The following is a 53,751-nucleotide window of genomic DNA, read 5'->3' on the forward strand; positions in this document are numbered from 1 at the left end:
ATTAATGAAATATTGTGTGATGATATTATTCAAGAAATACAGGGTTTTACATATATATAAATCCTTACATGCAATATGGTAAACGTTACGTTACATGGAAATCACCTTACCAAAATAGTACGTACCACATATTACTCTAAATATTTCGTAAGAGATATCAGTTCATGTACAAGGTGATCGATTACATATATTTCATCACGATGAAAGGGAAGTGGCTCAATATATAGCAATGAATCCAATGATATCCCCGAACCCTAGGCCGTAGCAATGTGCCTCAAGCTTTTTCGAATTGGCCAAACCAGCTCAAGGACAAATCACGACAAAAGCCACATGGTTAATTTTTCCTTTTATTTTCCCTTTTCGCAGGGCGAGGATGTAGAGGGCATTCTTAATGAACACAACTAGGCTATATCGTACCTTCGAAAGTTCAGAACAACTAAAGACGGCAACCAGCTTAATTTATTAATTTGAGAAATAACGCATTGTTCTCCCGTTTGTCGCACTGGCTTTTGTGAATTGAAAGAGTCAAAGAGCTTCATCGATCCTTTTGTCATTCTCTTATTGTTAATTTGCTAGAAAGCATATTATTATAATAAGATTTTGATGCCGTCGCAAAAACTCCGGACCAAGCATCATGGCTTGTCTTGTTGATCGTCAGCATCATATATAGTGATTCTGATTCAATATCCCAAGACATTTAATTGGTTGAAACTTTCAATCATGTTCATAGCCTAAGTTGGAGTAGCTAGCTAGCTAGCTAGATCAGATGGAGCAATGTAAAATAATAAAAGTGAATAAAGAAACCCTGAATAAAAAATTTAAAAAAAAAAAAAAAAAAAAACTCGCGAGCATAAAATACTGTCCCAACCTGCTGACCAAACGTTGGCAGCTTGTATTGACTGTCATTTGGTCGAAACATTCGTCCATGATCCTGATCATATACTTGCATTTGATCAAGAGCTTAGGATGGTCCCACGGGTGCTAAGCATATGTGAGCCGGCCGTTTGATCGAGTTGATATTAATGTGGTACTAGGATTCATAATTTGGAAGTGCCGGCGAATACTGATGAGGTCAATCGAATCGACCAAGTAAACCAAATAAAGAATTAAAGAAAAGCTATGAAATAAGACAACGCAGCTACTCCTAGGCCTTGCCATCTACCTGACCTTCATTCATTGATCTCTCTCTGTTCTTCAACCATGAATGTCTCCAACATATGTTCTTTCCTTCTTCAACCTCAAAGAATCCATTCTCTTCATCTCAATCTGCTCTTCATCTTCTTTTTATTGCTGCTTCCCCATGCAAAATCAATTTCCTTCAACTTCCCTAGTTTCCCGACAAATATGAATAACATGACATTCCTGGGTGACGCATTCACGTCCGGAGGAGCTCTCCAACTTACAAAGAATCAAATTGACGCCAACATCACATTCAGTGCGGGTCGTGCCTCATATGCTGAGCCCGTGCGCCTTTGGGATGCCAAGACAGGGAGGCTTACAGACTTCACCACCCACTTCTCCTTTAGCATAACCGCTGTTAATCAGTCGGATCACGGAGACGGGCTCTCCTTCTTTATTGCGCCATTTCAGTCTGACATCCCTAAAAATTCAAGCGGCGGGTATCTTGGACTGTTTGGTTCGGCAACCGCGCTCAACAACTCTTTGAATCAAATTGTTGCAGTTGAGTTTGACACTTACCAAAATGATTGGGATCCAAGCGATGATCATGTCGGAATCAATGTCAACACCATTGTCTCAGCGGCAAATGTCTCGTGGAAAACTAGCATGAGGACAGGGTCAACAGGAAATGCATGGGTAAGTTACAACTCAACCACCAAAAATCTAAGTGTCTTCTTAACGTATGCTGATAATCCAGCCTTCAATGGGGATTCTATCCTTTCATATGTTGTTGATTTGCGGAATGTTTTGCCGGAATGGGTTAGAGTTGGTTTCTCCGCAGCTACAGGTCAGTGGATTGAGTTGCATGCAGTAAGTTCTTGGTCATTCGATTCAACCTTGGAGACCAACGATGGGAAGAAAAACAGAATGGGGTTGGTGATTGGTTTAACCGTGGGTTTTGGTGTATTGGGTTGTGGATTTGGTCTACTTTGGTTCATCTGTTGGAGAAAAAGGGCCGGTGGGAAAAAAGAAGATTTGGACGGAGATATCGGTATGGATGACGAATTTGAAAAAGGAACCGGCCCAAGGAGGTTCACTTACCGTGAGCTTATCCGTGCAACAAAAAACTTTGCCGAAGGAGGGAAGCTTGGAGAGGGAGGATTCGGAGGCGTTTACAAAGGTTTGTTAAGTGAATCCAATACAGACGTTGCTGTTAAGAGGGTCTCAAAGGGATCAAAGCAGGGGAAAAAGGAGTACATAGCAGAAGTGAGAATCATTAGTCGTTTGAGGCACAGGAATTTGGTTCAACTAATTGGTTGGTGCCATGAAAAGGGTGAGTTCCTTCTCGTCTACGAGTACATGCCTAATGGAAGCCTTGATACTCATCTTTTTGGTGGGAAGACTATGCTGACATGGGCAGTAAGGTACAAAGTAGCCCTTGGATTGGCTTCTTCTCTGCTCTACCTTCATGAAGAGTGGGAACAATGTGTTGTCCACAGGGATATCAAGTCAAGCAATATCATGTTAGACGCAAATTTCAATGCCAAGCTCGGCGATTTTGGTCTTGCAAGGCTTGTAGACCATGAGTTGGGCTCACAAACAACTGTTTTGGCCGGCACCATGGGCTACCTAGCGCCGGAGTGTGTCACCACCGGCAAGGCCAGCAAGGAATCCGATGTCTACAGTTTTGGGGTGGTTTCCCTTGAGATTGCATGCGGAAGAAAACCAGTGGAACCCAGAGCAGAACAGAGCAAGGTAAGGCTGGTAGAGTATGTATGGGATCTGTATGGAAAAGGCCAGCTCCTTGAAGCTGTTGATAAGGGATTAAGTATGGAATTTGATGAGAAACAAACGGAGTGCTTGATGGTCGTTGGATTATGGTGTTGCCATCCTGATCCAACCAACCGGCCGTCGATAAGGCAAGTGATAAATGTTCTTAATTCTGAAGCTCCCTTGCCAAACCTTCCGTCGAAGTTTCCGGTGCCAATGTATTTTGCACCTCCAATGCATATGTGTAGATTCTCCTATACATCTTCATCTGCTCTCACAGGGTCATCGAAAGATCAGACGCAGTGTTCGTGTAGCAGTTACTCTACTACTCATTCATCTGCTTCAGCCGGCTCTAGAACAGCTCTTCTAATTAACTCAGGCAAAACTGATGTGTAGTACGTACCATTTGTTAGGTTTGGGCTTGTATTGTAGATGTGTACGTAGTTTGCTTCAATAATTTTTTATCCTACAAATTATTATGAAATTTAATCAAGCAGTTGATGATGCAGCGGTGGGTTTGAGGGACACATCAGGCATTGGTGTTTTGTCGGGGATAGATGTACGTGTATTGGCCGTGTAACTGTCATCAAACTGAATATCGATCACAAGGCTTAAAATGTTAAAGGCCCAAGCCTGTCGAGCTGTCTCTAAACAAAAATGGTTTCACACTTGTACTCTCCTAAAATGTTAAAGCCCAAGCCTGTATGATTTTGGAGATGTGACCCTTTTAAAAAGAGACTCCTAGATATTGTCCCTCGGCCATAGGATCTGAACCATTGATTATATTTTATAGCATCTAATTATGGTATACATATATAGTGTTAGATCATTTAAAAGTTTTAAATAGCATGGTAATGTAGGCAACACATACAATATTAGATCATGTAAAATTTAATCTAAACCATGAAATAAATTCTTTCCATTTGATACTTGTCGCATGGCGGGCTTGTAGCCCTTTTATTATTCTTCATGTAAAGGGTGCTTGGGTTGGCGGTTAGCCTATGGTGATTATTTCTACATGTATTGTCTTTAATTGCCGTTAGAGTTGTCTCTGGCCTTCAATACCGAGCGCAAATCGTCAGCTATTAGCTTCAAAGATCTCATATTTTAAAATTTCCTAAAAGCAAAGATTATATCTGCATTATTAATTTAAAAAGGCTATTCAAATTATAATTATAATTATTTTTTTTTTTTTTAAAGAAAAAAAGGCTTATCAAATTATACTTTTAGCTCTCATAAATCACTTATAAAATAGAATTTTACACAATAAAGAATTAATATGAGACTTAGCACTAATATAATACCTTTACAACTAATGCAGGAAAAAAATCAAACACAAGATTTGAAGATTATTTCTTGAATAACTAAGAATGGAATGAATCATATAAAATATTTGAAGAATATTTTTAGAATAATATATTTTACTTTCTATACAAATATCGATTATTTTTGTATTTTTATTTCTTTCTTTTTCTCTAAGTATTCTACTTGGAAAGTACTTAAACTTTGCACATATAAAGACAGGTCTGTATTATTTTTTAAAATCAAGTTTTTGAAGTATCAATTAAATTTTAAGTTTTTCAGAGTTATTTCTCTGTTTGCTTATTTAGGACAATTAGGGATTTTCTCTTTCCTATTTGTTATTTTATCTCTTCCTAAATTTCCTTTTCTATCTTCAATTCATGGTTTATGCTGATATCATACGTTGAATTCCCTTTTATATCTTCTTGGGGTGAATTTTCATGACTGGTGGTCGTGGTTAGCGTGGACAGGTTCTAAATGAGGAAGTTCTCTACCATGAACATAGTATACAAGACGTAATGATTGAAGACTTGCAAAAGCAGGCTGCAGAGTAACCCAACTTCTAGCGGCGCAACACATGGATACGAAATGTGATATTGACGGTCCCAATTCAGAATCCAATTTCGAGAACCCGTATCACAATCCTATTCTGGTTTGGGAACACCATGGTCAGGATGAAGAATTTGTTGATGAAGAGTTCCAAGAAGACGAGTTCATTGATGAGGAGTTTAAACATAGAGATGTTCATGATGATGTTGAACATGAAGATGTTGAAGATCCTTCACAAGGATTCATGGATTGGGATTCTCCACCAACTCATGATATCGATATCAATGATGAAGATCTTGTGGGAGATTCTTTGTCGTATGATCAAGAGAAAGAATCTGTAGTAGATTAGGTCTCTCCAACAATTTATGACGACATCTATCCTAACGAAGAGAAGTTATTGAATGAGGTAAGTTTTCTGGTTGATACAATAAAATTTATTGAAGAAAATAATGATTACCATATGTGTTTGATGAAAGTCCACATAACGAGGGATTTCAGTTGAATAATGAGGAACTTAGTTATGTTGATTTCATTGGGATTGAAAAATTTCTATCAAATTCACCTAGTAATAAGTTGGATGTTAGTTTCGGCGTGTTTGTTGACAAATTTAATTTTTGTGGTCAAGAAATAATTGATAATTCTTTGAAGACTTTTATGGAGCATGAATTGGAGAAAATAAATGAAAGACGTGAGAAGATTGATTTATTTCAATTTAGTGTGAGGCTAGTCGTTGTGATGGGTTGCAACTTATTTATCTTTTGGTTTCAAGTTACTTTAGTATTGAAAAATACGGGATGGAATGAATTGATCGGCCATCCAAAAGATCGAGGTAAAGAAGATTCGAATTCAATGACGAATTCTTTCCAACCGAGTGAGACTAATGTAGGAGAAAATCATACATGAGATTTAAAGATTATTTCTTGAATAAAATCAGGCCGAGAATGGAAAGAATCGTACAAATTCTTTGAAGAATATTTTTAGAATAATATATTTTACTTCCTGTACAAATATCGGTCATTTTGTATTTTTATTTCTTTCTTTTTCTCTAGTATTTTGTTAGGAAAGTACTTAAACTTTGCATGTATAAAGGCAGAACTGTATTATTTTTTAAAAATTAAGTTTTGAAGTATCAATTAAATTTTAAGTCTTTCAAAATTATTTCTCTGTTTGCTTATTTGGAGCAATTAGAGTGTTATCTATTCCCTATTTGTTATTTTCTTTCTTCTTAAATTCCCTTTTCTATCTTTAATTTATAGTTTCTGCTTCTATCATACGCTATCAAAACAATCTTAATTGTATCCTGCGTCAAGAACCCACCTATATTTAGTAGGACTTAAAAGATCTTTATGATTATTTGTTATCGCAGGTGGTGGTAGGAGATATCAAAAGATGAGATGTGTTATTTGTACATATAATATTGTACACACATTTATATTTGATGTGCGACCCATTTTATAGACCCATGCATTTGGAATGAGTTCAACATATATTCATGAATTTCATACCAAATGTGAATGTGTATACAATATGTTTATAAATATCTTTAGCCTCAAAGGACTTAACTAGCTACCTACATCTGAGAGACTGTCGCCCCCAGGAAACCGGCCACAAATGTCAGGCCGGCTATACCTACATCTGAGAGACAACGCATGCAGCAAAACAATTGATGTCATGTGAGGCATCTGTGTCTTTTTTCAGCCGTTTGTTTATAGCTCTTGTCATGTACCGAAATCTTACGCCACGTGTTGGGGTTACTTGGAGGATATCGAGCACCAACCACGTGACTACAGTACAGAAGCTACCAGATGTGTTCTTGTTGCCTTTCGAGAATCAAGAAACAACAACCTTATTTACCTGTTCTTATTTGTTGGATAACAGATGTGTGACTAATGCCACTTTTGACGTATTTTAAATGATTAAAATTTTTAATTTTTTAAGTGATTGATATAGAAAATTGCTTTAAATATGTTATATATATAATTTGTGTGAAAATTTAGTGTGAACTAGCTAGCATTAATCGTGTCAAATTCAGTAGGTGAATTAGTTATCAAACAAGTAAAACAGACACCAAGGTCGATCTCTTTTCCAAGATAACGATGTCGCCTGTACTTTCTAAATCTTTGTCAACGTTAGGCCAACTAACGAAGAGGCCTTACAGGAAGACAATATTATTATTAATGAGCCAATGTATTTAAGAAATTAAAAAAAAAAAAAAAAAGCATTTAAGAAAAAGGTGTAACGTAGCACTTCGAGTGAATTGGTTTGTTTTGTAAAGAAAAAGACAGCGAATATACAACAAGGGATCAAATATACCCTGCGATTTTCTATAATAGCAAGGGCATGCAATTTTGAGAATTCAGGTTATTATTCAAAATGAACGGCCTGAATTTAACCACATCATATTTTTGATCTTAAGGAAACAAATTATTTAAGAATGTGGTTGGAGTAGGTTAACCACTCCCTTATCATTTGAGGATGGTGTCCGGCCACTCCAAAGGTGAGGTACACCATCCCTACGATTTGTGAGGGTTGGAAGGATGATCTTATCCAACCAATTAAGAACCAGAGGTTGTATGTATAAGAGAACTAAAGAAAAGCTGCCCATTTATTGAGTCGAAAATAAATAAATAAATAATCAGGATATGGAATATTAGATGAGGTTTCGGTCAAAAGGAGACACAAAAATAACCTAAAAGAATGGTTATCTGAGCATCAATCATATAAGATTTGTCAAATTTTTAACATTTTTGTTCTCTATCGTTGATTAAATTAAAGTTGCATTCTATTTGGAAAAGCTCCCCATTTGAAGTGTATTTAAATATTGTGCGTTAAAGCAGGTTGAGCCCATACTTCACTGTCTTTCGTAATTTAAAATTGGAAAATGGTACAATTCTCACCCTTATCCCACCCCAATCCCACCAACTCTAAGTGTTTTAATTTTTTTATTTAATAAATCAATTTTCAACTTTTTATTCTTAGGGTTGGTGGGATTGGAGTGGGATGGGGGTAGAAATTCTAGCACTTTCCTTTAAAATTACTCCACTTCGAATCATAGGTGCTCTATAGCTACGCTTAAGCGCACTAAATTAGTATTTCTAAACCACAACATAAATGAAGCATGATATTCCATACAGCATTTTCTTTTTGATATTTAAAAAATAAAAAATAAAGAAAATAGTATTTAAATGGTTAATAACTAGCTAGAGAAAGACTGGGAAGCCGGTACTATATATAGAGTGCATTTGAATAAGAAAACAAAAGGGTAGCTTAATTCTTTAAATCTAGATTAAAATTCTTGAAGTTTGTAGGTAAACTTAAATTAAGAGTTATTCAATGTTAAACACTTACGTCCACCACTTTAAATAATTTCGGTCTAAGACTATATTGTATCTCATTGACTTGATTGTTTACAACACAAAGGCCAGTATCTATTTATAAAGTAGTGATCGAGTAAGTACAAATGTGGTAATTATTTTATTACAATTTAAAGATTTGATTACAATTAACCCGTAAATAAAGAATATTTCAATATCAACCAAATATAGAACATACAAAAATATATAACGAAAATTCAAGAAATTCAGTAGGGTGAGTGCTCTAAACCATAAGAGAGCAAAAGAATTATTTTTGCTATTTGCTGTCATGCATTCTAGCTCGTAGAAGCAGATCGAGAGTAGTGGGTCAAGAGTTGAGAGAACCTTTTGTGTCGGGAGGCCCTCGTGACAATGTGACACCCATATTCTCCATATGTATATATATGTATTAATTCAATATGTCCTTTTGGTGAAAGGTACTCTTGTTCTTTGTGTGTGCCACAAGACAATGTAAAGTCACATAGTCACATGATGCCATGGATAATTAATGGCGACCTTCGTAAGTCTTGCGGTGGGGTTTAATTTCACAGGTAGGTTTGTGATTAATTATATTTATCATAATTAATACTCTCAATTTCGTCGCTCATGTCTGCAGTGGGTTGAAACCTGAATGTTGAACGTAACATTTTTCCTCCTTAATTATGAGTTTCCTAGATTCAACACGTTCAACAAAAAAAGACAAAAAGATCGAATATTTACACCCTTAAAGAACTTCCTTTGTATATATATCATTATTATATATTAAAAACGTAATTAATTATTATTGATCACGATCCCTTATGGAAAAATACATAGAAGTTTTTACACCACTATATATTTTAGTTCTACTTTTTTTCAAATATTAAAAAATCTCCATCTACTTAATTGTTAGTTAATTAAGTTATTCCAAGTTGGTTATCGAATCTATCACAGAGAGCCTCCAAATCTAGCTATACGAGGAAGGAAAGTTAATAGATTGTGTATGTTTTTTCTTCTTTTTTTTTTTTTTTTAAAAAAAAAAATAAAAAATAAAAAATAAAAAATAAAAAATAAAAAATAAAAATGGATGGACGAGTTAACTCACTTGAGATTTGAGTGAGTTAACTACTGCACCAGATCTCAAATTTGTCAAATAAGGAAGCGGTTGTGCAAAATACAATTCTAGAAGGAGGAGCAGTTACCATGCATGTCATAGATTCAACCCGGTAATATATACCGGAATTTGTTCAAAAAGAAAAAAGAAAAAAATTGTCAAATAAATTTGGTATATATATTTATAATATAACGGAAGTCATATAGAGTTGATTCAATGTACATAATTAATCTTTGCCAAATTTGGACGATTTTAGGAAAATTGTTAGATTTTAACAAAACTAGGGTTGAATTTGTCAAAAGGTACCCAATAACCCAACACTTTCCTGGCCTGTAACAAATTCCTAGATGAAAAATGATAAATCTCCGTATAATAGACGACAGCAGTTGAAACATTGCATTTGTAAGACACAAATTATGTAACGAATTCCTAAAGTTGTCCAAAGTTGGCACAGATTACATTAAATCAACAACCCCGCCTATAGCTTCCTATGACCACGTGATACTTTTTCTAGGACTAAATTACCCTTTTTCTTCACTTAAATGCATAACAAAAAAATTTAAAAAAAAATTTAAAAGGGCCGGTAAGAAGAGTTTAACATATATAAAATAAGAAGTTGGAGGCCTTCAAATATTCCTTCAGTAGTAGTGCTGTTATTAGATGTCATTTGCATGGCGTAATATATCGATCTCTGCATGTTCAAGGCTCCAAACATGCAGAATATGTAGAGTCGATCAGTAATTAAGACCAGTGAGAAATGCATATATATTTGGCATCTATTACAGGTACACACCAAGTTCCTAGGAAAGAATTATTATTCGATATGCATGCATAGATTTTTTTTACCATTGACGTCTTCTTTACCATTTCTATCATTTTTTCAATTTATTTCTGTTGTTCTTTCCAAAAGCGCTGTTCAGGTTCTCTGTATATATAAGAAAGCCTTTGAGTTTTTTTTGTTATTGTGAAAGTGATTTTCAGGTGATCAGTATGGAGAAGGTAACCTGGAGTAGGCAATGGGGTTCGCTTGTTGGGTGCTTAGGAGCGATTTTGCTGGTGTTCTTCTTCTTTGCTGATCATTCTGGTCAGAATACCTCAGCTAGGTTCATCCTCTCATCTTTTGCTAGCTCCCTCTATTTACCACAACGTGCTTTGCCCAAGGCGAGAGAGAGAGAGAGAGAAGGAGAATTGGAGATGTCTGAGAGTGTTAATAAGAAACCTGAAAATGCAACTGTGGCAGCTTAGAAATATACTTTTGTTATTTTATTTTATACTTTTAATTATGTGGGGGCTCCATAAATATTCAGTCCATTATTCTCATTTTTGTCGCTGTTGCCTATGTTTGTGATGATTCAGAGCCTTATCTCAGAGCTAGTACTGTTTAGTCTGTCATATTTATGTGGGTGGAATTGTAGAAAAAAGTTGTCCTACATATTCACCCGATCATAAAGAGTTAAAGATCACATGCTTACCTCGAGCAAAGGCCATTCTGTGACTGCACAGTGTCTGGCCCCTTCTCATTTATGTGGCCTGGCATGGCCTCTTTTTTCGTTTACCTTTATCTTTAACCGCACAAGAGGAAGACGATTGGTGATCATGATAATACTCTAAAAGCGAAGGTTTCTTGTTCATTGACATTAATTAGTACGGCACGCTGAATTGATTTCTTGTGTTTTTTAAGGTTTATATTTTACATGTTAATAACAGTGGATTCTTTTGGTAACTTTTTTACATATAATGCAGGAGAGTTCTATGGAGCGCCAAAGGCCAAAAATCTCTTGAGGTGAAGCTGTATACCGACAACAATCAGCTGGTAATTAAATGCATTAGTTCTCCCATTTTTCATATGTTGTCGATAGGTAGAAAACAACATAATTTTCGTAATTAACTATAACAAGGCTAGCTGCATGCCATTGAAATTGAATCAATCCATTGTATTTGTTAGAACAGTTTTGGAAATACAGGCTGAATCCCACTTCGATTCTTATAAAGTCAGCATATATTTAGAAATAAAAATATAGCAACAAACTAAGGTTTTGAAAAGATTATCTCTCCGTTTTTCCACGTTTATGTGGCGGTTGAAACTAATCTTAACTACAGTATTTCAAATATTCAAATTTTAATATCTTGAAATTTGTATCCCTCTTTATGAGCTATTATGATGGATAGTTGTTATCCATCTAACAATTTATTTAAATGAAATTTAGTGGAATTTTATCCCCAACAGTATTTATGTCTCTACTGATCAGTAAATCTTTTCATCAGGTGATGTTGGATAATGGCCTCGTCCAAATCAATTTGTCAATACCGGATGGTCACGTCCTGGGGATAAACTCCAATGGTATCCCTGACCTACTTGACGATCATAATGGAAGAGAAGATAGAGGGTACGTACCTACATGAATTCACTTCCTTTTTAAAATCTAGCTAGCTTCTATATTTTTGCATGCTATAATCTTTTTCTTTGACAAAATCTAGGTATTGGGACGTAGTTTGGAATGAGCCAGGAGGTCCAAGTATCTTTGAGAGGTAACTAATTAATTAAATTCTCTCCCCTAATTAATCAACATTTGCATGTGTTAATTTGTATTAATCTAGGTAGGAAAATTACTTACGCTTTTCCCAAACTGAAATTATGTACACCAATTATTTGCAGAACAGTAGGAGCAAACTTCACAGTTTTAACCCAGAATGAAGACCAAATAGAGCTTTCTTTTAGTAAGATATGGGATATTTCGCTTCGTGGAAAAAGTGTTCCCTTAAATATAGACAAAAGGTGCGTTTTCTATCAAGTCTTTTTTCCTTGAACATTAATTGATAATCGATCTTAGTCTAAAATTATAAACCTTAATATATATATATATATATATACATGTAACATAATACGTACAGGTACATATTGCGGCGGGGGATTTCGGGATATTATTCATACGCAGTGTTTGAGCGGCTTGAAGGATGGCCGGAGGTGGAGATTGATCAAATTAGGATTGTCTACAAGCTCCGAAGTGACAAGTAATTAAAATATATAGTGAAATAATTTTAAATTTCCAATTTTGTTATCCACGTGGCAACAATGGAAGTTCGTGATGAACATGGTATTTGAAATCAATTGGTCAGATTTCGCTACATGGCGCTATCGGATGAGAGGCAGAGGATCATGCCAACAATGGAAGACCGTGAACATGGTCAGCCCCTCGCCTACCCTGAGGCCGTTCTTTTGACCGATCCAAGCGACCCTAAACTTAGAGGAGAGGTACCCTTAAATCCATTATTATATGTTAATAATAATAATAATAATTTATTTTTGGCATTGCCTTGATCGACCCGTGACACTGCGGGCGCAGGTGGATGACAAGTACCAGTACTCTTTAGAGAACGAGGATAATAAGGTTCACGGATGGATATCCGCCGACCCACCTGTTGGATTCTGGATCATAACACCCAGCAATGAGTTCCGTACAGGGGGGCCCATCAAGCAAGACCTCACCTCCCATGCCGGGCCCATTGCCCTCTCTGTAAGTCCCCCCACACCTGTCATATCTCACGAGTCACGACCACATATTTGTCTTCTTGTTTTGTTCTGTTTTACAACAGTAGAGACAGAGTCCTTGATCATCTGAATTTGGGTGTTTGTGTGTAGATGTTTGTGAGCACTCACTATGCTGGGAAGGACTTAGGGATGAGCTTTGAAGAGGGAGAGCCATGGAAGAAAGTTTTTGGTCCCATATTTGTGTATCTTAACTCACTTTCCAGTCCTCCAAACAATCCCCAACGACTTTGGGCAAACGCTAAAGAGCAGGTATAAATTAAGTCAGGGGTGTCGTTTTCCTTTGAATTTATAACTGAATTATTAACTAACTAACCAGCGCTTGATTTTCACCAGATATTGAGCGAAGTGGATAGCTGGCCATACAATTTCACCCAATCGGAAGACTTCCTTTCTTCTGATCAACGTGGAACGGTTGCGGGTCAATTGCTAGTCCTTGACCGGTACGTCACTTATAGTAGGTGCTTGCATAATTTCTCCGGTATACTCACGATGAGAAATCAATATTTTAGGTACATCAATGAGAAACTAATGTGGGCGCAATCTGCTTACGTGGGCTTGGCGGCTCCCGGAGAAGTCGGTTCATGGCAAAGAGAAAGCAAGGTAATTTTTGGTCGTCATTTCTTATTGACTAAAGTTTTGAGATAATAAATAATTTGACTATATTTTTCCCTTGAAATGACGAAGAGAGATGAGATCAGACACTAATTAGCCCTAAATTATATTTCTTTATTAATTTGTTTCAGGGTTATCAATTCTGGACCCAGGCTGACGAGAAGGGATATTTTATAATAAAAAACGTACTACCCGGGGAGTATAATTTGTATGGATGGGTCCCTGGTTTTATCGGTGATTATAAGAATGATACCATGATTACTATTAAACCAGGTTAGTATATGCAGATCAGGATCCTCTCCATTTCAAATGTTTAAGATTAAATTTATATATTATCAAATTATTTATAATTTTAAATGACGAGATATTATGCATATTAAAATCTTGACAGGTGGGGAGGTCCAAATGGATGTCCTTGTGTATGAGCCTCCAAGACATGGTCCTACTTTGTGGGAAATTGGGATCCCAGACCGCACCGCTGGAGAGTTCTATGTACCCGACCCGTACCCGACGCTCATGAACAGATTGTACAACAATCAACCAGCTCAAAAGTTAGTCGTCGGTCACACGTTATTGCTGTTGTAATTTTAATAGAAATTTTAATCGTTGCTTAGTTTTAAATAATTTTGAGTCGCAGGTTCAGGCAATATGGATTGTGGGAACGGTATGCAGACTTGTACCGTTATCAGGATCTCATATACACAATTGATGTTAGTGATTATCGGAAGGATTGGTTCTTTGCCCATGTTACCAGGTATATATATTTGCTTTGGACTCAAATCTTCTCTAATTATTTGCCGACCGAATTACAATCAATTCCGTAAAGCCGAATAAGTTTCGATCTATTCGGACAAATGGGTCTCATTGGAGCGCCCGGTGCAGCGTTTGTTGTAATTCTTAGTTCTAATATTGCATTGCAGGCGAATAAATAATGGGACGTATGGAGCAGCAACATGGCAAATCGTGTTTGAACTTGAAAGTGTGAACAACGACGGAAATTACACACTCCAGTTGGCCTTGGCGTCGGCCAATGAAGCTGATTTGGAGGTATATATATATATATATTTTATTTGTGGTTAGTATATATTTTGCTTAATTATGGATTTTTCTGGTGATTAATTCCATGGGTTGTTGATAGGTTCGGTTCAACGATGCGAGTGCCATGCCTTCACACTTTTCAACGGGACTTATTGGAAGAGAAAATGCCATCGCGAGGCACGGCATTCATGGATTATATTGGTTGGCCAGCGTAGACGTAGCAAGTAATGTATTGCAACAAGGAAGCAACACAATATATCTAACACAATCGAAGAGCAGAACTCCTTTCCAAGGAGTCATGTACGACTACCTTCGTTTAGAAGGGCCTCCGGCCTCCTGAAGGGCCGGTGAACTGATCGATCATATACAAGATTTTTTTAGATCTCACTTAATTGCCCCTTGGAAACACACACAGACACCATGACATAATAACTGTCTTGTATATTGTAGCTATATAAATGAATATTAATTGTTGGTTATATAATTATATTGTAAGGCTGGCTAATTAATTAAGCATCATTAATCTTGCCCCTTGAGTCCCAAAATAAAAATAATTTCCATGTAATGAAAGTATAATAGATGGATTACTTATTGTTTTATGCTTATCGTTGTTGCGATTGAGCCTTTGGAAGTCTTACTCTTATTTTTCCTTCATATTTTCCCTTTTTACAATTCATATTTTCCAACACATTTGGATCTTAAATAACAAAAATAAATTATAAAATTAAGATTTCAAAATCGAATTGAAATAAAGAACAAGGGATCCTTGGTATAAAATTTGTGTCTTAAATGTGAAATTAGCAATTCATATTGTTCTCCTGTTCGGAAACAGGGGAGTTTCCAAAGAGGGCACCGTTACAACAAATCTGCTATAAAAGATGTCATACATACACCTAATAAAAATGGGACTTTTGTTTCCTTTTACACTTTGCATAATTTGCCTTTCTTAAAGTTATACTGATTATCCTTTTTTTTTTTTTTTTTAACGAAAGGTCTAAATATTTCATTAATCAAAAATCACAAGTAGAGAGCTCTTAGAGCACAAAACATAAAGCCCTGCAAAAACATATATAGCCGCATGCTATGAGGTTACAAAGTCATAGATACAAACAAAATTCTTACAATAGATTGCTATCTATGCTAACCCGTGTACAAAAATAAATAAAGAGCAGATCTGCTCCAAGCAGACTAGATCTAAAACAAGGGTAGTCAAATATCCAAAAAAAAATGTATTTAAACCGGCTGTAAGAGATAACTCCTCACACCAAACTATCAAAGCCATGAGATAACCTTTCACACTAAACTATCCAGACAGTGAGGAATAACCCCTCACACTTGATTACTATTCATCTCATATATCGTCCATGATGACAGATTTATGGAGAAGAAAACTCTTATTCAAAGCAAAAACATAATCAGCAAATAGCAGCAGCGGTCATAGATAAGATGAATGACATAACACGGAGTTAGATGGACGAATGCATAGCGAAGATACCAAAACTGCTGATATGGTTGAAGAATACCTACAACCAAAAGAAAAAATCAGAATGTGATCGGAAGAGCGTGAGCGGGGAGTAGAAAGAGAAAGAAAAATGACTCGGATCTGTTTTATGAGAGTTTTTTTTTTTTTTAAGCTAATTGTAAAGTAAACAAACCACGTTGATTAGTTATACTAATTACTTAAACATCAACGTTACTTCTACCTGCCCACTGCGACAAACTCTTCTCACTGCATGTAACCTCCACACATGGTCAACCGTTGTAACAAATATTTCGTTCAAGTCAATAAAACTGATCATTTTTAAGAATATATATATAGAAAATTGGCATTTAATGAAAACACATAAGGCATCTAATTAATTAGAGTAATGATTCACTATCACTTAAATATACAACTTTTCACCACCTTACTTATGCGGCAAGGTAGTCACCCACTACTTTTTGAGTTTTTTTTATTTTTTAAAAATAAATTAAGGTGAGGGACCACCTTGCCACATAAACAAGGTGGTGAAAAATTGTATATTTAGGTGGTAGTGAATCATTACTCAATTAATTAATGCATGGCGTGCCTAACCCAGATGGCCGGGGTCATAGAAGCGTAATATTTTACTGACAATCATGGTTATAAGTATTGGCTGTTTGCTCTATTTTAATTAGTGAACCAATGCTCTTAACTATGGGAATATAGAAGATGATATTCGTACCTTCTATATATATATATATATATATATATATACACATTTTGCCCTTGGCTGTTACCTCATTGATCACATCAGCCGAACAGAGGAGACACCATATGCGCGCATCTCCCTCTTTCTTTCTATATAAACTAACCAAAGCTTGGTGTTGGCAAATATCACTCCTTAATAACTTGAATTAACCAACATACTGATCAGCTCTCTAATTCGATCTAGCCTATAAATATGAACAAGGCACCAGAAGAAGAACACCCCGTGAAGGCCTTTGGGTGGGCAGCTAGGGACGCATCTGGGCATCTCTCGCCCTTTAACTTCTCTAGAAGGTGATCAGTTCTACTCTAGCTATCTCTAGCTAACAGTACTGCTTGCATGCATCACTTTAACATATATGCGTTCATAAACATTCACTAGCTACTTTAAAATCACTACCAGTAGCGATGACGATGACGATGTTTTTGTGTTAAAATGATTATATATATGCAGGGAAACAAAGGATGATGATGTCAGGTTTAAGGTGTTGTATTGTGGAATATGTCACTCCGACCTTCACAGCATCAAGAATGAATGGGGCTTCTCTACTTACCCTCTTGTTCCTGGGTAAATATTTCCTTCCATACAATATTCAATTGATACCACAAGTGTGTAACAGTAACTAAAATAAAAATATACACTTTTTTGCTAACTAGCTAGAAAAAACTTTACTTTATCACTCTTGATCTTTCATTATTTTTGTAATCATATCCATAAACTTAAAAAAATGTCAATTTAGTCTATTCATCTTTCAATTTCAACCTCCGTTGTACATAATTTTTCGTTAAATCCTCTCAAAATTCTTAAAATACCCCTCATTTTTTTTAAAAAAAAAATAAAATAAAAAAATTACAATGATTTAGACGTTGGTCAGGATTTAATAGAATTTGCAAAAATACTCAAGCCTGAATCTTTGAATTTTTTGATTTAACGAAAAATTATAATGGATTGGTAAAATTATATATATATATATATATATATATATATATATATATATATATATATATATGAAAAATAAATACAACAAATTGACACTTTTAAAAGTTTAATGGTATGATTGCAAAAGTGATGAAAAATATGAGAGTAATAAGTTAAGTTTTATCGGCTAACTATTTTAGCTACTGTATTGCATGAGATGTTCACGAAATCTTAAAACTAAAATTATTTGTACCAACAATTTTTGCCACTTTTACTTTTCCAGACCGATAAAAAAGTTGTTTTACCCAAAAATCATGGTTGTAGCTTTTCTTTTATTTTTCTTTTTTTAGGTTGGAGAAGTGAGAATTAAACTCAATCAAAAGGAACTTGAGGAATTTTCTCTTCTTTGTCGCTTAATTTTGAATTCAATTTTATATGTTCTTCAAATTTCATTTTTTAACTGTAAGTAGATTATTATTCCAAAAGTTATGCCCCGGAACTCGCTTAGTTCCGTCTTGGTCACATAACAAGATCCTGGAATATTTTTGTTTTCTCATTTATGAAATTCCAATTTAGACTCTTTAAGTTGTAACACTCAATTACAAAGTTAATTATGAACCAATTTTCACGGTCATCAAAACCATAATATAAGAAAACAGAAATTTTGAGAACGAAGTGAAAACAGCTTTCATCTGATGTCGAAATCAAAATATATGACCGTTTTAATTACTTCGCCTAAGTCTATATTAAACAGCATATACCACTTTGAATTCTTATTTAACACTGAATTTGTCTATCAATAAAAACCTAACCATTTGGATCGATCCTGGCCATTATGGTCATAAGATCATGAATATCATTAGCTGCATGTACGTCATACCAATCTCTCTCTCTCTCTCTCTCTCTCTCTCTCTCATTTTTCCTTCTTTTTTTTTTTTTTTTTTTTTAAATTTTTTCCACTTGTTTTTTCTTCTTTAATTAATTTACTCTTTAACTTTTCTGAACCATGTCAACAGAAGACGAAATGGCAAAATAATAAGTTTTCCTTTCCGCGTTAAAGGTTTTTTTAAGTCTCCTGATGTCGACGTACGACCAACTTAATTAGTGTGTACGTATATATATACCGCTGACTTTTTTTTTTTTTTTTTTTTTGTTAGAAGCCTATTTTTAAAACCCATCTTAATCTTTGTTAAAAAAAAAAAAAAAAACAAAACAAAAAACAAAAAACCATCTTAATCAGGTCTATCTTGTCACTATGTCCTTATACTGTTAAATACTCATTTTTTTAGTGTTCAATAAATTAATGTAATCTTTTGAACAAATCAACTTTACGTACAAATTACAATTATCAGTGTAAGAGACACTAAAACCATGGTGAATTTCTGTTAGTCGCTTAATTTATACTCTACACAGAAGACTACGCAGAATAATATATAAAATGTCCTTGAAACAATATCCTTAATTAAGAGTACTTGGACCAAAAAACCTTTGGATTTTGGCTTTAAAAGAAAAGAAAAGAAAAAAAAAAAAAAAAACTTTTTAAAATTGTTAGACCGACATAAACCTCATAAATAAACACAAACAAACAATCATGAGACCAAGAAAGTCATGAACATTTTAAAATTATAATAATAAAAGATAAAAAAAAAAAAAAAAAAAAAAATAGCATGATGTTGGATTTTTAACTTGCAGGCACGAAATTACTGGGGAAGTGACAGAAGTAGGTAGCAAGGTAAAGAAAGTTAAAGTTGGAGACAAAGTGGGTGTTGGATGCATGGTCGGTGCATGCCACTCCTGCGAGAACTGTAACAAAGACCTTGAAAATTACTGTCCCCAATGGATACTCACCTTCGGTTCCGTTTACCATGATGGAACAATCACATATGGAGGCTACTCAGATACTATGGTAGCTAACCAGCGCTACATAGTCCGATTCCCGGATAACATGCCACTTGACGCTGGTGCTCCCCTTCTTTGTGCCGGGATCACAGTGTATAGTCCCCTAAAATATTTTGGTTTAGCCGAGCCAGGTAAGAACATTGGAGTTGTTGGCCTAGGCGGGCTTGGTCACGTGGCTGTCAAATTTGCCAAGGCTTTTGGGGCGAAAGTGACGGTAATTAGCACCTCCATTAGCAAGAAGGATGAAGCTTTGGAACATCTTGGTGCTGACTCATTTTTACTTAGCAATGACCAAGAACAAGTCCAGGTAAATATTAGCTTATATTATGAGAAACTTCACTTATCACTCTTAATTTTCATTACTTTTGTAATTATATCCTTTAAATTTTAAAAAGTATCAATTTAGTATATCCATCTTTTAATTTTTTTGAATCTGTTAGAATTTTCCGTTAGAATCCTATCAAAGTTTCTAAAATAATCATTATATATATATATATATATATATATATATATATATATATATATATATATATATATATATATATATATATATATATATATATATATATATATATATATATATATATATATCCTTACAATTTTTTTTTTCCTAAAAAAAATGGAGATATTAATGGAATACTGACACCCGGCCCCTCCATTAGAATTTAACGAAAAATTATAACGGATAGGTGAAATTGAAATTAAGTTAAAGATAAATACATTAAATTGACACTTTTTAAAGTTTATGAATATAATTTAAAAAGTGATGAAAGTACAGTGATGGTGATAAGTATAATATTGAAGTTTTTCCTTAGTTTATTTTCTTCGCATATCAATTTTGCTGTGTTTGATGGATGATCTTTGTCCAGGCTGCTCAAGGCACTTTGGATGGTATCATTGACACAGTATCTGCTCCTCACCCTATTTTGCCATTAATGGGTATATTGAAGTCTCATGGAAAGCTTGTTATGGTGGGTTTACCGAACAAGCCGCTGGAGCTATCTGTCTTTCCTCTAATTACAGGTAATTCCTCCAAAAAAAAAAAAAAATACAGATTTTTTTCCATTCTTATCCACATCTTGGTGATCTTCTGCTTTATACATTAACAGTTATATATGGAGTTAATAAGATTTGTTGAAATAGGAAGGAAGATGGTTACGGGGAGTGGCATAGGAGGAATGAAGGAGACACAAGAGATGATTGACTTTGCGGCAAAACACAACATCACCGCAGACGTTGAGGTTATTTCAATGGAGTATGTCAACAAGGCAATGGAGCGTCTTGCTAAGGGTGATGTTAGATACCGATTTGTCATTGACATTGGAAACACCTTGGATGCAACCAAACCTTGAAGACTACTATCTCGTGTCTTTATTTTCCTGTATTATTCCAATGAATTTATCTAAAATTTGCTTAGTTTTTGCTTGTAATATTCCTAGTCGAAAATCGTGTCCCTATTATCATACAGAGGAAACAATATATGGACAATAATATTCTATTTGTTTAGGCGTAAAATATTTTTTAAAAAATATTTTCTTTATTTTTTGGTGTTTGGTGCAACCTAAAATGATTTTCAGTGAAACCGAAAAATCTTCTTTAATTTTTAAAAAACGAAAATCGTTTTTTGAATTTAAACTCTTCATTTTTGCATGCACGTTTGTGGAAATCTGCCACTGCTGGGCATTAGAGTTTGTTGGTATCCTGAATCTACCGCCGAAGGTCCTCGAATTTTGGGATTCTGTCACCAAAATCCGGCCATGTAGTCAAAATCTGTCCAAATATGCTGGAATCTGGCCACTGTTGCCGGATTATGGCGACCCAAATTCCAGCATACTGGCCGAAATGTGGCATTTCCAATAGGATTCCGGCCACTGGCTGGAATCCTGCCTCTTGCCTACCAAACTCTGGCAAAGCTGGCCAAAAATCGGCCGGCCGATGCCGGAATCCACACAATGTTGCCGGATTTTGAAGAAACTAGCCGGAATCCGAATCTGGCCACTATCACCAAAATCTCGTTGTCAATCATTTTTGCCGTTGATGATTTTTTCGTACGAACTGAACGCCTTAAAAACATTTTCAGGACAATCATTTTTTTCTGAAAAATGATTTATCTAAAAAGATTTTACGACGAAAAACATTTTACGTCAAAATAAACGGAACAAAAACTAATACAGTATGGATATTAGAAGCATTATCAGATAATGTTTAAACATTATCAAACATTTAACACATACATATAGTCTGATAATGTTTTTTAAAATTAATATATATATATATATATATATATATATATATATATATATATGGTTTTATGTTGGAAATGGCAGTGTACCACACTGTAAATAACCAAGGGAGCTACTTTCCTTTCTCTTTTAATTCTTATTTCACCTTACAAACAACTTACACTTGTCTATAACCTTAACTTCGAATTTCTAGCTTTTTGCCTCTTCTAATCATACTGCTTGGCGCCATTCAGCCGCATTCACGGGTGTACATGTGAATTGAGGCCTGAAACTCTTTTACAAAAATGCCTTTCATTTCTTGGAGGAATATATATAATTTCCTAAACAATTTTTTCTTTCTTTCATTGATAATTGTAAAAGAATAAAAACACCAAAGTGGTCACGAGACGCGCACATAATTACTTTTTCATCCATTTTAACGATTCTTGCTAATGGAGTGGCTTTTTTGTAAAGGAGAAATAGTTTGAAATGCCACTTAATTTGAATGAAAAGGAATTTTCCATCTATAAATAGCCAACTCAATGACAAAATTTGTAATTTACAATTCTTCGATCTTCTGCTCTCTTTTTCAAAAGCCTTCTATATATCTTACAAAAATTTCGTGTCTCTTGGCTTCTGCTTTTTTGCTGAAATAAGATTCTAACATTTTTGCCAGAATAGAAAAATCTAAGGATACGGTTGTGGATTGATTTCGTTTTTTTTTTTTTGCAAAACGTGGTCAAACATCAAAATATTTTCAAGGCTAGCTCCATTGCATGTATTTTGGGGGCATATTATATATGTTGTAATTCGTGCACACCGGCCAATTCTGATCAAAGTAACGGCTACTAGCCGTTACTCTTCAACTGATCAAAGCTCTCTCTCTGCATGTCTAAGTTCAGCAGCTCAAGCTTCCTCTGCATGTCACAGTTCAGCCCATACTGCTGCAGCAGCTCCTGCACAAGCAATGGCCATCCTGTACAACAATGGCCATACTGTACAACACTGCACCATACCACCAGATCACTCCAACCATTCCTCAACATACATCATGCTACAAAGACAATAATCCTTAGATCTTCCTGCATGTCCTTTCTTGATTACTTTGTATTTATTTAATCTTTCACACTTGTGTATATAATTGTGCTTTGAGGCACACAATCAATTAAGCAATCATTCAAAACACTTCTCTCCCTTTTCAAATTCAACAGAATCGGAGAAAATGGCATAGTGACGGGCCTTAGGAGCTGTCGTTTCGATCGGAGTCCTATAGGATGGGATGCATATATTGTGGCCTTGTGGTGGATAATAAATCCAAACACAAGCCCAGGCCTAGGCCATAATCAAGACCATCGACTCACGAGTCAATTGGAAGGATAAGTATTGGACGTACGTGCTATCATACGAGAGATTAGGATCTTTTATAATTATTTGTTTGAATTTGAGAGAACTTAGACAGTTAATTGTAATAAACGACTTATAGAATATACTTGACCAAATAAAAATTGAGTTGTCCAATCACTTATCCGATCAAAAGTATCCTATAAATTGTCTCTCACAATTATTTATCTGAATACTTTTAAATTAAAAAAAAAAATTGTAAATATCCTAATCCGCTAGGGAATGCAGTTGGCTGAAAATCTAGCTGTGGGTGGAGAAACTGAGACCACTCGTCGCTCTCCAGTACGAACTGTGGACAAATTTGAATGACCTCCAGCCACATACTCTCTGACAATTTAGTCCAATAATAGGTACTACCAATATGTTAAATCCCTCTCCTCAATGCTTATTATTTTCCTGTATAAACTGCCACTTTTCTGTTATCATAATTGTTTCATAGTTGCTTAATGTCAACGTGTGAGAAGAGATGGCGAAATCACCAGAGCAAGAGCATCCCAAGAAGGCTTTCGGATGGGCAGCCAGGGACACTTCGGGGGTCCTTTCGCCCTTCAAATTCTCTAGAAGGTACTCTTTCTCTTTACCAATTGATTCGTTTTTTCTCAAATGCATGCTTAACATTTTTTGGTTAATTTGTGATAAAAATGGTATAATAATATATATGCCCGCAGAGCAACGGGAGACGAGGACGTAACGTTCAGAATTCTTTATTGTGGGATATGCCACTCAGACCTTCACATGATGAAGAATGAATTTGGCATGTCCACCTACCCACTTGTCCCTGGGTATGTTTCCTAGCAATTTCTCATTACTCTTCTATATGAAGGATCCATCTACAATCACTACTTTTTGTTTGTTTTGGAAGAGACTCTATTTATTTATTTATTTTGCTGGGATTGAGTCGTCTAAAAGAAATTCAGCAAAACCTATCAATTTTTCTGATGCATAATCTAAGTTTTGCTTTCCTAGCACATGGACGTAATTAAATTGCAAATTTTTACAACCCTTACTGATACATCTCTTCATTATATATGCCCTTAATCTATTTATTAGGAAAATTAAGCAGAGCAGTTATTCTTTACAATTAGGAACTTTCTTTTATTTGTGTTAAGAACCTTTTTTAAACAACATTAAATGTTTTTTCAGCGTTTAGTACTGTTTGTTGTAAATTATTTTTACAATTATCAATAAGGCACCCTTTCTTTCGACTTAAAATGTTTTTAATTGAAAATATCTTTTTATGAAAATTGATTATTTTTTTCCTATTCGTTTTCTACTTTAAAAATGGTTCATAGATATTTTTTATGATTTTGGGTCACCAAATATTTGTCGCTAATTTTTGCACGGCGCGGAGAAAAATAGCACAACAGATGAGAGACAACACTTTACGCAAAAATATTGTAAAAACATATGAAAAATGGTTGCTCAAATAACGAAGCATTCAAAGAAAGCACCATAACACTGGAATTTCGACTTGTAGGCACGAATTCGTTGGGGAAGTGACAGAAGTGGGGAGCAAGGTGAAGAAAGTTAAAGTTGGAGACAAAGTGGGCGTGGGAGCTGTGGTCGGTGCATGCCATTCCTGTGAGAACTGTAAGAATGACCTTGAAGTTTATTGTCCCGAAATGATTCTTACCTACAGTTCCTTTTACTCCGATAGAACGATCACATATGGAGGCTACTCAGACACAATGGTAGCTAACGAGCGCTACATCATTCACTTTCCGGAAAGCATCTCACTTAACGCCAGTGCTCCCCTACTTTGCGCCGGAATCACAGTTTATAGTCCCTTGAAATATTTTGGTCTCGCCGAGCCGGGTAAGCATATTGGAGTTGTTGGCCTCGGAGGACTTGGTCATCTAGCTGTTAAATTTGCAAAGGCTTTCGGGGTGAAAGTGACGGTAATTAGCACCTCGATTAGCAAGAAAGATGAGGCTTTGGAACATCTTGGTGCCGACTCATTTTTGCTTAGTCGTGACCAAGAACAATTGCAGGTAAATATTATAGCTTACATTATCAATTTATCTTTTCATGATAGTTGTACTTTTTGATAGATTGCGTTAAATCACTCATTGTCCCAAAAGTTTAAACTTATAGAAAAAGCTAAACTTAATCATTTAAACAATACTTTAACAATCTCCATCACTTGAGGGCTCAAACTCCCATTTAAACTTAAGATTTTTGCTCTGATACCATATTTAAATCACCATTTGTCTCAAAAACTTAAGCTTATAAGAAATGATAAATTTAATCATTTAATTAATATTTTATAAAATTGGATTTGTAATTTTGGATACATATATTAAATTTGAGCAGGCTGCCAAGAATACAATGGATGGTATCCTTGATACCGTATCTGCAGCGCACTCAATTTTGCCAATAATTGATCTATTGAAGTCCCATGGGAAGCTTGTTTTGCTGGGTGCAATAGAAAAGCCACTTGAGCTACCCGTCTTTCCTCTGCTTATGGGTAATTCTATGAGACTAATAACAAACTTTGCAATGACATATATATATATATTGTGTGTGTGTTGGTATCCTTTTTTATTCATTCGTGGTTATAGAGTTAAAAAGAGTTGTTTAAACAGGAAGGAAGATGGTTGCGGGAAGTTTCATTGGAGGAATGAAGGAGATGCAAGAAATGATAGACTTTGCAGCAAAACATAACATCACGGCAGACATAGAGATTATTTCAATGGAGTACGTGAACACAGCAATGGAGCGCCTTGCTAAAGGTGATGTTAGATACCGATTTGTCATTGACATCGGAAACACCTTGGCCGCTACCAACCCCTGAAGACTAGCTTGGTGTCTTAATTTTCTTCTTCTGTTCCAATGGTTTTGCTTAATTGCTTATTCTATCTCCACTAGATCTGATACTGAACAGACAATAAATAATTCTGTCTTGTAATTATGTTTAGGTTATTAATTTGGGTTAAATACAAAATTATCCCCTCTGGTCGAAAAACTTTTTTACCCCCTGAGTTTTCATTTTTATCATAGGTGGTACTTGTGATATGGGAAAAGATAGAAATGGTGTAACGCCCCGCTTTTGCAAAAAGCGTAAGTAAAAATTTTTCGATTTCCACGTAACATTACTACAACATCAGAGTTATAAATTGGTAAAGGAAAAATATAATTATCCAACATATTTGGAAAATACTTGGAACAAATACATAGAAACAGGTGTCAATAATGACACAAAAGAATACATGAAAATTATTAGCAATCTTATCAACATAAAATGTTATAAACACAGAAGATTACAAACAAACTATAATCTATGTGTCCTTAGCTTTAAAACCTCTTGAGTCCTAACCTTCATTTATAAAACCTGCACCAATATATATATAAACAAAAACACAAAATACCCTAAATGAGTCTGTTGTTTCTAATAATAATAATGCAGATATGGCTTTATAATCACGTATATATGTAATACATGATCCATGGTAGCTAACCACAGTCATAAATTGAATATATACCTAACCATAAAATAGTAATATGATAGTTTTATATGCAAGGATTAATTATCATCTTTTACACTCCTCTCTTGATGGAACCAATAGTCAGGATTAGCGTTTTGCTGGCAGCCATCTCTCCCCCTGCTGCTCACAATTTTTCTCACTTAATAATTTATTTGTTTGTTGTTAGAATCCAAGAGTCCCTGTAGACTAAGAGCCAAAGATCTTAGCCCGTTTATTTATCTAGTGTCACGGGAACCAAAGATCCCACTGGCAGTCATCTCTCCCCCTACTACATACCAGCTTTGTTATTAACCATTTTAGTTAAAATATAAAATATGTAAAATCACATACGCAAACAAATAAATAAAGCAATAAACACGATATTATGAAAAAATCCACTAGCATCGCCCTCAGTAAGTATAAAGATACTTATAGTCTTTTGGTGCAGTTCTCTTAGTTCATTCTCTGCAACAAATATGTATTTATATACACATAGTGTTAACATCATTACTCAAGAGTATTCGATATTTCACTTGGGTACAATTATCATTTTAGCAAAAATCATTTTTCATAAAAATACCAAAAACTCATCCAATAATAATCTAGCCCTTTTTCCTTTAAGAGCATCAACTTAGTATCTAATTTCCCATCTTTGATCAATAATACAAAATCAATCATTTACTAATTTTAAAATCTCAAACTCAGCTAATTAGTTCGTAAAACATTAACAAACGCTATTAATTTCCAATAAAACTATTAACAATTAATTATAGTCCCAAAACATCAAATCCATAATGCTACACACCCGGTTGAACCACCAAAATTAATACTTAACTCTAACATCTAGTCTTCAAACATCCCCTCTAATTTTACTTAAGAATCAGCAACTAAAATTCATCATCTAACAATTTAGGAATCAAAAATTAGTACACATAACTGGTCCAAAATACACCACCAATTGGCCAAAGCACTGCAAAACAGGGGACACAACCATTGACAACCTAACACACACACACACGGCTAGCTGAAACAGGGAACCCAAAACAGCGCAGGCCGATCATCCACACATGCACGGCTAGCACCCAACTAACCGAAACCAATAACACCAAAATACCCAATTAATCAAATACAAATCCATCCAAAATATCCACCACTGGAAACAGGGGAAAATCAAGAAATTAAACCCATAAAAATTACAAGAGATTACCCAGAGAGTTTCTGAGAAACCCATCTGAAATCATCTTTGATTTCGCTGGAAAACGGACTCGGGTCGCCGGAAATCGTGTCCCATGTTCCATCGGAGTAGACCCACCAAAAATTGGCCGAAAATAGTCACTGGGACCGGTTGGAATCGCGCCTCTGGGTCTCGTCGGAGGGTCGGGTTTCTTTCGGGTCTCCTGGGACGTTTCGGATCCTCCTGGGTCCGGTGGGTTCTCTGGCTCCACCGGAAAATCGGCCTCCGATCGGGTCTTCTCCGGGCTTCTCCCGGTTTCACTCTCAATTCCACTCTCTCTCTCTCTCACGATCGACGCCTCTTCTCTCTCTCTCTCTCTCTATGTCTCTCTTTCACCCTCTCCCTCTCGGGCTTTCTCTCTCTCGGTTTCCCTCTCTGATTCAACAAGCAGAAAGAAAAGAAAGAAGACCAAAAAGAAGAGAAAAGAGAAGAAGAAAGATGAAGGAAATAAGAGGAAAGATCGGGTCTCTCTCTCAACTTCACCCTCATCTCTGATTTCTCAATTTCTCCATTACTCTCATTTCCCCCCTTCCCCCACGATCATCCCCTTTTGGAGACTCGGACGGAAACAGGGAAAAGAAGAGCAAGAAGAAAAGAAAATGAAAAGAGGAAGAAGAAGAAAGAAAAACTCAGTAACTATAATTGAGTGGTGGGAATCCTGTCGAAGGAATGGAGTTTAATTTATAGAAAATAATAAACTGCGGTTAGTTTTTACCTAAGTTAAATTAATTTGACTTAAAAGTAAAATATCGAATTAACTTACGGTTAAATCTACCTTAATTAGATTAATTTTAGTTAATATTTATAAATATCTAATTAACTTTTATTTAGTTAAATTAATTAGAGTTACTTTTTAATAAAAATTAATTATTATTAATTATAGGTATTTTTATATAAAGCCTTTCTCATTTAATAACTCACTAGGGTGTAATTTTAAACCCGTTTTGAGCCTAGTTCATTTCGTAATTGACGTAAATTTTTGAATACATTATTATACTGATAATATTATTATACCAAATAATATTAGGCCAAAATAATATTATGTACAATAAATATCTCATAATAATATTATATATCAATAATATTATCCCATCTAATTTACTAGATATTTAGGTTTGTCTATTAATCAATTAAGAATAAGTGGTGCAGAAATATAAAATTATCAGAATAATATCGATTAAGTGACTTTATAGTCAATCGAGCAAATGTGTAGTGAATAAAATAAATCGATCGATTATAAAATCAATTGAGCGACTTAATTATGATGAGTAAATCAAATGGATCGAGCGATTAAAAGTATGGATTGATCACCACTAGTCTTAAATTCTATTTAAGGCGTTCTGTCTTAAAATCTGAGGCATTACAAATGGTACCTCTGTCCATTTTCCATACAAAACTGACGAAAACTCACATCAACGCCACATGGCACCATTCAAAATGCAACATGTGGCCACACTATTTTTTTTAAAAAAAATAAGGCTTATATATATATGCATCTAGATCTGAAGTGCCAAGGTCTAGATCATCTAGACAACCTAAGGATAAGGCTCCAGGTAGGCATTCGTTCGCCGATTCAACCTCAACGGAAAAACTAAAGCGACGAGATCTAGAGTTGGAAAAAGAACTGAGAAAACTTAAGTTAAAGGGAGTCCAGACAACCTCCCAAGTGAGTCATCCATGTTATACAGCTGACACAAAACTAGAAGATGAAGAATCCCAGGAAGGAAATGCCTCTCCTGCGGAATCTGATTTTATAGTTGAAACAGTTGTAGACCCCCAACTATGCACCCTAAAGAAACCTTTTAAGATAGATTTCGATTTGCTCAACGAAGATTTTGAGTTAGAATCAAATCTTTGAAAGAAGGAAAGCCTATAAGGAAAGATTCAATCTTGAACAAAAGAAAGGAATCTTAAGTCACTTTAAGAAACACATAAGTGAAATAGAGATGCACATCTCTTATTTCGATTTTATTGATGAGTTTTACCCTGTAGAAAACCAGGTTCAAACTATCTCTAAGGAAAAGTGGGTAAAAGAAGATAACACAATTGTTTCTTCAAGTCACCCTCCACAAGAAACCATAGTATTCCAACATAGAACCACTACGGTTAAAGCCTCACCCTTTAAGGTTGCATCTGAGAACACAGATGTTAAGAAAGTCATTGAGCAAGCCAATTACACCAACCAGTACCTAAACTCCATAGGAAACCAATTTGATAAGATTGAAGAAAAGCTTGATAATTTTCCTCTTCCAAAAGAGAAACATAAGCTTTTTAAGCAAGAGAAACCTATAATCAAGTTTCCAGATTTAAAATCAGGAACTAGTTTAAAGGTTAACAAGAACAAGCCCTTTGTTGAAAAAATAGAGGAAATGTTTAAGGATTTGGTAAAAACCAAACAAGAACAGCCCAGTAGTTCCAACACTGTGTCTGTTGCTAAGATCCCTGAGTCTTCTGAGAATTCATTAGAGACAGAATCCTCTTCGAATCTGATTCAGATGAAAATATCAGAAAAGTTGAAAAAGCCCTTTCAGCTTTAGAGCTGAACAGGATCCATAAGCCTAAGTTTCCCCCAACTAGTTTCACCAAGAATTAGTATCCTAAGCCTACCCCCCCGGATATCCAATTTGAGGAAAGAAATTTTCAAAGTCAATTTGCAGTGTCTGCTGATAAACTATACGAGTGGAATATCGATGGTTTAGCAGAGCAGCAAATTCTTGATAAGTTAACCCATATGACCATGGTTTCTAGCAGTTATGTTATGAACCATGATTTAAGCCAGCCAGAGGTTGTCGACCTCTTGGTTGTGGGTTTCACAGGAACCCTTCAATCCTGGTGGGAAAAGCATCTCACCGATGAGTCAAGAGCCAGCATAAGAAGTGCTGTGAAAACCAATGAGGATGGAATTCCTATATTCAATGGGAAAGTTGGATTAGGAGATTCTGATGCTGGCAACACTTTGTTCTATACAATTGTAGAACATTTTATTGGCACACCAAGTCACCTTGCGTCTAGGGTCCATGACCAACTGAGTAACCTTAGATGTCCAACCCTGAGCGACTTTAGATGGTATAAGGATGTTTTCCTTTCTAGAGTCATGTTAAGAGATGATAGCAACCAACCGTTTTGGAAAAAGAAATTCATAAACTGTCTGACTCACCTCTTTGCCCATAAGATCAAAGATGTCTTAGTTAATGAGAACAATGTGATAGATTATGATAATCTCACTTACGGGAATATTATAAGTGCTATCCAAAAAGAAGGTCTTAAGATGTGTATCGATATGAAAATATCTAACCAAACCAATAAGGATAAGAAAAAGGCTAAGTATGAAATGGGTAATTTCTGTGAGCAGTATGGTCTACCTTCGGTAGCTCCATCAAAGAAGCATAAGAAGTCTCATAAGCATGAAGAATATAGAAAGCATAAGAAACGGTTTAAAAGATTCAAGAAAAGAAGCTTTGAGCCGAATGATTTCTATAAAAAAAGAAAAGAGAAAACCAAAGAAAAGGTTTAAAAGATTTAAGAACAACAAAGATAGTTGTTATAAGTGTGGTAAGTCAGGTCACTTTGCAAAGGATTGCAAAGCTAAGAAAATCATTAAGTCTCTAAAAGTCTCTAACGAAGAAAAAGAAAATTTAATAAGAATGTTAGAGATAAAAGACACTGAGTCCAGTGAAAATGATTCTGAACTAAGTATTAGTTCAAGTGAAAGCAGCTATTGCTCCTGCAGTAGCACTAAGTCTAAATCAGGTCCAAACATAAGTTTCGGTTGTAATGACACTTGTTGCAAAACAATTGGTGTTACGACCAAAGAAGAAGAACAAAAAGAATTGCTTCTTGATCTTATAAGTAAGATTGAAAATCCTGAGTTAAAAAGGCAATATTTAGAAAAGTTGAGAAAACTTCTATCAAAAAGAGAAGTTAATAAGTCTAAAAGCCTTGAAATAAGTTTAAGTAATACACTTAAGAGATTTGATAAACCTAAGGAACAAATCACAATAAAAGATTTGCAACTTGAAGTTAATCAAATTAAGTATGAGATTAAAATACTTAAGGAAGAAAATCAAGAGTTAAAACAGGATGTTCATCTCTTGAAAATTGAGCACAAGCTGAAGTCAGCCGCTAGCAGTCCTAAAGATAGCGAAGCCAAGCCCGAGCCTAAGCCTGAAGATACGCCTCCACAATTTAAAGAAAATTGTTTGAGCCTAATCAACCGAATCCATATTAAAAAATGGTATTCCAAGGTTAGAATTAAGATACAAGATTTTGAGTTATCTGTAGTTGTATTAATTGATACAGGTGCAGATCTGAACTGTATACAAGAAGGATTGGTTCCTACGAAGTATTACAGTAAGTCAAAGGAGAATTTGCGTTCTGCTAATGACAGCTAGGGCTGAGCATGGGGCGGGGGGGGGGCGGGGATGGGGATTTTTTGAACCCGCCCCGCAGAGGTGCGGGTTCCCCAAAGTGAACCCGCACCCCGCAGAAAACCCCCTCCACCCGCACGGGGCGGGTGTAGATGGGGCGGGGTTGCGGGGCGGGGATCCCCGCGGGTATGCGGGGATCCCCGCGGGTTTTGACCCATTACTCCTTGTGTTCAAATTTTTTTTTTTTTTTTTTTTGATAATTATACCTGTAAGTAGGCCTATGCCACTTTTTCTTGCCACAAAGCTCATTTAAGATTTGTTTCGCTCCTTCAATCTCAAATGACCCATCGCTCCGTACAGAAAATTCAAACGTCCCAGTGTTAGTGGGCTTAGATTGCGATAACTTACTCAAAGCTTGCTTTGCTGCATTAAGCTTTGAGATTTCCTTCTGCTCAGAAGAACCCGAGGCAACAAACCTGCCATTGACATATACACTAGCAATATTCTTTGCCCCTTTTCTCCAATGCCTAATGTCAACTTGCTTACCCTGCTTCTGACACAACTCAAACAGCATTGTAACAGGCTGTGGTTGTTGTTGCAAGTCTTTTAGCGTGACAATAGGCTCCAACAGACCCCTAAAAATCTACACGGATTCAATAAACAACAAACAATGCCTTTTAATTTATTCAAACAGAGGAAGACATACATTAAACAGATAGAGAGGAAAAGCTCCAAACAAGAAGAAAAAAGAAAAGAAAAACCAAGATCATATATTTTTTTCTTTTTTTTTTTTTTTTTTTTAAATATGCGGGGCGGGTGCGGGGCGGGGCGGGGACCCGAGAAAATTCAAGGGTCCCCCCCGCAACCCGCCCCGCCCCGCGCAGGGGGGCCAAAAACAGCCCCAAAACCCGCACCATGGGTGCGGGTTTTGGGCTCTGCGGGGAGGGTTGGGGCGGTTTCTGCGGGGCGGGGCGGGTTTTGCGGGGATTTGCTCACTCCTAATGACAGCAAGATGCAAATTACTTTTGAAATAAGTAAAGCCCATGTGTGTCAAGACAATGTTTGCTTCAAAACATCATTTGTCTTGGTTAAGAATATGACTGATAAAGTCATACTAGGTTTACCTTTCATTACTCTGTTGTACCCTTTTACGACAGACCAGGATGGTTTAATTACCTATCCTATGGATGAAAATGTTAAGTTTAAGTTTCTGGCTAAACCAGAATTAAGTCAGTTGAATACTTTTAAAAGCAATTCATTCTCTAAGTCTGTTAACCTAATAAAGTCAAAGACCCAACAAATAGGGTTTTTACAAGAAGAGATTAAGGTTAAAAGAATTGAAGAACAATTAAGTCAAAAGACCCTTCAGCAAAGAATCCAACTCTTTGAGGATAAGATCAAAAGTGAAGTTTGTTCTGATATCCCTACTGCCTTTTGGCGTAGGAAGAAGCACACTGTAAGCCTTCCTTATATCAAAGATTTTGATGAAGGAAAAATCACCACTAAGGCCAGACCCATTCAAATGAGTCATGAAGTTACCAAACTTTGCCGGAAAGAAATAGAAGATCTATTGCACAAAGGCATAATTCGTAAAAGTAAGTCCCATTGGTCTTGTTCAGCCTTTTATGTTCAGAAAAATGCTGAGCTTGAGAGAGGAGCTCCTAGGTTGGTTATCAACTACAAGCCCCTTAACAAAGTCTTGGAATGGATAAGATATCCAATTCCAAATAAAAGAGACCTAATCAATAGGTTAAGCGGATCCATGATCTTCTCTAAGTTTGACATGAAAAGTGGATTTTGACAAATCCAAATTTATGAGAAGGATAAGTATAAGACTGATTTTGTCACACCCTTCGGACAATACGAATGGAACGTAATGCCCTTTGGTCTTAAGAACGCCCCTAGTGAGTTCCAAAATATTATGAATGATATTCTTGGTCCCCTGAGCAAATATTCCATAGTTTACATAGATGATGTCCTCATCTTCTCTAAGTCTGTTGAAGAACACTGGAAACATTTGAATTCGTTTCTAGAAGTTATCAAGATAAATGGATTAGTTGTTTCTGTTACTAAGATCAAGTTGTTTCAAACCAACATCCGATTTCTTGGATACAATATCCACCAATCGAGAATAAGTCCAATTAGCAGAGTAATCCAATTTGCTGATAAGTTCCCTGATGAAATCCTTGAGAAAACCCAACTCCAGCGGTTCCTAGGATTTCTCAACTATGTTGCTGATTTCTATCAAAACCTCCGTAAAAAATGCAAGCCATTGTTTGATAGACTTCAAAAGAATCCTCCTCCATGGACTGCTGACCATACCTCAGTTGTCAAAGAATTACCTTGTCTTGGCATTCCTACTATTGAGTCTTTCAAAATTGTTGAGACTGATGCCTCCGACATTGGATACGGTGGTATTCTTAAGCAGCAAGTTCATTCCAATCAACCTGAACAAATTGTTCGCTTCCATTCAGGTGTTTGGAATTCAGCTCAAAAGAATTATAGTACTATTAAGAAAGATATTTTATCTATAGTACTATGCATTTCAAAGTTTCAAAATGATCTCTTAAACCAAAAGTTTTTAATAAGAGTTGATTGCATGAGTGCAAAACATGTTTTAGAAAATGATGTTCAAAACATTGCATCTAAACAGATTTTTGCTAGATGGCAAGCAATCTTAAGCATATTTGATTTTGACATTGAGTATATTAAGGGAAGTCAGAATTCAATCCCTGATTTCTTAACCCGTGAATTTTTGCAGGGAAAAAATGGCTGATAAGAATAAAGAAAAGGCTTCGGCCATTAAACCTAAGTAAGCACAAATGCTAAGCCTTTTAACCTTGTCACCCCAAGCCAACTAAGTTCCCAAGACCTTATTCTAAGAACTTCACCAACCCAGATGGTGAACTGCTTCACTTCTCTAGGAAGCACCATAAGTCCAAGGCCGTCTTTTCAGTCTGCCTTAATAAGTCTCATAAGTCCTTATGATCCCTTTGAGCTAGCCAAACCTCAAAAGCCTTTCATAAGATACCCTAAGTCTTCTCCCTACTTTGCCAAAGAACCTCCCCATAATTTGTTTATTGTTGAGCCAGATTTTTGTCACCTAAAATCTCCTGAGGCCATTGCCAAAGTTTTCTTTCCCCCTCGCTATCATTTTCCAGCAATCCACCAAGATAAGCCCATTGAGTTTTACAAGGATGTACTCCTCCAAACTAAGTCCATTCAGATCAACCCCATCCCTTGTCAAAGAACACCTGGAAGGGTTGCTTTCCACTCACTGTTCATTATGAAGTTTGTTACCCAGAAGGACTGGGGAATGCCCCCTTATGCTTTAAGAAGTCTTTCCAACAGGAAAGTCCAATTCAGTTATTATGATTATGTGGATGTCTGGTACAAAGTTCTTTTGCACCAGAATGAGGAATTTTCCCACTCCTGGTTTATCAATTTTGATAGAAACTTTAAAGGATCAATTCCTTTATGGTTTCACAGGTGGTGGCAAGTTCATGGACCTGTTCACCAGATCCTCCCCGAGGAAGTCAAAGAAGCCATACGGTATTTCTCTACCGTTAAGAAGTTGTCCCAGTAAAAAGAACAATTGCCAATAACTATCCACTTCTTTGCTCATTTCAAGGTTTCATGGATATTAAAATGGCAGTTTGTGTTTAGTAGTCAAAACTGCGTCGCCATACAGTTCTCTGTTAAGTGGTGGGATAAATTCAAGTTCTCCTTGGTTCAGTCCCGTCTAAAAAATGAGTTTCCATAAAGACCTCTAGAAGTTCAAGACTCTGTAATTCATGTTTTAGAGACCCAAGTTAAGCCTGCTACTGATATTCCTAAGCCGGAGTCTTCTACCTCTTCAAAAGGAAAAAAGCCCTCTAAGATCAAGCAAGTTGCTCTTAAACTTATGCAGCAGCTTATAGAAGCTGAAAATGGTGATGAAGATGAAGAAACCTCTACTGCGAAGTCTTCCGTTCAACATCATTACAACTTTAACCTCTTCCAAGATGCCCAAGATGCCCAAGATCCTTATGATATCACAGATTTGGACTTGGACTCCTAAGTTGCCCTGTTGGCACAAAAAGACAGAAGTGAACAGTACTCGGTCGGCCACCCGACAAGGTACTATTTATGAATAGTGACTTTTTTACTATTCACCAGAAAGTTTTACCCTGCTTTCGGTGCGAGTTACCTTAAGTAAAAGCAGAAAGAACCTGCTTTCGGTGCACGCCTGACAGCACTAAGCATGCTGGCATCTCGTGATCCCAGCCCTAAATCCTCCTGAAGTCTATTTAAGAACCAGGAGTCTGAAGTTCAAGGCAGAGCTTATTTGAGTGAGAGCCTCTTCTTGTAATCATACCAGAACCTCTCAAAAGCCAAACACTTGTAATGTTTCATTCTAGTGTTTCTAAGTCTAAGCTTGTAATCGCCAGTTGCATTCTGGCCTAAGTTCATTTGTAAGTTTTCATTCAAGTTATTTTGAATCTAAGCATTACTTTTAAGTTCTTTCATGATCTTTGAATACTCTGTTATTTTGTATTCAGATTTTGATATGCAAGTTATTATGCACATTACTATGTTCATCAATGCTCACCATCCCTTTGTCCACACTACCCTCACCACATTCTACTTCTAAACCCCTCATTCTGTGCTTCTGCCCCCCTTTTGGTATCAGAGCCATAAGTGTTGAGTTGAGTCTTGCTTGATCTATATATATAATTTAGGGGTGTACAAATGGTTATAACCGGCGGTTATTGGCTAAAACCGCTAACCGCCTAGGCGGAGGCGGTTATTTTTATAACCGCCGATTAGCAGTTATTGAGGAAATATTTGGGTTTTGGGCCGGTTTTGAACCCTTTTTGGGCCGGTTTTAGACTTGTTTTGGGCCTATTTTAGCCACTTTTGGGCTGGTTTTAATCCAGATACGAAATCCAAAAGCCAAACAAATCCAAACACAAATACAAATACAATCCGTATTCATCTCCTGCAGACTCCTTGTCGCACGGCCTGAAGCAACGGAAAACCAACCAAAATCAATATCAATATCAAAATCAAAATCAAACAATGTTAAAACGAAAAAGCATACAAATCCAAACCTCGGCCTGCCGACATTAAAATCAACCCAAAATTTCTATAAAAAAACTAACACCCACTCGGTTGGAGCTCAAATTGTAATACCCCGCATTTTAGTTTTAAATATGAATAAATATTTATTTACTAAGGAACCTTTTCCTTTATTGTTTTAGTTTAATAAAAGTTCAATCGGTCCTTAAACTTGGAAATAACAAAAATATGGTCAAACGAACTCTGTTTTGGTCAATTCAAAAGTCAAAACGCTCGTCTCAAAATTCTCTAGCTACCCTCAAAATTTTATAATTTTTGGACTTCGTTAAGGGTACGAAAACACCTGCGAAAACTACTGCATCTGTTTTGGACGAAATTAATATATAATTTGAGGGCCCATTCTATTCCTACATGAAACCATCCCAGCCCAAGTAGAACTAAGTCCAGCCCATGTGGATCCAGCCCACATGATTTAAACAATCATGTCCAGCCCACGTTGCAACCCAGTCCCAGCCCATCCTTCACGTAAGTAACAGCAGACATGGAGTTAAGCAAACTACCGTTTGATTGATGAAAGGGCGTCCAGATGCTGTGTTTCTCCTCAGCACGTACGTCATGCATTACGTCACCCACATGACTCTCAACTTGCTACACACGTCTATGATTTCCAGCCCTTGATCACATTTCTCCAAATTGATCCAAGCCATCCAATTCATTGTAAAAGAAGGTGCTTCCCCTTTGATTCACGCACAGCATGTTCTCTTCTTCGTACCCAGTTTCTCTATGCAGAAACTCTCCTTCTCTCTTTCTGTTTTTCTCATTCGGCCAGCAGCATTGAAAAGTAGAAATCTTCCTCTTAAACTCTCTCTTGCTCACCTTCGGCTTCTCTTAATTCCCAACAGAAGAATTCTCACTCAAAACACCTTAAACTTTCTTTTGATTCTCTTCCCTCTCTCCCTCAGTTTCGGCCAAGCAAGATAGGAAATTCTCTCAGTTTTTGCCCCCCCCCCCCCCCCCTCTCTCTCTGGCTGCAGAAAACACAATAAGAAAATAGGAAGAGAATAGCAACAACATCTCATCGTAAGTCCCTCTTCCTCTAGTTTTCTGTTGGGTGTGTGCGTGCGTGTAGGTGTAAGAAAACAAGTGAAACAATAAAAAGGAAACAAAAGGAAGGAGAATAAGTAAAAGAAAAGAGACAAACAAAAAGAAGGGATCTAGAAGTCTCCAAGGGGTCTCTCGGTCAAGCACACAGAAAGAAAAGAAGCCAAAAAGAATAATGAAGCCAATAAAAATGGACCCACTTCTCTCTTTCATCATCTTATTTTTTTTAGTTGTTATATATATATATATATATATTAAATAAAAAGAGTAGAAGAGAATAAGATAAGATAAAGAAATAAAAAGAAATAAAAGACAAAAGGACCTCTCTCTATGTATCCCAAAAGCAAAGGAATGATGGGTGTTATATATATACCAGATTTTATGTAAAGTATATTTGTGTTTAATTAATAATAAGAAGATGCCTTAGTTTAAGTTTTAGGCTTCAAATTTTAGAATATTCTTCTAAGCTTCTTTTTATAATTTATTTAGGTAAAAGCTCGATCTCGACGCTAATGGCAAGTCCAGGTAAGGGGATACAACACCGAAAAAACCCCAACAAGATTTTATTATAAATCTTTTGAAAAAGTGTTGGGGAATTTTACAAAGCATTGCTCATGCGATTTTTAATGCCAAGCTTTATTACTCATATGATATTGTTTAAGAATTTTGAGCATAAATCACAGTTTTGGTTAAGAGCATTTTTAAGAATTATGATTTATGCATAATTATAGTTAAGACTAAGAGCATTTTAAAATTATGAATTATGCATACTCACAGATATGATTAAGAGCATATTTTAAAGTTATGATTTATGCATAATCACAGTCATAATTAAGAGCATTTCAAAGTTGTGAAATATGCAATGATGAAAAAGAGAGCATTTGAAAGTTATGACTATAGAGCATTCCAAAATAAATGACTCTATTTATGAATACAGTTTTGAAAGAAAAGAGAATCTAAAGTTAAATTCTGCACATGACTACAGTTATAAAATCGGCTCTTACAGTTTTGAAATAAAGTTTACAGATAAAGCAGAGTCTACAGTATTACATAAAACGTTTATGTGCAGTAATTGTTTAACCCTGAGGCACTACTACAGTTAGGTCGGTACCGTATAGGGTAGCATGGCAAACATACCATAAGTCGGTGTGTGCTACCATCCGAGGTTGGCCTTCACCTAGGGAAGATCCCCAACCCGGCGACTCTTCTCTGTGGCGACAGGCTGAGTCTATAGGTCCTTTGGACAAAGCCAACGTGCGCCGCTCACGGGAATTGGCGGTGTAGAGTCTATAAGAGGTTAAACCACAGAGAAAGGATTAAAGAGAAAACTGATAAAAAGAATATACTGGATCATAATAAACTGTCATTCTCATTTATAAACTGTCATTCTTATATCATTATTTATATTCTACAAATTCTATTTAATTGTTCATATGCCATGCCACCTGTCCTAAAACAATACATTTCACTTTATGAATCATGCTTTAATATGTGTTTTCTTATAAAACATAAACAGCCTAGCATATCACTTCTCAGACAATTTTTCATAACTTGAATCTCTAACGTATACTCAATCTAAAATCACATATTCATACTTCTAAACATCATCGTAATCTTAATGTATTCAAAAACACTTAAATCATCTAAAATAAATTAAAATCAATATACTATTGGTTTAGGTTTTAATTCAATTTACTTTATGCAATTCATCATATGTGAAATTAATTCTTAACAGTGAGTAGAATAAATCTGTCATTATGAAAATGACTAAAGATTATGGCATAAAGGTTTATAGCATGTTTTATTTCCCCTGGTGTTGTATTTTCCTTACTGAGTTGTCGAACTCACCCCTTCTTCCTCCACCCCTCTCCAGATGACAACTGTAAGACGAAGTCTCTTTCTTGTAAGGGCGTAGATCTCGCTGAGAGCGATAGTTCGTGATGAACCAGTCAAACCCTAATATTGTATAGTATGATTTGTTCCTTTTGGAGTTCATGATTTTGTATAGATTATTAATAGAAATGTTTAAATAAAATAGGAGCTTTAAATTTATTTGTTGTAATTGCACGCTTCCATTTTATATGATTTTAGTATTCAAACTCACGTTTCCCTTATATCCCAAAACGGGGGCGTGACACAAATACACAGAAAAATGAAACCCTCAATCAGTCCTCCACAATCGAAACCCTAAAATGAAAAACCCTAAAACAAACAATTTAAAATCACATAAATCAAGATTGTACAAACCCTAAAAAAGCCGAGACAAACGTAGCAATGGAAAGCGAATTGCTAGGATATGGTGATTCGGTGAATGGTCGTTTCAGAGAGTTATTTTTCAAGATATAGGGAAAGAAAGCGAGAGAAAGAGTAGAGATGCTTACAGACTACAGAGTAATGGCGACGGATACGAGACAAGGCACGAGCTGAGCGGAGAGGAACAGCGCTGGAGAGGCTAGAGGCAGAGGGGCGAGCGGCGGCAAGGTGAGGAAATGAAGAATGAAGTGAAACCCTAAAGGCTAAAAGAAAAAGATGTTTATAAACATTGTCCAAAACGACGCCCCTCTTACTCTACCAGCCTCCAGGTTTTTTACTTTTTACTTTTTATTTTTTTATTTATATATATATATATATATACATATATATAAAAGCGGTTAGCGGTTATTAACCGCTTTTAAAAGCGATTGGCGGTTATAAGCGGTTGGCGGTTAATGGTTAGCGGTTTTAAAGCGGTTATAACCGCACCGTTTGTACACCCCTAACATATATTGTTTTTGGGCCACAAGGAGTGGCTAGCCACCTCCAAGGCAAAAATCAATTTTTTTTTTTTTTTTTGTTTTTTTCAAGATGGATGAACTACCTCCATGGTCACGAGAGTGGTTCAGCACCCTAAACCGGCCGATCTGGTTAGAGGTGATGGTGGAGAAGGAGAGTAATTTGTGTTTAGCTGCCGATGTTGGGACCGCGAAGGAGTTGCTTGACTTGGCCGAGAAGGTATGGAAAATCATACCTTCAACGTAATTCCACCGCATGATTCAGATTTCGTATTTGCACATATTTTAGTCGATAAGAAATGATTGCAAGACTTTTAAGAGATTGATTGAACATGAACATGTTGAGATGATTAAAAATATAAGAAAAAAAAAATGCTTAGACATACAATTCTTTAAAAGTATGTTGCATCCGGATTCCTGGGCTCATCCATCTTAACCGACCCGCCTATTTGTCGTCGAAAAAAAAGACTATTGCCTGTTGTACTCCAATCAGCTCTATGTTCCGTTACGTCGGTGCCATTACCCCTAATAAGGAGAGTGATTCCTTTTCCAAATCCCTCAACCAGATCTTCAAATCCATCACTCATCGCCGATCCTCCGACGCTTCCAGATCCTCCGAGAACTTCCCCATCCCATTCCAAAACACCGCTAACAATAGCCCTTATGCCTACTTCATCTACGCCCCTTCACAAATTCTCCCTTCTTTTGCTTCGCAATTCCAACGCCAATCTTGGGGCTCGAGCTTCAGCGCGAGACCCATCTTGGTGAGTCAGCTCTGCATAGAACCAATGAGGCTGGTGGACGAGTTAGGTGAGAGTGCATCTGGGTGTGATTGCCAGAGGTGGGAGGACCAAGTTCGGTGCCCATGTATTGGGCTGAATGGTTTTATAACAGGTGGATTCTTACAAGACAAGTGGGCCATCTCCTATACACGTGACAACACCATCTCCTATATACGTGACAGCTATTGGTGGTGTGGAGAGGTGTTGCTTAGAAGCTAGGCAGTACTAGGTGATTTCAAACGGTGCTTAAACAATGTTGTTTTAGTGGCTCTTTATCATTTGTGTTTTATGCTTGTTTTATGCGTTTTAGTGCAAGTCGGTGTAGGCCAATGGGTTGAATGGTTTTGTAACAGGTGGATTCTTACAAGACAAGTGGGCCATCTCCTATACACGTGGCAGCACCATCTCCTATATACGTGGCAGCTATTGGTGGTGTGGAGAGGTGTTGCTTAGAAGCTGGGCAGTACTAGGTGATTTCAAACGGTGCTTAAACAATGTCGTTTTAGTGGCTCTTTACCATTTGTGTTTTATGCTTGTTTTATGCGTTTTAATGCAAGTCGGTGTAGGCCATTATATAAGGCCAGCTTAGAGAACGTTGAGGTATCTTTGGAATTTTAAAGATTGAACTTAGGAGACTGCCATCTTGAATCGGCTTAGGAGACTCGTTATCTCGAATCGGCTTATCAATTCAGTATAGCTATTGTTCTTCATTCATTCAATCCATCTCTTCTCTCATTTCCATTTTATCTTCTACAAATTTGTTTGATTTTCCATAACAAGAACAAGCTTGTTACAGGTTTGGATATGGCGAGCGAGTGCATACCGAGTTTTGGGTACGGGTTGGAGTGTGGGAATCGATTGACTCAGAGAGGGGTTTCGTTGCGGCTGAAGATTGTGAGGGATAGGAGAAAAGGCTGGGGTTTGTTTGCGACCAGTTCATTGGGAAAGGCCAATTTGTGTGCGAGTATGCAGGTACGTTTTTTCCCAAGCTCCAGCTGATAATGGGCTCTTTTCGAAACAGCATGATTTTGTTTTAGAATTTGAGATTTTCGTTTTTAGGTTTTGCAATTTCAACACGTAGTTCTTTGCCTACAAATTTGAAAATACATATAGGGAGAATTTGAGAAATAATTATGCCGAGTGTTTGTTCAAAACTGTCCTTATAAAAATTTTCTTTATCAGAATATTTTATAAGGAAATTTCTGTCATAAAGAAAATTTCAACATTTTCTTTTCTTTAATAAAAGCTTCGGTTACGGAAATTAAATCTTTCTTACTTAAAAAAAAAAAAAAAAAAAAAAATCACATGCTATAATAATATAAAATACCCATTCATTTCTTTCATGTTAAAAAATAGACAGAATTTTATTTATAATTATTGATATTTTATCATTTAAAAAAAAAATGCAGTCAAACTTTAAAAAAGTATCAATTTAGGTATTCATCTTTCAACTTGAAAAAAAATAAAAATATAAAAATTTAAGATTTAATTGTTGGTCAAATTTAACAGAATTTGTAAATATACATATATATGTATATGAATCTTTGAAAATTTTTATAATTTTTTTTTTTTAAAAAAAAAATAAACACATGAAGTGTTTTAAGAATGTGAGAAGCCACAATCCAGGAACCAATAATTGGCGTAGTCCGCAAGATATATTCGAGCCGCCACTCTCAATCGAGTCAATCTCATTAGCTCACTCAATACGTCAGCCCATCCCCGTTTGAGCTTGGGTCAACAATTCCCAGCCTATGACTTCGAACTTTTATAATTACTGTAGCAATTTGCCAATTTGACCATAAAACCATTAGCTCACTCAATGCGTCAGGCCATGACCAATATTAATTACGAATATGTGTGTGTATATATATATATCACATGCTCATTATATATCATATATCCCTCTTTCAACGTACTCTTTTCCTCTATAAACTGCCACTTTTTTTGTTACCACAATTATTTCGTAGTCGTGGGAAGCGCTAGATGGCGAAATCACCAGAGCAAGAGCACCCGAAGAAGGCCTTCGGATGGGCAGCCAGGGACACTTCAGGGGTCCTCTCGCCCTTCAAATTCTCCAGAAGGTATTCTTTCTCTTTGCTTGATTTGTTTTTCCACAAATGCATGCTTAATACTTCTTGGTTAAATTGTGATAAAAATGGTATATAATATATATATGTCCGCAGAGCAACGGGAGACGAGGACGTAACATTCAGAGTTCTTTATTGTGGGATATGCCACTCGGACCTTCACATGATCAAGAACCATTGGGGGATGTCCACCTACCCACTTGTCCCTGGGTATGTTTCTTAGGAATTTTTCAATATTCTTCTCAAATATTAATGAATGCAAAGAAAAGGAAGCTTATATATCGAAAACTAGCAACAAACAATCAAAAGCGCCATAACACTGGAATTTTGACCTGCAGGCACGAATTCGTTGGGGAAGTAACAGAAGTGGGGAGCAAGGTGAAGAAAGTTAAAGTAGGAGACAAAGTGGGCGTGGGAGGCGTGATCGGTTCATGCCATTCTTGCGACAATTGTAAGAATGACCTTGAAGTTTATTGTCCTGAAATGATTCTTACCTACAGTTCCTCTTACTCTGATGGAACAATCACATATGGAGGCTACTCAGACACAATGGTAGCTAACGAGCGCTACATTATTCACTTCCCGGAAAACATGCCACTTGGCGCCGGCGCTCCACTTCTTTGTGCTGGAATCACAGTTTATAGTCCCTTGAAATATTTTGGTTTTGCCGAGCCGGGCAAGCATATTGGAATTGTTGGTCTAGGTGGGCTTGGTCATCTGGCTGTTAAATTTGCAAAGGCTTTTGGGGCAAAAGTTACGGTTATTAGCACCTCCATTAGCAAGAAGGATGAAGCTTTGGAACATCTTGGTGCTGACTCATTTTTGCTTAGCACTGACCAAGAACAAGTCCAGGTAAATATTAGCTTTCAATTTTGCTTAGCAGTTACTTGTACTTTTTGATAGATTGTGTGTGTATACGTAATATTGGATATATACAAATTAAATTTAAGCAGGCTGCCAAGAATACAATGGATGGTATCCTCGATACTGTATCTGCCGTGCACCCCATTTTGCCATTACTTGATCTATTGAAGTCCCATGGAAAGCTTGTTTTGCTGGGTGGACCAGAAAAGCCGCTTGAACTACCCGTCTTTCCTTTGCTTATGGGTAATTTTATATATATATGTTGGTATATATCATTTTTTATTCGTTCATAGTTATAGAGTTAATAAGAGTTGTTTAAACAGGAAGGAAGATGGTTGCGGGAAGTGCCGCTGGAGGAATGAAGGAGATACAAGAAATGGTAGACTTTGCAGCGAAACATAACATTACGGCGGAAACAGAGATTATTCCAATGGAGTACGTGAACACGGCAATGGAGCGCCTTGCTAAGGGTGATGTTAGATACCAATTTGTCATTGATATCGGAAACACCTTGGCCTCTACCAAACCCTAAAGTTCTTAGTTTTCTTGTATTTTTTCCAATAATTTTGTTTACCAAACTGCTTATATATTCTCGTATCTCTATCGGAACCTTGTTCTTTTTATCAGATGATAGTCAGTAATAAATTAATGGTTGTAGTCATCATTTCAAACAACTCTTACAATTCTATTGTTAAAGTCGTTACAATTAAATGAAGATGAAACGAGTGGATGTGGAATTGCCACACTTTTTCTTTGTTTTTCTGTCATTCCAATTAGAAAGTTTTATTTTTCTCTTTCCTACGTACGTTATAGGCATTATTGGTCATCATTTTCTTTATCCCGGATTTTTTCCAACTATTATAATTAAATTATAAATTCTATATTGAGGAATAATATTCACACATTGAGGAATAATATTCTATATTGAGGAATAATGTTACATCTAATATCCCAATACATTGAGGTATTGATGTGTAATATTTTATTTCTAAGTACATTAAAGTAATTTACACTTTATATTTGAGTTCACAATATAATTAAAAACGGTTGCTATAAAAAATCTTTAAAATTTAATTATTCAAATGAAAGTAGTTTATAAAATAATAACTCACAATGTTTCAATTCAGCGTATTCCAAATACAATATTCAAATGATTTGAACAACCATAGTCAATTGTTAGATATACTCCATATATGTCACATAGTTAAATCTATTAGAATTAATAATAAAAAAAAAAAAATTACTCAGTATAAATTATTCAAATTAAATATTCGTTAGACACACACTACAAAAAACAAAAATAATAATAAAAACAAAACTACATTTAATGCCGTTTCTTTTAATGTTGTTTCGCTTAAACGACACTAAACCAAAGTTTTTATGCTGTTTACTGTGCAAACATCATAAATTTATGTAGTTTATTTACAAGCGGTAGAAGTTACAAAATTAGTGTCATTTAATATAAAAGAGTAATGTTTCTTACACAACTCTTACATAATTTTTGTACAATTCTAACAATTTTTTTTTTTAAGATCAACAATTGAATATTTAGGTCCCACATGTTGGAAAACAAATCCAATGGTTGATAATAAAAAATAAAAAAATAAGTAGTTAGAGTTGTGCAAAAGTTGTGTAAGAATTGTGCAAAAAAATTACTCAATATAAAAATAGCATACATTGCTGCCGTTTACACAGTAAACAGCTTTAAATTTAATGCTGCTTACAGTGCAAACAACATAAATTGATGTCGTTTATTTATAGGAGGCACAAATTACAAAATTGGTATCGCTTAATATAAAAACGACATAAATTGCTATCGTTTACGTAGTAAATGGCATAAATTCAATGCCGCTTCCTATTCAAACGGCATAAATTTATGCTGTTTATTTATAAGTGGCACAAATTACAAAATTGGTGTCATTTAATATAAAAATGGCATAAATTGTTATCGTTTGCATAGTAAAAGACATTAAATTTAATGTCATGTATTGTGCAAGCGCATAAATTTATGCCGTTTTGTTTACAAGCGGCAGAAATTACAAAATTGGTGCCACTTAATATGAAAACGGCATAAACTGTTACCGTTTGCACCGTAAACGATATTAAATTCTTAATTTTAAAGCCTAATGGAAACATTCTTAATTTTCTTTATCTTTCCTTCTATTTTGTAAGCATGTGGGTGTCACCTATCTCTTCTTATTACTGCTTAAATTGGTAGATCTTTAAAAAAAAAAAAAAAAAAAAAAAAAAAAAAAAAAAAAAAAAAAAAGCTGTGAAGATATTTTTATGAACTAAATAAAACTTCGTAACTTCGTTAATATTACATTACAATAGACAAAATTATTAGGTTAACAAATACTAAGAGAGAGAAATTCGGCTTTTCAGTAATTAAAATTAGACCGATAAAATTAAAATTGAGATACATGCATGTTCTTTGTATTTATGTTATGGGACACGTGTATGGAACTAGTCGAATTCACATTGAAAACCTTTTTTTCTTTTCTTTTCTTTTCCACGTGTCTTTAATGATGACAGTAGTCCGTGGACTTGGCGGCTGTGGCCACAATGTAATCATTATTAGGGGTGTGCAAAACCCTCAATTTTCGCCTCACCCCACAGCACCTGCCCTATCCCACCCCGCAGAGGACTGGGTTTTCAAGTTTTTTTGCGAGTTAGGATCTTAATTTGAGAAATTTATGCGGGGCGGGTTGCGGGTTTAGCTTTTTAAAAAATGCGGGTCCCCGCCCCACCCCGCACCGCACAAAGGAGAAAAAAAAAAAAAGAAAAAAGAAAAAAGGGGGGGGTCTACTAGCTCATTTCATTGTGTGTGAAATACAATTTTTATGGTTCAATTTCATGGGACGTTAAAGTGTAACCATTTTTATTGTATTGTTATTTGAAATAATCTTTTTATTACTTCTGGAAAAGACAAGAAAATTGATTACATGGAATAGTGAAATATTATAACTTTTTATTCTTTACATTTATTCAATTATGCTTTGTTGATGGGAGAAAATAAAAATCATGTTTCTTAGAATTTTATCTTATAATTAATAGGGCTTTTAATTTAAAAGACTAATTCCATGGAAAATGTTCTTAAATGGAAATATGAATTTAATTTTTTATTTAAAAAATCAGTATTTTTTTGAATTTTTATTTTTTTACAAAATAAAATCAAAATTACGTAAATGTCACTCAAAATACTCGCCCCGCCCCGCGCGAACTCGCCCCGCAGTGATCCACCCGGCACAGTTAGTCTTTATCAAGTGTGATTTGCGAGAAAGTGCGGGACGAGGTCAAAAAAGACGAAAACCCGCCCCGCCCCAAGCACACCCTAATCGTCATTGCTCGGAACAACATCTGGTTTTGATCAACTTTATTCTTTGATTTTATGATCTCCACGAAGCATGCAAGAAAGGTTTTGAAGCGTTGGATCCTCTCGTCCCAGTTTGGAATGGTCAAGATGATGCGGTTACTAGGTCTCATGCTTTTGTCCCTCCCTCATCTGCATGAACGCCACGCGTCATGCTTAAATCCATCCAAGGCGTTGGATACTTATACATGCACTAGAAGTCTAGAATCTTTTTTTTTTTTTTTTTTTGAAGGGATAGAATCTTATATTTAAGTAACCTATATAATATACTATACTCGTTTTTTTATTTTTTTTTATTTTTTTTTATTTTTTTATTTGGGAGAAGGAGAAACAGAAAGATACATCAAACACAAAATATGAGTGAGCAAAATATCCTGCATGCAACAAACACACAAAGAAATCAAATACTGTGCAAATAAATCCTAAAATTATTGGAAATGGGCCAAATTAAAAATTGGCATGACCTATTTGAGTCTTGGCTCACTGATCATATCAACTGTCAATCCTTTAAATAATCTACGGTTATCTAACATTGTTGTCGATATAGGAATATCAAATATTATCGATTCTTTGAATGTTCGTAATGATAGTAGTAAGATAGAGAAAGACAATTTAGAAAGATATTCTCCCAATACCTTGTGGCAGAAAATAACTTAAAATATAGGTCGGAGGTGAATCGATATTTGTTAAATAGATGTGAAGCAGATATTATAGATTTTGATATACATCTTAACTTGGTGGGAAGTTAATGCATCAAAATATCCTACTCTCACAGAGCTAGGACGTGATGTACGTATTGATCATCCCTATTTTCACTGTTGCCTCAGAGTCTGTCTTTAATAAAGATGGACGTGTATTGGATCCCTTTAGGAGTTCATTGTCTCCATTCACCATTGAGGCCTTAATTGCTCGCAAGACTGGTTAAAGAACCGCTCAATCAACAAGAAGGAAGAGTTGGAAGACTTTATGGCAAGCTATGATAAGCATGGTAAATGTTTATGAATTATTTATTTAAAAATTCATTTTACTTTTTATTATTTATTTATTTAACTCAAACTTTTTCTATTGTAGATAAGCCTCACAATCAACCTTCAAATTCAAGGAATTAAACATCTTATGCTTAAAGGAAGGTTATCATTTTTTGATTTGTCATAATATTTATATTACAATGTAATTGCTTAGTTTGTCAATTTTTTTTTTTTTTTTTTGAAGTTTATAATATTTTTTGTTCTTATCTCTACATAATTTTCCTAAAAGATCAAATGGGAGTCTGGTCGTTGTCGCTTTTGTTGTTGTTATTGTCTTATTGGTTGAATTTTTCAACTAAACTTTATTTGTTTCAATCCACTTAAGTAGGAAATAGGAATGAAAGTGGGCGGAAGTGCACTACAAAAATGTATGCGGTTCGACACGTGCAGTTTGACACGTGTACAGTGCTGTACACGTGTCAAACATTTAGACACGTGCACTTTGACACGCGTAAGACGCGTGTCAAATGTGCACGACATTAAGTGTACAAGTTGACACGTGTATTGAGATACACGTGTCAAATTTGACACGTGTATCTCAATACGCGTGTCAAAGTGTTTTGACACGTGTATTCAGATACACGTGTCAAACCGTTTGACACGAGTATTTTAAATACTCGTGTCAAACCAATTTGACACGTGTATTGAGATACACGTGTCAAATTTGACACGTGTATCTCAATACACGTGTCAAAACACTTTGACATGTGTATTCAGATACACGTGTCAAATTTGACACGTGTATCTCAATACACGTGTCAAAACACTTTGACACGTGTATTCAGATACACGTGTCAAATTGGTTATTTTTTTAAAAAAAAAATCCAAATCGAATTTTTCATTTAAATAAAATTTTAATTTAATTAATTAATTGTATTTTTAAATTAAATTAAAAATACGATTAATTAATTAAATTAAAAATTTAATTAAATAAAAAATCCAATTTGGATTTTTTTTCTTCAATTTAGTTTTGGTATTGGTTATTTAAAATTATTTGGTATAATAATTTTAATAGTTATTTCAAATTTTATTATTTCCGACCACAAATAACGCAATATTGATTTTACCGAAAAACTACACAAAATAATATTACACAAATCATAAGTTAATAACGTATTCGTTAACTAAGCAAACATTTACACATAAAAATTAATTACACAAAATATCTACAAATCTGAAGGGCGTCCCTGCGAATGAGGAGGTACCGTCCCAGGCGTGTTCTCGCCAACCGGCGATTGCTGCGCAAGGAATGGTGTAGCGGGCGAAGGTGTAGCGACAATGGAATGCTGGGTCAGCCGTCGTCCAACAGGCGACAACGTACCAACCGTTGTCGAATTACCTGCAAATCATATATACAATTAAAGTATATAATATTACTTGCAAAATTAACGGGGTAATTAAAACAAATTGAAATTAATTTTGTCCTACACACAGTATAAATCATACCTGCAGATGCACTACTAACAGACGACGTACTACCTACGTGTGCAGGTGAAGGCGTACCAAGACATGGTGCTGATGCTCCCATGGAGGACATGAAGACCTCAACCTGTCGCAGGCGCTGCTCCAACAGGTCATTCCTCGCTCGCTCAGCCTGTAGCTCCGCTTGCATCTCTTCCATCTTCCGAGTGTGTTCGGCCCAATCCCGAGACGTGCCCTGAGATGGTCCCCCTTGTGACCGAGGCCTATATGAGAAACATGTCCCCCGAACAGGTGTGACGTTCGGCCCAACCTGCCGAACCCTCCCTGCATACTCAGGCCTCCCAACCGCCTGTTCGTAAGCGTCGTTCGGTGCGCAACGCACCGTGTCTGCGGAGACGCTTTGCGTGGCGGCTGGATCACTGGATAAACTCTGCATCATCCTCTCCTGTACGTCGTCAACATGAAAAAGTCATATATTGAATAATGACAAATCACACATAATTTTAAAAATAATAGTAAATTAAATCAGTAGCATACGCATAGGACCCGTGTACGTTCGTTCACGTGAGTGCCGTCCTTCCTTGTGTGGGTCTTCACGAACGACGCGGCGCGAGTGGGGGGTGTGCCAGATGTACATGTCTGTCGTCATGCAGTTGACATATATAAGAAACAGATAGCGATAAAAATAGTATAAATAAAAATAAAAACAATTATCAACAAATATATATAACATAAACATATATATTTTCATACCTCCTCGTGATTAAATCTGGCATAACTTTTAGATCCCGTACAATGAGGAAGGTCATTCTGCTCGCGCAGCCTCTTCATCCGTTCAGAGGTTGCCTACGCATTTAACATGAAAATAAAAATGTAAGCATTGACACACTTAAATTAAAACTAAAATTAAATAAACTGTTATTAAAAAACCACAACATTTTCTTGGCCTACATACGATTTTTTGCTCACGGCACCAATCTCTCAGCAGGAACTCTACATCTTCTGCGTCATAGTTGCCAAAAAAATTGTCCGGCATTCTCGCACGGATACTCTCGGGCGTGTCACCGTCTCTAATACGTAGTTTGGTTTTGAACCTCGACTTCCACGAGCGGTGCTTACGGCCAATATCACATAAAGCCTCCTGTTGTGCCCTGCGCGCGTCTACTGATACAGGTACATAGAACTCCTCCTGCACATTCAACACATTTTTATAGGTTTAAAAACTTCAAGAAATACATTAATCTCAAGTTTAATTCAAATAAATAATTAAATTATATTCATAGACATACCATCAGCGCGTCCCACATTGCCTGCTTAATCTGCCTATTTACCTTCGCCCATTCGTCCCGCATGTGTATGTAGGACCCACTCCTGATCAGCTTGCCCTCAGCCCGCCGAAATCGACTGCAGGCCCGTCCTACAGGTTGTATAGCAGCATTGTACTGCAATACAACCTTCTTACCCCTCGGGAGGACCCAGTTTCTCGCTGGGTCGTCAATCACCTCATAATAAATGGTCCCGTCTGGGTTGTACCCTAATGAAAGAAATATTCAACATTAATGTTAAATATTTAATCATAAGATTAAAGAACATATATATATATATATATAAAAACAATTTCTAATCAAATATTTATTTATTTAAAAACCAAAAAAAAAAAAAAAAATTTGGTAAGAGAATCTGAGTTTTAAGGATGTCTAAATATGTACTTACCCATCAACCGAATCTGCTCAATCCATATGTCCTGGGTCGCTGGGTCGCCCGCAACCTCCTCACCAACCCCTCCGGCTTGTGGATCCTGCTGATCATCATCTGAATCCATATCCTGGGGACTACCGGGGGCCAACTGATCGGTACCCAACATCGCAACGTCCTCCTCATGGGTACTCTGGCTCCCCCCCACATCTGGCATCTGACTCTCACCGGAAAGTGGCATCTGACTCTCACCGGAAAGTGGCACCTGGCTCTCACCAGATAAAGGCATCTGGCTCTCTACATGCCCCGGGCCCTGACTCGCCCCCGATGCTGGCATCCGTCTCGGCCCCGGGCCCTGACTCGCCCCCGATGCTGGCATCCGTCTCGGCCCCGGGCCCTGACTCGCCCCCGATGCTGGCATCTGTCTCGGCCCCAAAATCTGGCCAGGCATCGCCGCCTGTGCCGGTATCTGTCCCAACCCCATAGCCGACATCTGCATCTCCCCGGTCTGTGACAGTGGAAATCCACCATCCTGCGTCTCACTATCAGGGTTACACGTCATAGGTCCACTATACGTATACGGAAAGTACGGCGCATAACCCTGTGACCCCATCCCCTCTCGCAGCCACCATCGATATGCGTTACCCGGTTGGGTGAACCCTATCTGAGATAATGTCGGCAGCTCCGACAATGGAGAGCTGCAAGGTCCACCTGTGCTGCTCTGTCCGTGATCTGACGTGGGCACGACCACCGTACCCGGAAACAATGGTCTATAAGGCCCGTCTGGGTGGTGTGGTCACGCTGCAGAATACAATGCCGTCGAAACAGTGGGCGTGGTCATGGGGGGCACGGGTGGGCTAGGTGCCCGATACGCATAATGAGGGGGTCTCTGGTCCATCAATACCAGCGAACAAATGCAGACAAATTAATTAGAATATGTTTTTTTAATATATTTTTAATGAACATACTAAAGAACAACGAAATTTATACAATTAATAAAAATTTGTATTGAGTACAAGCGAATTGTACAAACAATATATATATCAGTCAAGTGTATTGAGTTCAAGCTAATTATACTCACAACAAATACATCAATCATTGTATCACGGGAGCTTCAATAGGATCTATGTTGGGCCTGTCGTACTCGAATTCGTCATTCGTATCTGGTAGGTCAGCAGTGGCTAGTACGAGCGGTACGCACTCATGGTAGGTTGTACCATCCTCATTACTCCCATCCCCCTGTCCAACGTCGTACACGTTGCGCGGTTTGGTCCTAACCGCACAAACCCAATTTGGGTTCCTTCCATCTTCTACGTAGAATACTTGATCCACCTGAGATGTAAGCACGTACGGCTCGTCCTGAATCTGTTCTCCCCTGTGGATGAGGTGATTGAAGTTGACAAACACTAGGCCATACTCGTCTATTGTGAATCCTCTGTCCATTGTGG

General features: G+C 36.3%; 6 protein-coding genes and 1 long non-coding RNA gene across 12 annotated transcripts; 6 read left to right on the forward strand and 1 right to left on the reverse strand.

Annotated features, from left to right (window-relative positions):
- The first annotated feature begins 1,063 nt into the window (after positions 1-1,063).
- Positions 1,064-3,699, forward strand: LOC133851862 (L-type lectin-domain containing receptor kinase IX.1-like). Its single transcript, XM_062288463.1, has one exon. The coding sequence runs from the start codon at positions 1,201-1,203 to the stop codon at positions 3,283-3,285; it is 2,085 nt and encodes a 694-aa protein (XP_062144447.1). The 5' UTR covers positions 1,064-1,200; the 3' UTR covers positions 3,286-3,699.
- A 6,135-nt stretch (positions 3,700-9,834) lies between these two features.
- On the forward strand, positions 9,835-14,773 carry LOC133851604 (rhamnogalacturonate lyase B-like). Of its 4 annotated transcripts, none has more exons than XM_062288094.1 (17): positions 9,835-9,971; positions 10,158-10,289; positions 10,930-10,999; positions 11,452-11,573; positions 11,665-11,715; positions 11,843-11,962; positions 12,079-12,198; positions 12,304-12,439; positions 12,531-12,701; positions 12,827-12,985; positions 13,070-13,176; positions 13,246-13,336; positions 13,480-13,621; positions 13,740-13,899; positions 13,986-14,102; positions 14,269-14,395; positions 14,487-14,773. In XM_062288094.1, exons 2-17 carry the CDS (start codon positions 10,177-10,179, stop codon positions 14,724-14,726), a joined length of 2,046 nt encoding a protein of 681 aa, XP_062144078.1. In that variant the 5' UTR covers positions 9,835-9,971; positions 10,158-10,176; the 3' UTR covers positions 14,727-14,773. The 4 variants fall into 4 exon arrangements, with proteins under 4 accessions (XP_062144078.1, XP_062144077.1, XP_062144079.1 ...); XM_062288093.1 differs by having other exon boundaries at positions 10,168-10,289; XM_062288095.1 differs by lacking the exons at positions 9,835-9,971; positions 10,158-10,289 and adding an exon at positions 10,667-10,805.
- Positions 14,774-16,710: 1,937 nt separating this feature from the next.
- LOC133851799 (probable mannitol dehydrogenase) lies at positions 16,711-20,935 on the forward strand. Its single transcript, XM_062288378.1, has 5 exons — positions 16,711-16,907; positions 17,068-17,181; positions 19,225-19,738; positions 20,301-20,454; positions 20,575-20,935. The coding sequence occupies exons 1-5, from the start codon at positions 16,810-16,812 to the stop codon at positions 20,781-20,783; spliced, it is 1,089 nt and encodes a 362-aa protein (XP_062144362.1). The 5' UTR covers positions 16,711-16,809; the 3' UTR covers positions 20,784-20,935.
- Positions 20,936-23,402: 2,467 nt separating this feature from the next.
- Positions 23,403-26,001, forward strand: LOC133851435 (probable mannitol dehydrogenase). 2 transcript variants are annotated; one of them, XM_062287869.1, is made up of 5 exons: positions 23,407-23,618; positions 23,723-23,836; positions 24,532-25,045; positions 25,368-25,521; positions 25,640-26,001. In XM_062287869.1, exons 1-5 carry the CDS (start codon positions 23,521-23,523, stop codon positions 25,846-25,848), a joined length of 1,089 nt encoding a protein of 362 aa, XP_062143853.1. In that variant the 5' UTR covers positions 23,407-23,520; the 3' UTR covers positions 25,849-26,001. The 2 variants fall into 2 exon arrangements, with proteins under 2 accessions (XP_062143854.1, XP_062143853.1); XM_062287870.1 differs by lacking the exon at positions 25,368-25,521 and having other exon boundaries at positions 23,403-23,618; positions 25,640-25,826.
- Positions 26,002-26,115: 114 nt separating this feature from the next.
- Positions 26,116-28,399, reverse strand: LOC133851436 (uncharacterized). Its single transcript, XR_009895806.1, has 2 exons — positions 27,726-28,399; positions 26,116-26,385 (listed from the first exon to the last, which is right to left on the reverse strand). It is a non-coding gene; the product is annotated as an uncharacterized LOC133851436 (long non-coding RNA).
- A 2,090-nt stretch (positions 28,400-30,489) lies between these two features.
- On the forward strand, positions 30,490-33,920 carry LOC133852700 (uncharacterized). The gene is made up of 3 exons (XM_062289457.1): positions 30,490-31,087; positions 32,052-32,102; positions 33,277-33,920. Exons 1-3 carry the CDS (start codon positions 30,490-30,492, stop codon positions 33,918-33,920), a joined length of 1,293 nt encoding a protein of 430 aa, XP_062145441.1.
- An 8,534-nt stretch (positions 33,921-42,454) lies between these two features.
- LOC133851088 (probable mannitol dehydrogenase) lies at positions 42,455-45,539 on the forward strand. Of its 2 annotated transcripts, XM_062287390.1 has the most exons (7): positions 42,455-42,525; positions 42,631-42,806; positions 43,802-43,915; positions 44,018-44,131; positions 44,260-44,773; positions 44,875-45,028; positions 45,109-45,539. In XM_062287390.1, exons 3-7 carry the CDS (start codon positions 43,818-43,820, stop codon positions 45,315-45,317), a joined length of 1,089 nt encoding a protein of 362 aa, XP_062143374.1. In that variant the 5' UTR covers positions 42,455-42,525; positions 42,631-42,806; positions 43,802-43,817; the 3' UTR covers positions 45,318-45,539. The 2 variants fall into 2 exon arrangements, with proteins under 2 accessions (XP_062143374.1, XP_062143373.1); XM_062287389.1 differs by lacking the exons at positions 42,455-42,525; positions 42,631-42,806 and having other exon boundaries at positions 43,713-43,915.
- The last annotated feature ends 8,212 nt before the right edge of the window (positions 45,540-53,751 follow it).

The sequence above is a fragment of the Alnus glutinosa genome, chromosome 12, assembly GCF_958979055.1.
Source record: "Alnus glutinosa chromosome 12, dhAlnGlut1.1, whole genome shotgun sequence".
NCBI classification, from domain to species: Eukaryota; Viridiplantae; Streptophyta; class Magnoliopsida; order Fagales; family Betulaceae; genus Alnus; species Alnus glutinosa.

Excerpts from the sequence above, each read along its gene's own strand:
- LOC133851862 (XM_062288463.1), top strand. The coding sequence starts at position 1,201 with ATGAATGTCTCCAACATATGTTCTTTCCTTCTTCAACCTCAAAGAATC.
- LOC133851604 (XM_062288094.1), top strand. The coding sequence starts at position 10,177 with ATGGAGAAGGTAACCTGGAGTAGGCAATGGGGTTCGCTTGTTGGGTGC. Across the intron at positions 11,000-11,451 it reads ATACCGACAACAATCAGCTG|GTGATGTTGGATAATGGCCT; the intron begins GTAATTAAATGC and ends TCTTTTCATCAG. Across the intron at positions 13,177-13,245 it reads CAATTGCTAGTCCTTGACCG|GTACATCAATGAGAAACTAA; the intron begins GTACGTCACTTA and ends TCAATATTTTAG.
- LOC133851799 (XM_062288378.1), top strand. The coding sequence starts at position 16,810 with ATGAACAAGGCACCAGAAGAAGAACACCCCGTGAAGGCCTTTGGGTGG. Across the intron at positions 19,739-20,300 it reads ATGACCAAGAACAAGTCCAG|GCTGCTCAAGGCACTTTGGA; the intron begins GTAAATATTAGC and ends ATCTTTGTCCAG. Across the intron at positions 20,455-20,574 it reads TGTCTTTCCTCTAATTACAG|GAAGGAAGATGGTTACGGGG; the intron begins GTAATTCCTCCA and ends TTGTTGAAATAG.
- LOC133851435 (XM_062287869.1), top strand. The coding sequence starts at position 23,521 with ATGGCGAAATCACCAGAGCAAGAGCATCCCAAGAAGGCTTTCGGATGG. Across the intron at positions 23,619-23,722 it reads CCCTTCAAATTCTCTAGAAG|AGCAACGGGAGACGAGGACG; the intron begins GTACTCTTTCTC and ends ATATGCCCGCAG. Across the intron at positions 25,522-25,639 it reads CGTCTTTCCTCTGCTTATGG|GAAGGAAGATGGTTGCGGGA; the intron begins GTAATTCTATGA and ends TTGTTTAAACAG.
- LOC133852700 (XM_062289457.1), top strand. The coding sequence starts at position 30,490 with ATGGTTTCTAGCAGTTATGTTATGAACCATGATTTAAGCCAGCCAGAG. Across the intron at positions 31,088-32,051 it reads AAAGGCTAAGTATGAAATGG|GTGCAGATCTGAACTGTATA; the intron begins GTAATTTCTGTG and ends TAATTGATACAG. Across the intron at positions 32,103-33,276 it reads GGTTCCTACGAAGTATTACA|ACCAGGATGGTTTAATTACC; the intron begins GTAAGTCAAAGG and ends CTTTTACGACAG.
- LOC133851088 (XM_062287390.1), top strand. The coding sequence starts at position 43,818 with ATGGCGAAATCACCAGAGCAAGAGCACCCGAAGAAGGCCTTCGGATGG. Across the intron at positions 43,916-44,017 it reads CCCTTCAAATTCTCCAGAAG|AGCAACGGGAGACGAGGACG; the intron begins GTATTCTTTCTC and ends ATATGTCCGCAG. Across the intron at positions 44,132-44,259 it reads ACCTACCCACTTGTCCCTGG|GCACGAATTCGTTGGGGAAG; the intron begins GTATGTTTCTTA and ends TTTGACCTGCAG.